General features: G+C 34.8%; 2 protein-coding genes across 4 annotated transcripts in view; both read right to left on the reverse strand.

Moving 5' to 3' along the window:
• Positions 1–11,249: 11,249 nt before the first annotated feature.
• LOC144439198 (uncharacterized) lies at positions 11,250–33,669 on the reverse strand. Of its 3 annotated transcripts, none has more exons than XM_078128479.1 (9): positions 33,335–33,669; positions 31,698–31,819; positions 27,393–27,506; positions 23,698–23,901; positions 19,706–19,924; positions 15,639–15,863; positions 14,492–14,701; positions 13,977–14,210; positions 11,250–13,515 (listed from the first exon to the last, which is right to left on the reverse strand). In XM_078128479.1, the coding sequence occupies exons 2-9, from the start codon at positions 31,768–31,770 to the stop codon at positions 13,220–13,222; spliced, it is 1,575 nt and encodes a 524-aa protein (XP_077984605.1). In that variant the 5' UTR covers positions 31,771–31,819; positions 33,335–33,669; the 3' UTR covers positions 11,250–13,219. The 3 variants fall into 3 exon arrangements, with proteins under 3 accessions (XP_077984605.1, XP_077984597.1, XP_077984613.1); XM_078128471.1 differs by having other exon boundaries at positions 14,492–14,704; XM_078128487.1 differs by lacking the exon at positions 23,698–23,901 and having other exon boundaries at positions 14,492–14,704.
• A 17,967-nt stretch (positions 33,670–51,636) lies between these two features.
• LOC144441598 (uncharacterized) overlaps positions 51,637–56,473 on the reverse strand; it is an 8,403-nt gene continuing 3,566 nt past the window's right edge. Inside the window, exons 4-6 of the mRNA XM_078131108.1 lie at positions 53,950–54,165; positions 53,006–53,227; positions 51,637–52,064 (exon numbers count right to left, since the gene is read on the reverse strand). Coding sequence (XP_077987234.1) covers positions 51,793–52,064; positions 53,006–53,227; positions 53,950–54,165 — 710 coding nt within the window. The 3' untranslated portion in view covers positions 51,637–51,792. The remainder of the gene's footprint in view (positions 52,065–53,005; positions 53,228–53,949; positions 54,166–56,473) is intronic.

The raw sequence follows: 56,473 nt of genomic DNA on the forward strand, positions 1-56,473 counted from the left end.
GAAAGAAATTGGTGCACACAAGACAGCGTGTTATACTCAGAAAAGGTATGTATTAACTCAGCTGTCAGTACATGTGAGAAAATCCTGGAACTACATACACATAATAGTGCCAATGGCATTGTAGCACACTTACAGTATAGTTTATGATTTTTTAAAAGAAAGTTTGATCCACATGCTGATATAGACCTATTGTTACCGTTGCACTTAGTTATACACCATCATTTACTGTTGGTATTGGCAGTATCTTAGTTGGTGGGTAACTATATTTAAATTTTGAAAGGTTATCCACTTGCCTAGAGCAACACATGTTGTCATATTTGCAATATACGTTTAATGTATCGTTTCATTGTTGATGTGAGCATGGGCTAGTAGCTACGTATGTCTTTATTTGATGAATGGATACCTATTTGCCTAGCCATTCCTATTGTTACCTTTGCAATATATACCATCATTTGGCTGTTGCTATGGGTGTCGTCTTGTTGCTAAGCTTATGTGCATTCACTTAACTTGTTTATGCTTATCCACTTGTCTGTTAATCCCTGCTGCTATCTTTGCGATATAAATCATCAATTAGCTGTTGCTATTGGTGTGGTCTTGGTAAAGGAGAGAGCTTAAGCTACTACAATGTGCTTTGTCTGTCCATACGTGTGTCCAACTGTAATACGTCATTTCTCAGACATACAATATCTGAATTCTTTTAAACCAGATACAAAGGTGACACGTTATATAGGACATATGTATGTCAATTCCTCTACCCCCATATTATCATATGCAAGCTACCTCTGGAGACTTCAAGGTTAGTTATCATAACCAAGCCAATTCCTGTCTATCACAGACACATTTGAGTATTTACATATTGCCAATTTCTTTTAAATCATGTTTACAAGTAATATGAAGAAAAGAAGTGTACACAAGCATTATTTTTGGTGCCCTTGTAATTTTTCCTGAATGGCATTTATTTGTTGCCACCGCTTTCTCTTAAATCATGTCTCGATTCAGCCACATAGAAGTAAAGTATTTATGGGGGGGGGACTGTGTCTTCTATGAAGACTTGTATGAATGTTTCTTCGCTTGCCTATTACTTGCTGTTCTTATCTTTGCAATACACACTATCATTTGGCTGTTACTATGGGCTTTGTCATGTTGACAGGTATATTTGCTTACATTTTAAAAATATTTACTCACTTGCCTACCCATCGCTATTTTTATCTTTGCAATATATGCCATCATTTGGCTGTTGCTATGGGCGTGTCTTGTTGATAGGTATATTTGTATACATTTGTAATGTTTATCTACTTACCTATCCCTGTTGTTATCTTTTCAAAATAATTTATCATTTGACTGTGGCTAAGGGCATGGTCATGGTTGCTAGGCCCAGTAGGGTCAATGTTCTCATAATAACAAAAGTTCTTGAGAATAATTAGCTTAGGCATCCTGTATATCACTGTTAATTACATCTGTATGTCGCGGTCACTTTTGTTTATGATGCCTCCCTGAGCTGCATGGTTGCATTGCTGTAAATGTCATTTACTCGTCTATTTACATGTGTTTTCGTTTCAACTTGCAAATGGTATATGTGTATGTTAAGATCAGTGAGACTCATACTACGATGTTTCATGTTGGGAGCGATGTGCTGACACCATAAAGATAACAGACTTCCCTTACAAAGTCTCTGCTCTGTATTTTGTTACATTTGTAGACAATGTGTAAGGGATGTTAGTGTGCTATCTTTCTTGTGTCTATCTCGACAAGAGACCTTGCGACCAGTCTCACTGATCCTGATATATCATTTCTTCAATAGCATTTGCAAGATAAGATTAATCCCCTGTCAACATTAACGGTTTATTCACAATCAGGGGCCTAATTTTAATAATGAAGTACTGAACATGTACACAGTTGGTCAAATTATGCAAAATCGAAACATTGGGTACATGGTAATAGTTTGATGAGAAATACAAAATGCTGACCTTTCTTATTACATGAGTATGTGAAAGTAAACAATAACATCATACGTACATGCACTTTCACAGTTTGTTCCGGTGTAACCACTGTAACACACACATTGGTCATTGTAACCACAATAGCCATTATAATTACAGTCAGCACTTGAACAGCTTTTCATATTACACAATCGGCCTTCCCAGCCTCCAAAACATGTACAGGTACCTTCTTCCGTACAATATCCATTGTTGCAAGTTGAGTGAAAAGTACAGACATCTGTTCTCCATTGAAAAAAGGTAGGAATAATATTAATTATTACATGTATAATGTTAACACTATGCTCCAAGAACACAACACCTTCATGTACAGATCATCTCTCAAACAGATAACGTCCGTTACTCTTTGAATAGCTGTTGACTGAATATATGTTTTAAGATATTTTCTATAATTTACACCAGAGTCCACCATCTTATATACTGTAAAAGTGAAAACATTGGCTGATATGTCAATTTTGGAATTGTTTATAAGTACATTGATTTCTGTGTGTTTTCTGTAAGTACACTTTATTCTTGGAAATTGTAGTCCAGTTTTTCACTTACAATTTCCTTTAATATAGACCTAATGGTGGGAGTCTGGCCCACTATGAATGATTTAGACGTGTTCACTAGAACTGATTTTTAAGGAGAAATACTACAACGTGTAACTTTTTTTCACAAACATTCACAAAAATACATTGTAATTTTTGGGGGAAAACAGGGGGCCATCATACATTTCCCATGGTAACAATATATGTAAAGGGGTTTTCAAAACTTTTAAAATTGTGCTAACTGAAATTGTAAACCATAGAATAAAATATGTTATAATTGATTAACTTTGATATTTTTTTAATGAAGTTGAAGAATCACAAATATAAGAAGATATTTGTTCAAATTATCATGGCAACATAATTTACATCTTGATTTGACAAGTAACAGAAAAGGTGAAAAAGTCAACTACCCCTAAATGCCTCCAATGGAACTCATGTTGAATGGGGTTGTTTATTATTAAATGTGTTTATCTGAATCAACACATTTTCATAAAAATGACTGTGCAATTGCATGTTTTTATGTACAATTCATGACTGTACCCTCATTTGCATAGCATTTACATGTAGGTATGCAATAATATTTTTGGTATTGCACAGAAGTGCAAATACTCCTAGTATAGTGTGTGGGCGCAATGGTGTAAGTATAATCTCTGGGACATAATTATGTAATGATATTCTTCCCTACAGTTTTGTATGAAATAAATGACACTTTAGGTTATTCATTATTTGTCTAGCTTTACAAGTACATTGTATACTGCATATGCAATGCTTGTTATTATCATAACTTTTCGCCAATAAGCCAAATTGCCATTTCTTTAACATGTGCAAATGAAATGTAGACACGAATTCAGCGTTCTTCTCTATACATGATAAAAGTGGCCCGATGGACGAAATTGGTAGTTTTTTCTACACATCTTGATAATGCAATCTTTACTTGGATTACTACGTATTTTATAATACTTACGAACATACTATGATTCTTTAGTGATTTAATTCATCATGGTTTGCCACTTACAACGGTGATCATAAAACAAAAGCATAAAAAGTCGTTTATGTATGAAAAGGCAACTGTGTGAGGATTTAATATAATACTTACTATAACCAATAGTCTGGCAATATCTTCCTGAATGACCACTTAAACAACTACAAAATCCTGACATACAGTAACCAGTTGGATAATTGCAATCAGAATCCGTTGTACAGTATGGATACAAATCCTCAGATTGTGCACCTGAATAATTTGGAGTACATTTACAGATACCATTAGCCCATGACCTGAACGTAGACACTTGAACTACACTATTAGTATTACGCTATCTTAACATTTTTATTTTTTGAATTTTCACTCCTCCTCTCCCCTGCTCTGAGTCTGTAGTTGACTGGTTTTAAGCCATGCCCCACCACACAAGTGCACACAATGTATGCAAACATCGGCGTAAATTTGAATAGAATCTCACGTACATGGGTCGACATATGTCACATTTACATGTACATAATATATGCCAGCCTACTTGTTTATATGTAGAGCATGTGTGGGGTATGCTTGACAAGAAAGGCAGCAGGCAGGCAGCCATCACCAAGACATATATATGCATGTGTTCATTTTTCAATGTTTATCCACTTGCCTGACCATCTGTTAATTTTGCAATATACATGAACATTTAACTGTTTCCACGGGTGTGGTCTTGTTGCTCTGCATATTTGCATAGGTTTGTTTGCATGTTTATTTACTTATTACCTTCCTGGTAATGCTATCTTTGAAAAAATGTCCTTGCCAAATTCATCCAAATCTGGAACGTAGTTTAAGAATGAAATAGCAAAAAGTCACATTTGCAAATCACGAACAGGATCATCATGTCATGAACAATTGATTACATCCCCACCAAATTTCAGACCAATCTGTCCAGTAGTTTTTAATTAATATTTAAAACTGAAATTGTCATTGTAATTGTAGTAGTGTGTATGCTGTTACAGTTTATATCATTAACTAAGTAAAGCGTTGATGACACCGTGTAAGTGATGCTGGTGTGTTATCTTTATGGTGTCCATCTCAAAGTGAAACCTTTACTTGTGATCATGCAGGCTCACTGATTTTGATAGTTTGTTTAATAGCTTGGGCAAGCTTCTTCGAAAAGAGCTGTAAGAATTAAGGTAACTTTCTGAATGGACATGATCATGATTCAGAATAAAAACCAACTATTTGGTAAATTGTGATTGATATATGATTGATATTTATAATAAACTATTGAAACTTACCCGACCCAGTGATAATACTGAGGAAAATACTGGATGCAAACAGCTGAGTTGCAAGTACACCTTGCATTGGATTGCTTGATCTGCTTCAAATGAAAAAAATAGCAAATTTTGACCTGGAGAAGAACAGAAGAAACATATGTTGTAGCTCTGTGAAACATTTTATATTTTTCTCAAAATGGTAATTAAGCCTTTGGTTATCTAAGATAGATACAAGCTAAAACTACTGTACATATTGCAACATGTTGATACAATAGTGATCAGCTTTGAATGGATGTTGGTTTAATTAATAGTCTCAATAGAGAGGCGTCTGTAGAGTTTTATTGATAGAGTTCTATGAAGTTACCTGTTTTAGTATGGATACCAATGTTTACAATATCTTGATCACAGTGTGATTGCAATCTCACAACAGATAAACTGCTATCCCCCACTTGTGTTAAATCTACCACACTGAAGAACGATAGATTTAGTTTGGCCTATCATAGTAAACCTAAGGCTTGATTACCAGAGTCTTAATTGTAATATCCAATCAAAATTAGCTCAACCACTTGAAACCCAGCACTGTATATCACATTAAAATTGATTTTAATGAACTCATCAACATCTCAGTAGTAAATACAGAACCTGTTATAACATTGAGGGAGTGAGCAGTTTCGAAATTTATTTAAATGTACGAAAATGAAGTTTAACAATCGCATTGACTCCAGACCGCCTCCCCCTTAAATGAATGAAGTTCGTTTATTCAGCTTGTGTCACACGTCAACGAAAATGTGGTATTTTTTCAAAAATAATTTTCTGGCAATATTTGTTGTTCAAAAGAATCCAGGATCCAAAAACATTTATTACTGCATTATCATGTATATCATGTATAGTAACCCCATTTGAGAAACATGGTTCCAAATATTTAGATGATTTGCCCAAAGAAAAAGTCATATTGAGACTATCCTAGCAGTTACATGCATTGTATATTCATGTACATTAGTTACATTGTTTTTTATTGCATTAACTTCACTTTTGTTTTTATTTCTGACATAAAAAAAGGAAAAATTTTGGCCAGACAGTCCTGAAAGGGGAACGTTGTTTTTGGCTTGACGACGGGGTTTACAATTAATTCATGGCGCGGCTGTAATTTAAAAGTAGGTCAAGGTAAAACACACATTATGGTCAAATGTCGACTGAAATCTAATTATTGACCTTACACGTGTAGGTCGTCTTTTCTTTGTCTGTGGTCTATGATTCAATGCGACGTAGACTTTGTAAACATGTATTTCAATGAATGAATAGGCGATAGGTACATTTCATGTGCCAAACTACTGTTCACAAGCAGAACACCTCATTAACGGCCCCAGAACTGATTAAATTCATTCATGTCTCTATATTACAATCACAAAAGGACGCTCACCGTGTCTACAGGCGACATATTGGATCACCTTCGATTATTGCTGCGTGATGTAAACGTAGGTTTCTCGAGGCCAAACTTTACGCATTCAAAATTTAAACAGAAAAAACCCTGGTGAAGGTCATGACCCATTTTCCTTTAGTAACTCAATATACCCTGGTAACGGTTAACTCTCCTTAGCTTAACTCCTTCATATCGATTTGCAATGTATGGTAAAATGTACAGCAAATATCAATTGTTTACACATACACGGACAAACAACGTATGTTGTAATATAGTACATACCTGAAGGAACCTTGTGATGACTGGTTTATATTGATGAGTTCATCAGGCTATGGGTCATGGTGTCATATTATCTCGTAGTCTCGCGTGAAGAGTATACCATCACGCTTACTCTCGATTTTTATTACAGCTGAGCTCTAGAGTTTAGAAATATGCACCCCGAGAATTCCGACATGTCTCTGTCCCTCTCCAGAAATATGCGCTACGAGAACTCCGACACGTTTCCGTATCACCCCGCTATACGGTTTGTAATTTGCAGTCTATGGTAGTCTGTAAGATCACAGTCACTTGTGAGCTAATATTCTATTCCAGGGTGGCAATATTCTAGTCTAGGATAATCATAATACTAAGTAATGACGTTATTAGGTATTTACGATATTAATACTAGTATTCAAACAATACCGACACCGGTGATTGCACCAGAAATTAGCTATCCACCGGTGACGGTATTTTTTGAATATTCGTAAATACCTAATAATGTCATTATTTTGTATTATGATATCTTAATGTAACTGATATCTTGGCAATTATAAGATTGTGAGTGTTTTAATTTAGATAAGAGGTTAAGAATGGACAAGGTGTCTTTATTTAGTCAATAAAGAGATAATTATATACAGCTGAAAGATCTAGATAGAACTGTAGCCAGGGAAAGAAGAAATAGGTTTTAATAACCACAAAAATAAATGAGTCAATTGATCAATGTCACACACAAAATAAGTTTTAGTTCACTACAAAAATTAATCATTCAATCGATCAATCATGCAACCAAATAATCAATCAATCAATAAATCGATCGATCGATTGATCAATCGATCGATCAATCACATGCTCGCTGCTCCCTGTGGTCAGATCAGGTATACTGTCTGTTTCCAATACGTATCCACATATTAGGTCATAAAATGGTGAGGCAACTACTACTAGTATATTAATTGACGAAATCTTCATGCGACAGTTGATTTCTCAGGGATATAGTCACGGCATGACCGGTGTATTTTTTGGATAGTCAACTTTCTATCTGTAAGGAACATTTCATTCGGGAGTGTAAGATGTGGAGAAATGCAATTCAAGCAAACATACTATCAATCCAACACTATAAATGGATGACAGCTGTCAATTAAACGTGTCATATGAACTGCTTGCTTTGTTGAATGACAAATCACTGCCAGCGTTCACTTTTTGTCTCATTTCTTGGGTGTCTGAAGAAATAAACAGAGATTTATTAAATCTGTTGATTTGGTCGCCCCCACCAATTGCTTAAACTTGTTAAAACATGTCATATTTATATTAATTCCTTAAAAAAACCCAATATAGCACACATTTGGCTGTTACTACGAGCATGGTCTTGTTACCGGGCACATTTGCCTACATTTTGTGTATGTTCATTTATCTGTAGCCCCTCGAGCGTCTATGATATAATATAGAGTTGTTTTTTTAAAAACGTTTTTACGTTTATTTAATAAAACTATATTTTGCATATAATCGTCTTTATCATTTTTCTCCAATTTCAGGAAATAACTGGGTCCAATATTAATGTGTATTTTATGCCCATTATCGCCAAAACCAGACGCTTTCTGGACATTTGCGTGCAATCAAATATCCAGAAGGTGTCTGGTTTTGGCCCTTAAGGCACATACCATACCATATTATCTTTGCAATATACGTGATCATTTGGCTGTTACTATGGGCGTAGCCTTGTTGCTAGGCACATTAGATACATTTTTGAATGTTTATTCATTTGTCTTTCAGTTCCTGTTGTTATCTTTGCAATATACGTGATTATTTGGCTGTTGCTATGGGCGTGGTCTTGTTGCTAGGCACATTTGCATACATTTTTTGAATATTTATTTGTCTTTCAATTCTTGTTGTCTTTGCAATATACGTGATCATTTGGCTGTTACTATGGGCGTGGCCTTGTTGCTAGGCACATTAGATACATTTTTTGAATGTTTATTCATTTGTCTTTCAGTTCCTGTTGTTATCTTTGCAATATACGTGATTATTTGGCTGTTGCTATGGGCATGGTCTTGTTACTAAGCAAATTTACATACATTTTGTGAAAATACAGGTTGAGAAAACCCACATTCAAGTCAAAAACACTGCCCCCCCCCCCCTCCCAGTCAGTTAAAAGTGACTGGCCCCTTAATGTCTGATGTTTTGGTCGGTAAGGCATAATCCAATGAACTTGTGTGATGCAGATCAGAATCACACTTTCTATTTGAGATCATTATACATGTACAGTTGTGATAACAGGTGATAACAAGTGCTAAAACAAAACAAAAATATAATGCTACAATCGTTTCAGCTGCAAACACACGAGCAAAAAAGCAAACACACAAAATTCATCTGTGACAGTTACTAGTATTGCCAATTCAAAGAGAATGAAAGACACAAAGTATAAAGTTTACAACAGATACATTATATTCAGTGTTAAAACTTGCTAAAATCTATTTATACAAAATATATACAACCCATTTCACTTTATTATTAGTTCACAATTTAGCTATGTTATTTTATTTGTTTATGAAAGTCTCCAAAGTGCATTATAAATACAATTCATAGTACAGCCGTCTATGAGACACAAAGTATATAAAATTAAATATATACATAATTGCCACATATCTCAATTGTAGATGGAGTATTTGCTGTGATTGGAAGTCTTGTGTAGAAGGTTTGTACGAGAAATAACAATGGGTTAATATATAATACTTGTGGTAGTTTGTATTTCTCTTGATCCTGTACAAATGTTATGTTTGGGCTAAAAAAATTGTTTCTGGTCAGCACACGCATCATGTAATTCAATACCAATACCAATATTCAAACTTAAAAATGCTTTATATTAATGAAATATAGTGGAATTTTAAATGCACATTTTAAGTAATGCTTACTTTAGGTCTAAGGCTACCCTTAACTACAGCACGTTCATTGGAAGAGGACTCCATATATGTAGGTGTCGTTCCAGATATCCCACAGTTCAGAGAGTGTAAAATATCAATCTAAAACTAATAAAGGAAACAGTACAATTCTGAATCTGGTTCTCAAGTACAAAATGTGGCATGGTCTTTGTAGACACACATTCACCTGTGCCAATTCCAAATCCTAAGGCAATCTATGTTTTTTCAGAAAGTTTTACAGAAAATACAGCAGCGAATATTAGTGCAAGAATGAGAGATTTAGTTTGTCATCATTTGTCAAATTTGCTATTGGTAATGAATCAATTCAGGCACAGCAGTTATCTAATTCACACACTGTTCAAACACCAAGCCTGGTACTAAGGATATACATTATATCATTAATTGCAGTACAAGGTAAATCAGAAAAAGAACTTGACTGAAAGGTAAATGAATCTCTCATTTTTTTGGGATCATACTGTTTGATCAAATTAAACGAAAACATAATACATTTCAAAATCTTGAAATGAATTTATAATACAAAAGATTGTTCAGGAAAAGCAAACATAGTGTTCATAACAAGATATTTATCAATTTCATCATGTATATACAAGTCAAGAATGTGATGAAAAATTTATTTCTTATTCAAATGTTAGAAAATATCCAACTCTTACATTGAAACTTGGCGCAAATGTTTTCGTGAAATACCTAATTGCTCCAGTACATTACATTGAAAAGTATATACAGTATATACATTGAAACTTGGCACAAATGGAACATACTTATGTAAGGTAAACCTGATTTTATCTTCATTTATTCCACTTTAACAACTGTTCAAATTTGACAGCCATTGTATTCGGCATAACGATTTCTTAACATCCATTACACTATGCACAAGCCCTTTCGAACAAAAAAATATGGAAAATATACTCTGGTCATTCTATGTCACGACAACGGTTGTCTACATCATTAGTTCTGCCATGTTTGAAATATGAGTCAAAATGTTCCGAATTGACATTATTTTTCCTGATTTAATTTTCATAAATTATGGTTGAGGAGGGATAATGATATTATCCTCAATATTTTTCTTCATTTAGCAAGATGATACTTGTGACCCAAGGGTTTGTTACTATGCATCTAACAACTCATAGTGACAAGGTCCCTTAGGTCACTCATATTAGGCACAATATCTAATTATATATCAGTTTCCATTAAATATGTATTCTCTGAAATTTACATGTTTTAGGTGTTAATTAGTCTATCATGATTGAACATTACATGGCATGGTACAAGTTATTCAGAAAATAGTTTTTTGAGAACCCAAGCTTAAAAGAACTTTATTAGTATGGTTAAAAAACACTATCAGCTTTCACTTCGTCCAATGTTGGAAGGGTATTCAAAGGTAGGTACAAAATGAGAGTAATATAACCACTTTCTTTCCAAACTGGTCTTCAAATTAAACTTGTTATATGTAAATGTACAAGATAATTATTTATTTTTTTAAAAACACGGTGGAATTTGTAGATATGATGTATATATCATACTGATACAGGGCAGTGAAAGAGAGTCAGTGTTCAATTATCACTACAAAACATTGTACAATAGATTTTGATGAAGTCCTGATATTACCTTGCTATTCAATCTTTAATCAATCAATCAATCAATCAATCAATCAATCAATCAATCAAATTTCTATAGCACAGATTTCCACAACAATGTTCTGTACAATAGCGCTGAATGGCTAAAGCACTCCATAGGCTTTGGTGAACAAATAAAGTGGAGTATATGTTTTTAGTTAATCAATGATTTAAGCAGAGAACCATCATCTAAGCACAGTCCCTGAGGTATGTGTATTTAAATATTATAAATTATAAAAATACAATTATAAAAAAACCATAACTTTTATAAATAAGACTGGTTTATTGTTTGTATACAATTCATAATATTTACAAGTCTTTTGTGTGTATTTGAACACATAGCCCCCAACACTAATGTGGTAATAATTGTAATAATTGGTGTTTAAGATCCGGTCCAACAATTCATAGGTTCATGAGATAATACACAGTAATGTCTAAACAAAAGTAAGTGATGTCAATATACCCTAATACACTACAGGAGAAAACTGACATCAAGTAAACATAGACATACTCAAAAGGTCAATTTAACAGAAGTTTTATCTCTAAAAGTATGGACGTATAGACTTGAAATGTACCTATAAATGGAAAATGACACATTTGTACAGTAAATTGCTGATTGGCCATGAATAATAAAGGACAAGGTCATGGGCTGGTAGTGACTTATCACAAAGGTTACTCTGAATAATACTGCTGAAGACATTGAATAGTGTCCCTATGAACAAAGTGTTTACAAGGTCACTGACCAAATTTCAATTTGACCTTGATAATGAAAGTCAAGGTCAAAATTCAAGGTCTGAATAAAAAGCTTGCCTCTAACAATGCATGTAAATGTACAGTGCAGCTCACATAGAACATCACCTGAGTGCGCGCATCACAAAAGGATCATTCTTTCACAATAGTGGTGCTAACTATGCATTGATGCATTGTTGTTCTTGCATCATCAAAGCACCTGCATGGAACAATGCTTGCATCTCTTATACAGAATAAACAGCACTTTATGCGCACATGCTTTGTGACTTAGTAATAATCATGTACTCTGCTATCAAGATTCAATGTTTATAATGAGATGCTGATGCATTGTTTACTTGATGCACTGTTAATGAGATGCTCTGTGGACACCTCAAAGGTGCAAATTGAATGCTGTTTACATACACTAATCCCAAAGAGCATTGTTCATGAAGTTTTCCAGCATAATGCTTTGAAGATGCGAGCACAGTTCATGTACAATCTCCCATTATGCTTGATCTTTACTGTACATGTACACACTTGACTGGTGTCTCTACGTATAAAATTGTTGAAGTTGTTGCACAATTTATTAATATACTATTTTGGGGGACTATTACAATGGGCTCCATGTGTGCGTCATTTCTTAGACTTGCAATATCAGATTTCTTTCAAACCTCACACAAAGATGGCGTGTCATATGGCACACATGTACACAAGTTTGTTTTGCGACATATGCAAATTTGACCAAATGGCAGCCATATTTGTACTTAAAACTTGTTGAGTACGAAAGACTAGAAAGGCAAGGTCAAGTTCTCAATAGAAAGTTTACCATTGATAATGTCAGGATAGATGGTGCCGGTATGTAGTAAACTTTTGGAGATAAGTGTCAAAATGTGTATTTTTAAGACAAATACAGCCACCATTATGACATAAAGGTCAGTCAAAGTCCCAAAATTAAGAGTTACATACACTTATACATGTATTTACTCTATAGTGATTACCATTTGTGCAAAGTTTGATAGAAATTGAGTTGTGGGTGTCTGAGACATGGTTGACCACAGATTGACGGACAAATGGATAGACATGAGTCATTCCTATAGCTCCACCTGGGCTGTGCCAGTAATTATTTGATGTGTGTGCACCTTGTTGTTTACTATATGTTTATAACTTTTGTATTTGTATGTAACTTCAAAGCTGTTGTTGAAACCAATAGATGTACTTTATCCACATCTGACTGTAAACATTTTGTTTTAGTTATTTTTGAAACAACTGTATCGATACACTCCTTCCTACATTGGCGCTTTTCACACTATACATGTAATATAGAATTCAAACAGTCTCATGTTAAAATGATGCCATTTGCAGAATTGCTGTCATGTGCATTGGAACAGCTGTTAGAAAGTGACTTTCCAATATCTCCACCAATAGAGCGCATAGCCATACATAACTTAGGGCTCTGTGCATGTGCCTCTGTTACAGTGAGTTTCACGAAGTTTAAATAACAAGTTTAACTGCTATCACCAGGTAGTGGCAATGGAGGTGCAGATGGATCATTTGTTGGAGCACTATCAGATATCAGAAGTGCTGCCTCATAACTTGGCGGTGGTGGAAGACCTGATTGTTCATTTGCTGGTGCTACAACATCATATGCTGGTGGATTGTCATTTGACAATTCTGGTGGAGCTGTAGGAGATGGCACAATTGTTTGCATGGGTATTGGAGATCCAGATGTTGGTGGAGGGACTCGCACATTTCTGCCCTGTTGATCAAATGGTTGGTACCATGATGGTCTGTATTGATATTCTGTGAGGAAGCAATAAAATATACAATAAAAATACTGATAATGGAACAGATGTTAGACTTTAACAATGTTTTTATGTGATGCATGATAATATTCACATAATGACAAATACATACACAAACCAATCAAACATGCAATAGGTTTTCTGTATTAGTAACTAGTATTGTTAGCATACTGGTTTGTGTACATGAACAAACATGTGCAGTAATGGTTTGCTGTTTGATATATCGTACAACATGGAGATCTGCTTTATACTGTGACTATTAAGACTCAACATTTCAATCCCACATTCTCACATTTGTGCTATCTAATTGGTGAAGCCATAGGGATTACATGTAGATAAGATCAGTTCTTATTTGTTCATGACCAATGTTTTTCACCTAAATTCTCATCCTAATCCAACATATAGGCATTTAAGGTAATCAATACAAGGTAAGAACGCAATGTACAATTGTATACTTACCCTGTGTGTTTGCATTACCTGTAGGCTGAGCACCACTTGTAATAACTGTAGAAGTTGCTGAGGAGTTTGTCATGGCTGAAGCTGAACGACTTTGCATTCGAAATCTACAAATGCAAATTCCTATAAATATAGCTATTGCACCTACAACGCTGACTATGATATAATGGACACTTGAACCGCTGGAATACTCATCATCATCATAATAATCATCATCATAATCGTAGTTCCAGTTATCTGCCAATATGATAAATGTATTAAAAATTGTATGGCAAATCTAATTTTTAAAGTTAACTGAATGAATGAATGAATCAATGAATGCAATAATGAACGTTTACATATACCAGAATAATATCCCCAAATTGGATTGTTGACATGTTGTACGGCAAAATTATTGTGCAAACCCAATTTAATTGCCCCTCCTGGGGCATCACATGTCTTGGGATAAAAGACACACTCCTCAATAACAAGAGTATTATTATAACAAAAGACTAAATTTATACCATACATGTACTTACTATCAATCTCACAATAAGTTCCTGAATAGCCATAATTACATGCACAATATCCATATGAATCACAGTAACCATCATTGCATTCATAACTCCATGTACAATCTGAATTTCTAACTTCACACTGTTTGCCCGAATAACTTGAAGTGCATGAACAGGTACCATCAGATTGACATACTCCACCATTTTGGCAATCCCAAGAATAATCACAATCAGCTTCTGGGTAAGGAATGTGGTAAGAATACTTTATATTTACATAAAATACTATTCAGTATTTTTTTCCTAGCTTGCTTCTTCAATTGCACCAAAATGAAAAATATGTACATGTACACATATTTCGCACTGCCCTCGTTACCGTTTGCTCTCATTGTGACTTTGTACTTTACAATGTCTGAGGGGACTTTTAAACTTGACTAGCAGTATGATATTTTCTGACTCCCATTGACCCAGTAATCAACCTTTGTATATTTTACAGTTCACACTTTAAAATTTGAATTTATATATGAGTAATAAACTCTGCTACAGTAGATGGATTAAAATGCCACATTTGTTTCTAATGTACCGTTCCCAAGTAAATACTATATGTTACTGTCCTTTTGATTCTTAGAACCATGAACAATATATTCCTCATATACATGTATACAATCATAGATTTATTAATATTTTAATTCTCATAACAAATGACACATTTAGCTTTAGTTTACAATTCATATTTTTAGCCCTAATTTGCATATTACTGATTAAATCATCATGAAATTAACAAATCTTAACTCATATCACATACATGAGGGGCAATCATTTTGCTTTGAACATTTTCCCAACTAGACACTGATAGTAATTTCCCCACCAAATATCAAGGCAATCTGTCTGGCAGTTTTGAGATTAAGTAACACACACACACACACACAGACAGACAGACAAACAGTCGGACAGATACCGCACATTGCGTATAGTACTACTGAACCTTATCAGTTCAGTTATCTAAAAATCTAAGATTCAGTTTGCAGCTGGTTAGTCATAATGAAATTGTGATTGTCAGTTTTACTAACACTAATTCTGATTTTTAATAAATGATTTTGGCATGAGATTCTCAATAAGTGAATTTGGATCATAAATCATTATACAAATGTATGAAAATCTAGTGAGTACTTACTTTTAGTCTCACAATTCCTTCCTTCATAATCAGTGTCACATACACAATATCCACCTGAATAAGTGACACATGTACCATGGTAATTACAGTCACTATCACCGGCGCAGGCCGGAATTTGCTCATCACACAGTGTACCCGAATAACCAGTCCAGCATACACATTTGCCATCTGAACAGGACCCATAGTTACAATCATAGTTACTGGAGCAATCACTGCCAGTTGAAACTGAAAGTAAGAAATTGGTGCATACAATAAGAGCGTTTTAAAAATAAATGCCAAAGTGACAGCGGAATCAACTCATCTCAGAAACACGCCTAAGCATCAGTTTTCACTGAAAGAATTCTTACACCATACATGTAGGCTGGAATACATGTACTGCCATATTTACATAATTATGCAACCTTTTGTCATACATGTATGTATTTTTACCTTCCGTAAAAAGGTACATATACATGTATGTTATTTTTTAGGTGTGGATAGTGAGTATGTGTGTGTGTCTGTTTGTTTCTATATACCCCTATTATCAGGTGTAAACTTTCTTTGACAACATTGACTTATACCATGACTTTGATATTCAGGGTCCAGTATCAAAAACCAGCCATTTCATATCATGAATCAGAATGGTTTGTAATATATATATATATATATATATATATATATATATATATATATATATATATATATATATATATATATATATATATGCATTGTTGCTATGCACAAATTTCTTTTAAATCGGGTTGCTATTCAGTAACATAGAAGTACATGTGCAATTGTTTAAGTAGTGTGTCTTCTATGAACACTTGTTGAATATGCATTTTACACAGAATCTTCAGTCATCATGGACACTTGGAAACAAATTTTGTAATCATTGAAAAGTGATGTCATGATTTTCCATCTTATACAGTACAGATCAAGCATAATACGATATTGTGCATGAACTATGCTTGCATCTTTAAAACACCATGCTGGAAAAGTTCATGAACAATGCTCTTTTGTGGTGTCCACAGAGCATCTCATTGATGGTGCATCAAGTTAACAATGCATCAGCATCTCATTATAAACATTGTATCTATTGGCATCTAGATAGCAGAGTACATGATTATTACTAAGTCACAAAGCATGTGTGCATAAAGTGCTGTTTATTTTGTATCAGAGATGCAAGCATTGTTCCATGCAGATGCTTTGATGATGCAATAACAACAGTGCATCAATGCATAGTTAGCACCCCAATACGGCGTATTCCGGTTATCGAACTTCCGGTTGTTTCGCAGGAAAGTATCGCGAGAGGGCGCACCATATCTGACAAAGTGAGGGCCAGAATTTTCGTCATGGCATCTAATAGTATGGCGATGTATGAAGCTGTCAACAAAATGGGCGTAAAAGAACTCCGTGCATTCATAAAAGAGTGGAAAATTACTACTTCTAAATCTACTAGATATCGCCAGAAATGCTGTAAACCTTGGTCTTGAAACACTAGAAAATGATAATTTTCTGAGAGAACGGAAGAGGAGACGAATAGTGGATGTCAAGCATCAAAATATAGAACTAATCGACAGCGGAAACATTGAAAGTTGGACGGAGGACCTTCGAAATATACCCGATGTATACATGATAAACATATTTCTTTACCTTACTGGTGTCTGTTGCTTGACAAAAGAACGATTAGAAAATTACAAATCTGACAACAGCTTCCAATCTGATTAAAATCCGATGTAGATGTTGGCTGATCGTTCATTGCTATTTTACCTTCGTTATTTTGCCTGAATTGACCTTCTTGGTACATGTTTACATTTTTTAGCTTGCCTGATTGCCTCCTCTATGATCAGGCTAAAAAATGTAAACATGTACCAAGAAAAATAATATCAGGCAAAATAACGAAGGTAAAATAGCAATGAACGATTAGCCGACATCTACATCGGATTTTAATCAGATTGAACAGCTTCCAGCTAGTCATTGCAATATTGAGAGTTCGGTCGACAATTACCAAGCCACATGTTAATATTGTAACTGATGTCGCCGCATACTTAGGCCTTTCTTGTTTATTAGAACAGTGGTGTAGCACCACGGGTGAAATCATAAAACTTTGTCCGGAAAAAAACATTTCATGTACTGGTTATAAGTTGGCATAAACATATTTGTATTGATATACTCATCTTTACTATCACACTTTGGTTAGCTTGCTATTCTTCATTCAGGACCATCAGTGTATAAAAAACCCCATTGAAGTCGGCAACGAATCATAAATATTGTTGTACCACACCGCCCACCCCTTCAATGAATCGGCCTTCCATGTAACGTTTACGTGGTTCACTCATCATACCATGTCTTATACCGATCTGATTAAAATCCGATGTAGATGTCGGCTGATCGTTCATTGCTATTTTACCTTCGTTATTTTGCCTGAATTGACCTTCGTGGTACATGTTTACGTTTTTGTCCTGATCGGTAGAGGAGGCGATCAAACATGTACCACGAAGGTCAATTCAGGCACAATAACGAAAGTAAAATAGCAATGAACGATTAGCCGACATCTACATAGGATTTTAATCAGATTGGTTTTATACAAGCTGCAATAACTGTAGCGTATATTGTGATTTTGAGGGTTCTTTCCTCTGTTTTTGTACCTTTTTCCGTTCCGATGTTTGACTGGAAGCAATCGCTACAATTTCTCCAACGGTAACGCAACTGGACGAGGTCACACTGAAAACGTGAGCGAGATGTCAGTGTACTACCCGTTTCAAAATGTTGCTACTTTTGGGTTTTCCTCACGGTCGAATTGCAGAGCCAAACTTACGCGAAATATTAGGAGAACAAGAGGTTAATTTGCTATTTCGTTATTTGATGGGCGATAATGCAATATTATAGCGTAAAGTTACGGGGAATGACAGAAAATCTTTAGTCAGTGGTTACGATGCCTATAGACTCTATGCTTTGCAACAATGCTCTACAATTCTGGCCCTCACTTCCGGTTCTAAAACAGCGCCCCTAGTGGCCAAACAATCATATCTTTTATCTTTTCGGGGCTTCTTCGATAACCGGAATACGGCGTATTCAATTGTGCAAGAATGATCCTTTTGTGATGTGCACATGTAGGTGATGTTTATGTAAGCTGCACTGTATGCTATGCCTCCTGTTTCAGGTTTTTTTCGCTCTGGAATGTGTCATTTCCTTTGGCCATGCTAAGTCTGACATCTGTGTCACTGATGTGTTTGAACACACAATAACAACAACAAGAATGGTATCCAACTGAAGCACAGAACCTTGTTTTATTTTTGCTACTGTAGTCGTTCAGCATATGAAATGAACCAAAAAATCCTCCTAACAAAGGAAGGAATTTTCTTCCTTCGAGCTTATGTACATGTACAGTATATGTAACACTCTGATACTGTCCCTACAAAATATTAGAAGCTTAACGGATGTTATGAGAGCCAAGTATTTAATCCCTTGATACACAGGAAGTGTATTTCAGTATGAATTACACCTTGGTGTGACGTCAGTGGGGTAAGTTTTCAAAAACACTCTATAATAGTCAATTACATAATTGTTAATGCTGTCATGGTAGATTTACATAATTTCACATATAGTCTCAATCATAATACACTACTATCATCTTCTCTACCAAGAAAGATTCCAGATGTTCACTAGTCTTCTTTTTAAATCTTTGAAAAAATGTATTTTGTTATAAAACAAATTTGCTTTTGAAATGCAATTCACTGCTGCACAAAGTTATTTGAGATTTTTACGAGTCATTTGTTTAGCACAGGGCTAAGGGTCAATGCAAACTTTTTTGTATGGAAACAATGCACGGAGATGCATTTTGATTCAGTTCCGGCATTAGTTTTTGTATTTAATTATCATGTGCAATCAATTAAAGAAAGCATTTGGATCCAGCACATTTAACTGTAAGTGATGATTTTCATATTTTATGACAGTCTGAGAATATTTCCAGTTCACACGCATCACAATATCAGTGTTGCTTTCTGATCTATCCTATCAAATGCTATACTTCATGTATGATGTATGTGAAAATAAAGGGTACAACTCCCGTTGCACATCATGCATACCTGTACTCTCACAGTTTGTTCCAGTGTAACCATCATAACATGTACATTGGTAATCTACATCACAAGAGCCATGATAATTACAGTCATAATCTGATGTACACATTCTCATATCACATGATTTGCCATGCCAACCAAACCAGCATACACAGGAACCATCAACATCACAAAATCCATTGCCGCAATGAAGGTCAGAAGTACAGTCAGCTTCTGTCTGTGTAACTGGAAATAAGTACTAAACCATATCAGTAACATTACATGTATGTCATTCTTAATCTTACTGGATAAATACTGTAGCCATCGTACAATGTTTTTCAGGTGGAATATCCCAACAGTTGAACGGCCAGGGAACACTGCTTCATTGTAAATGGGACACAGGTTTACAAATATTGCAGTTTTGACAGATATTAGCAACCGAATGGAATTAAATTTCAGCATAGTTGAACAATACGAATTTGACGTTTTTATTTATAATGACAAGAGTTAAAAAATAACGAAAAAACAACAATTGACTTGTAAAAATTGAAAAATATGAAAAATATGACATATTAATATACACATGTATCAAATTTCATCATAACATAAACAAACAATATTTTAATGTTTTTGCTGATATGTTGAATATATAAAGGACAAACTGTGAAAATATGGAGTCAATACCTTCATTTTTATTATTTCAAGTTATGACATTTTTACTAAGTACAGAATGGGGATGGAAAAATACAATGTAGCCTGTGCAACAACCTTAAATGATTTTGAGAGAATATAGTGATATAGACAACCTCTCTTAGTGAATTGTCTACTGCTGTCTAGCACCCAGATAAAGATCTACATGTAGATCACCATAATTTCGACTAATCAGGTATATGAATTGTTCAGAATAAGACTAAGGTAGGTGGCAGAGTCTCTGGTGGGGGTGGAGGCATACGTTAGAAAAACAGTTTTTGTTTTGATCATGTCTTTTATTCAAAAGCAGCATCCTTGTTCTCCAGTTCTTACATTGTCAGTTGAATCACTACAGGTCATATGTTAAAGGATGGTACAAGACATTTTTGTATTCGGCAATCACTCTGTATAAAACTATCATTAATGTACAATGTATTCAGCAATCATCGTTAGTTAATTATCATCATTACATGTATGTCTGTGTGTACATATTTATATATATTATAATTAATATCAACTTATATTAAGGTAGTTAAATACAAATGTAGTATAAGATCTACCCTCATTTTCTTACCTACATACTTTCATTATAAAAAACTGAATTTATGTACTGAAAATATATGCAATAAAATTTGGGGGTCACCAAATTGGGTAAAAAGTCAGGATAACTCAAATTCTAATTTCTAACTCTAGAAAAATAGTTACCGCATGATATTTATCATGAAGTCTATTCAGTTCAATTTTCTGGTTTTGGGTCATTATGAGGGTTAAAAAGCCATGATTTTTTGTAAATAAAAAAGTTCAAAGTAAAAAGAAATGACAGCTTGAAAAGTAATCGACCGAATGGCTGAAATTTGGTGTGCAGGTATTCTAAGGTATCTGAATGAAGAATTCTTCAAAGAAAATTTAAAGACGTCGAAAAATGTGCTGTGGTATCATATTATACCCATGTCATTTTACAATACTTGGGATAAAGTAGATTTTATTAGTACAGTAAAGTTGCTCATGCAGCTAGGGGAATTTGACTACACTTGAATACATGTGCAAATGATCGATCGCAAGAAAAATGGCTTCATATATTTGTAACATTATGACTCCAATATGGTGATGGTTATAGGGATGCAAGATCTAACATGGGGGCGAAGGAGGTAATTGCCAAATGATGCCTTTTACATTGTAACTCACACACAAGAAATGTGGATATGCTGTCACAGTTACGATCAGCTGTTTTGAACTATAGGGGTAGTAAGGATTGCAGTCCTACCTCCATTTCTGAACACAAATCATTGTCCTTGCTTTGGAATGGTATGTTTTTAACATGAAAGTTGAACAAAAATATGTTCTTGTCTTGCCTACAACAGTTTTAGAATTAACATCATGAATTAACCTTCGCCACATTTAGGTTTTTTTCTGCATGCACATCTGTTACTAAGGGTGTTGTTGGTGGGACTTTTGCTGTACCGTGTGACCTAAGTTCAGATCAGAGTACCGCACTTACCCACTACATAAACTTGACTGGCGAGCCCAAGTTTAAGTCTCTGTTACATAGTTTGTAAGAGTCGGTTTTAAACCACAATCACTATGTCTCTCCAACTTCTCGGCAAGAACATCAAGTTCTAAAATTCAACGTATGGGTCGCTCACTAACTTTCAGATCATTTCAAAGTTGAAGTTGTCAACTTTCTAAACATTGGGAGCATTCTACTACTGTCTGAGGCAAAAATATAGCTTTTCTGAGGTAAAACCAGAAATTAAATCCCGATATCTGAAAATTCCTTATCATACCCAAGAATACATTGAATCAAAAGACAATAATTCTAACCCACAATTACTGATTTGTCAGTCTCGAAACTTGCTATGTCCATACACAGTGTATGCCAAGCTCAATACACGGTGATCAGTATATCGCACTCCTTGACTGACCGAGTCAGAAAAAATAGGTAAAACTCACTGTCATAAATCAATTTATAAATCCATATGAGTTTTGCAACAACTAAAGTAGTCCCTTTACAGACCATTTCCTTCAGATGTACAAAATGTAGGCTAAAACAATAGGGAATTCCAGACAGTCAAAGGTATTTGAAACCATATACATGTATACAGTCCACAGGTGAGTGCGTACTCACTAGATTAGATTAGAACACTCTTTTATGTGCGCAGTGATGACACACAGTAAAAATACCAGTTTTCAACTTATTTCACCAAAATTTATTTCTATACTTACAAAATCAGGATCCTGCAGTACATTTTAATATTAAGTTACCATGAGATGATGCCGTACTGAATTCAAGTTTTGTTCCAAACACAAAGTTGACAAATCTTCATGGAAGACATACACTGTAGACCCTCTCAAAAGTTACTGAATGGAGACGTGGTTTAAAAGAAATTGATGGCAACAAATAAATACTACAAAGTATCTGTGATAATGCAGGGAATTACTGAATTTCAGTAACTTAACCTGAAGATCCAGGCTAGGTCAAAGGTCAATGTCTAAAAATTAAATTTTAAAACTGGCAATATAGGTGTAGACACTTTGATGTAGTCTCCATGTATTAACATTTTTGAGTTAATTGATAAATCATAATTGTTCACTACAAATATACCTACCATTGAGTAAAAAGTGAGCATAAAAAATAAAGCTTGCATGTGTATGTTTATCTGGTTCTGCATTACCTATATAGACATGATCTGAAAGACATTAGCCACACATAATTGCTACAAAGTGTCTGTAATATGTAAGTAATAGCTTAATTTTGATGTTCTATAAATAAAGTCTATGATTGAAGTTGTTTAGTTGAAATATATTTCCATATATATAAAAACAAATTAACGTGCATACATCCCACGGTTTCTCCCCTTTGTGTCACATTTGAAAGAAATCTGATATTTCGTGTCGGAGAAATGACGTATATTACACAAGGAAGAATGGATGGACAGACACACAGACAGACAGAGCCCATTGTACATGTAATAGCACCCCCTTTGTGGAGCTAAAAAATGTTATCTGTAAAGTCAACATTAACTGCATACTTCAGCAGGGTTGACAATTCTTTGTCAACAGATGGCTCCACCAATCAGAACATGTGATCCTATGGACATACATGTATATTAACTAATACTACTAAGAAGTCAATTTGTTGACAAAGGCACATAACAATTTCTAAATTTGTGTTTGTGTTTGTAACAAAATGTCAATTTGATACAATATTTATCCAACACAGATGAAGGTTCATTGATTGAAAACAAATACGGGCATCTGATCTTTCCCATCACATGATACAGATGATACTTGACTAGATACAGTAAACTCTTCACCAAATTCCTACTTACTCTCACAGCTTGCTCCTGAGTAACCACCATCACATATACATAGGTTAATGGAACTACAATAGCCTCGATAATTACAGTCAACATTGGATGAACAGCGGTTTATATCACAGAACTGGCCCTGCCAGCCTTCAAGACAAGAACAGGCACCTCCAGTGCAGTTTCCATTGTTGCAATCCAAGTTGGAAGTACAGTCAGGAGCATCAGCTGTCATTTATTGGGGAAAAATAGCGCAAATGTTGCGTTGTTGCACAACTTCATGTTCAAGTTGTAACCAAAATAAAATTTTAATTCCAAATTTCCATCATAATAATTCAGGCATCCTATGTTGGCAGTGTACTTAATCAAGATAAGTATAGTAACATCCTAATCAAACTTTAAAGTGATGTGTCTACAAGGTTTTGTACTTCTTTATTTTTTTAAATCAACTTGAAACTCAGTCATACCAATGTAACACATTAACTTTTTGGGTTGTCTTATTGTAATATTTTAAATGCCAGCTATATTCAGTTTATATGGGTAGGTTATGAAACAGCTGTCTTACAACATATTACATAATCAAGTCATAAACTAAACTGGCCATGCTACATAGAAATAGTAAAGTAAACATTATATTAATGAGGACAAATCTACACATTCTCAACAAAGTTAAGCTCAATCTACTTTCAAAGTTGAAGATTTTTGAGGAAAACCAATGATATAGAATAACACTTCTAGAAACATCTCACCAAGTTTCAGATTCATTCACTTAGTACTTTTTTGAGATTTTTACATCTAAATTCCATGTCACTGATGAGATCATTATGTGCTTAATATTTCATCATTTACATCATCATGTATACATCCCTAGATGCATCCCCGTCAAATTTCAGTCCAATCTGCTCATTAGTTTAGGAATTTAAGACTTTTGACCAAAAAGACACATTTTAGCCCTAATTTGCATATCACTGATTCTTAGTATAAACACCCTGAAGAATGTTTCACCCAAATTTCAGCCCAATCTGCCCAGTAGTTTTTAAGTTTAAACTTATTGACCAAAAAATCACATTTTTTTTACCCAAATCACACACCGGTGACAAGATCATTTTGATTTGAACAATTTCCCAACTACATGTAGACACCCAAGGTAATGCACCCACAAAATATCATGGTAATTGGTCCAGCAGTTTTTGACTTTAAGTTGTTTACACACACACACACATACACACACAGACACCAGGCGATCCCTATAGCACTACTGAACCTCAGTTCAGTTGTGCTAAAAACGAATTAGAAAAATGATTACACATATAAAATCACCCTTCTTGGCAGAAATTTCAATGCTGTACATTTGTCAGTAGTGCATGTTCATTTGTGGATTTTATACTTATCACATCTCTGTACATGTTTATAATTGTCATCACAGGATTACTGGAATAAAATAATAGCACCAGTGGTGTTATAGTACAACTGTACAATTTACTTTAATTTTGCAAATGTTTATCCACTTGCCTTAACGATCTACTGTTAGCTGTACAATACATGTAAAGGCCATTATTTGGCTGTTGTTATGGATGTGGTCTTGTTGCTAGTCACACATGTACATGTACTTTAAGTTTTGATTGTGTATCAACTTGTCTATCAATGCTAGTTGTTACCTATGCAAAACTTATACCATTATTTGGTAATTGCTAGGTACCTGGACTTGTGGCTATGCATATGTAAATGTCAAAACATCGTGTTTGTTATTGTTTGAAATAATTTGAAATAATTTTCGCTTTCCTGAGAAAACTTATTATTACTGTTATGCAAACCACACGAATAAATTATGCAAATGTACACCGTGCAAACAAAACAATCTGGGGAGAACACTGAGTAACGATAGTGTGGGTGGAGGGTCTATGCATCAGCACATGCCCATGCACAGTAAGGTACAACAGTCTTGAGAAAGATACTTATTGATTGGTTAACTCTGGCATTTTAAAGCACTAGACTTGAATGAGTAGTTCTATTGTACAGGGTTAGATATGGGAAGAAGGCGATCACTCTTGGAACAACAAAATCAAAAACAAATGACAATAAATGATGAAGTAGAGGTAAATAAAGAAATAGAGTTGTATTCATCACATCAGATTTTAATCAGATTGGGCATGCATGTGTTTGTTTTGAATATTTATACCTTGTCTATCAATAACCCTGTTGTTATCTTTGCAATATAGTATACACCATTATATGGCTGTTCGCTATGGGTGTGGTCTTGTTGCTAGGCATGTGTGCTTATATTTTTAAATGTTTATCATTTTCCTTCCAAATAATTTTATTTTTTCATTTGAATGTTGCTAAGGGCATGGTCATGGTTGCTAGGGTCATTTGTAGAAAACATATTGACACCTGTAGAAACATGCTCATCAAATTTCAGCTCCATTCACTAAATAGTTTTTGAGATATAAGTTACGCTAACCACATGTATATGGCTAAGTAGCTAACGATTTTGATGAGTAATTTGCATAATTGACAGGGGTTTTTTTTGGTGATCAGTACAGGCACTATCTTAAGGATGTAATTCTCAAACTTCAGATAGCTTACTAGTTACTTAAATCAATAACACAGCACATGTGCGTAATATCATTTGATGATGTACTTTTGATTGCAACGAGTTATTTGCATTATCAATAATGTTGTTAATTAGGCAATATGCTATTGAAATTTCATTGACTTGGTATGCATGTACACATTGACAATGGCAATACAGTGCAGCTAACATAAAACATCACCTGAGTGCATGCATCACAAAAGGATCATTCTTGCACAATAGTGGTGCTAACTATGCATTGATGCACTGTTGTTGTTGCATCATCAAAGCATCTACATCAAACAATGCTTGCATCTCTGATACAAATAAACAGCACTTTATGCACACATGCTTTGTGACTTAGTAATAATCATGCACTCTGCTATCCAGATGCCAATGTTTATAATAAGATGCTGATGCATTGTTAACTTGATACACCATTTATGAGATGCTCTGTGGAAATTGAATGCTGTTTTTAAGTCTTTTTACATACACTAATCCCCAAGACCATTGTTCATGAACTTTGCCTGCATGACACTTTAAAGATGCAAGCATAGTTCATGCACAATATCCCATTATGCTTGATCTGTACTGTACATGTGTCATGACAAACATGTATCATATACATTGTACATTCTTTACAATGTACATGTATACTACAAATTTATGTGATGTAGCACATATGTTAGTGACAACAAAGGATATATGAACCGCAATCCTTACAGACAGATTCAATTTACATCTGGCTTAAGATTGAATTTACCTTTGTCATTGTTTTATAAATACAGGTCTTGGAGTACAGTCTGCACACACATCCACAGTGTGGGGCCACTATGTTTATCATATTTGACACTAATTACTCTATAAGACATTTGAGTTGGAAAAACAAGTTTGTCCAAATAATGTCATCTTTATACAATTGCTCCTAATGTCATGAGACCCCCCCCCCCCCCCCCCATTGTTAAAGGTTTTGAAACAATCTTAAGTCACTGCCTAGGTAAAGACTGGCGGGTACAAAGAATCTCATTAAATTTAGTCACTACATACTACATTTGTTCATTGATTCAGACAGTGACTTCATATTGATAAATTTGCCTATTCATTCTGATTGTGTATTTATTCATTTTAACAAACACAGGAATCTTACCTATACTGTTCTGGCATCTGTCACCTGTAAAATCTATGCTGCACACACAATATATCTCACCCAAGTAGGCACTACATGTTCCACCATTTTGACATACATTTTCTGTACACAGATCTATACATATAATGGAAAAGAAGAAAAAGAAATTATGATACATATACATTTCTCATCATAATTGATTTCAACATATATGGTAAGTGTATGCATATTTTTGATATATTTGCTTTATCAGTGTCAGCTGAAACACGGAACTGCCCTACGGGTATATAAAGAGGATTATGGCTAATCTATGCAAAGGCGGGAAATTCAAACTGCTGTACAGAGCACTAGCTTCTGGGTCTTATTTTCAGCATTTTTTCTGTACTCCGAGAAACACACAGGTCATGAATCATGTACACATTGTTTGTGAATGTCATAGGATGGTAATTTGATACACTAATTAGTTGAAAATCAATCAGTTTGTACCATAGAATGTAAAAACCTTTCAAAATGAGACAAATTCTCCTGCAAACAGGTGTTTAGATTGTGTGTCACTCAGGATTATTCAAATATGTGACATTTGCATGTGAACATCCCAGATAGGGAATGTTTATATTTTGGTGATTACTTGCCAGTGAGTCACCACAAGTTCTCCACCTCCAAAACATACAGTCAGTCATATGCAAAATAGGGTGCCAGGCACCAGACTGTTATGCCTATAAGTTTTCGTTTGTGACTTGATGTCAATTTTGTAGCTTTCCTTCTGTCTACCTTTTTGCTTAGTGTAAACCAGTTTCATTTTATTACTTTTATCATTGTGTGATTGTTAATGTTATGGTGCTTGAGGGCCTCAATGGAAAGAAGTGTTTCATTTACTTATTTGAGCTACCCTTACACATTACAGCCGATTCCACAAATTTAAGAACTAGTAATGTTAGTTTCCAACTTTGTCTCATTTGCTACAACATTGACAGACATTGTTGAAGTGACATTAAAACTTAGAGATACTATCAGCAGTAAACAACTGGGTTCACACTAGACTCTCTTACAGCCCTCGGAGCTTCGCTTTACTAAAATTAAAGCTAAACGAATTATTTTGTATGTACCGATGCCAGCTAATTAACCGTACTCGAATATCCTTGTACTGTGCGCCCTCATCGACCATGATAGAGATAACCATTCGTTGACGTGTGACTGCGACGCTCCGTGTTATCGCGAAGCCTCGGACTTCGCGATAACACGGAGCGTCGCAGTCACACGTCAACGAACATATATCTCTATGTGGTCGATGAGGGCGCACAGTACAAGGTTGTTCGAGTACGATGGAGTACGTTATGTAGATGGTATCGGTACATACAAAATAATTCATTTAGCGTCGATTTTAGTAAAGCGAAGTTCCGAGGACTGTGAGAGAGTCTAGGTTCACACACAAACTAGTCGCCTTGTCTGGAAATACTAGTCCCATGTATTTTTGAATGATATAGCTTCTATGTACAATAGTAAGTATTTCTACTTTAAACATGTGCAGTTTTTCATAGTTATAATTTGCAGGTATGGACTCATTCAAACAAAAAATTGATGAGCATATATGATCATGTATATCTCTGAAAAGACAGCAAAACTTAGTCAAGGAAAAGCAGACAACTCCTTGAAGTTGTAAAAAGTTGTCTATTCATTCTGGCAAATCCATTGACTGCTTAAAATCAGTATCCAACGGTGATAAGATCCAAAAATCTTCACTTACTTCACAGTACACTTCCACAAGTGTAGTAAGTTTAACTTAAGACTAACTTTGAAACCAAAACTAGCAATCTATCAACATCTATGTAAACATTATCCTTCTTTAATTTGTCAATCGGCTGTAATAAAGTATGTTATTATTATTACTATTATTACAAGTTAATGGGTTTAATATTACATAATAATAAACAATATTAGGACAGTGGAGGAATGTAATTTTTGGTTGTTGGGTAGGAGGTGTAAAGGTTGAAGTTTTATACACAAAATTAATTGTGCAACATTTCTCACTCAAGCTTCCAGTCGTAACACACAGTGTGGAGCTTAGCACTGGCTGTGTTCATGTATATGAATATAAGTACAAGAATATTAATTTATTTATTACTAATTGTGCACACTTAAATAACACACAATGTACAATGTATAACCTTTACTAATTTAAATCCAATGAAAGTCATTATACTTGTCATTTGTATATCGCAGTTTTGTGCACAAAACATACATGTAGATCAGTGTCAAAACACCACAAAAGTACATGTACGTCCGAATGAAAATTATTTATTACTATACATGTATGCCAGTGTACAACTGACTGTGACTTCACACATATTTTGGACTAGAGCGTAAGTTTTACCATAGACCCTACTACACATAGGGATTTTACCTATACATGTACATATGGGTTCTATTTGTCTGAACAACTTACATTACTATCGAGCAAGATGGATCAAAGTCATTGTACTGTACATGTAATGATTTATAAAGTTGACAATGAAAAAAAATATTAGCAATGCTCCTTCCTATTCTGAAATCACTGCTATTTTTAGATCATTGTAGACTTTCACAACATACTGTAATAATTATTCCTCACCGTTCAGCAAATTCATGTTATACAGTCCGAAGTAGGTCTATTTATTCCACAAAGCATTTTGCAGTAGTCGTACCTTGACAAGTACACTACGGATTGATTATACAGTATTGCAAAGTTTACTGAAAAGAATATTGATTTTTCTAACCCTGAGCACACTGAGCTGCAGGTGACATGAGTGTGATACAACGGAAATCATAAACCCTGAAACAAAATGTCGCCTGGCTTGGCAAAAATCTCATTAACATTGCTACATTTTATCGTCTGGCTAGACAAAAATCTTATCAAGTGTTTCGTCAATCGTCTGGCGTGACAATCACCTTTATCAATATTGTTAGACTGTTTTTTTTTTGCATGAGCTAACATTATCTTAGGAAATCATTGCCAAATTTATATGTCCCTGGTAAACCTAAGGTTGACGCGTTCTTTGATATTTTTAGTCAATTGACTAAAATGTAACAATTGTAATGCAATTCGTGTCATGCCAGACGATAACACATGGCAATATTAGATTTTTGTCAAGCCAAACACGAAGATTTACAACATCAAAGAGATATTTTGTCTAGCCAGACAAAAAACTGTAGCAATGTTAGTGAGATTTTTGTCAAGCCAGGCAACATTTTGTTTCAGGGTTTATGATTTTCATTGTAAAATTTTGGAAAAGCCCTTCTAAAATAGTATGGCTGTAACCTACATGTTATGTATCTCAAAATAAAATTGATTTAACTTTGTCACACTAGATTTTGAACTCTTCTGTGTCAAATGATATAAATGTGATATACAATTTCCACGCCTCAAAAATAAACCCTAAATTTTGGAAAATGTGAACATAAATCTCTTATTGATAGCAAATCCTTAGAATAGCATCACTTCATCTTTCATATGAATGCTTTAACATGATAATATAACAATTCCAGAAAATATTGACAATTGTGGTAGAGTCTGCAGGTGTCTGAAAATGGTCCGTTCGAAAACTGCAACAGTGAGTTTATTGATACATGTACTTTCTGATGCTTCCATAATCTGGATAATGGCAACACGTTTCATATGTGCATACATGTATGTATTAATAACTATTTATCATACATTTTATGAAATAGTTTCTGATATTAGTGATAACATTTAATGTAAAATATAACTTAATATAAGAAGATAAACAACTTTTAATATTCACATTAAATGTCATTTAGAAGCACCTTTCTGAATGGACATGGCATAATGATTCAGATTTTAAAAAACAACTAAATGTAGTGTTGCAGCCAGCCTTTTGAAAGAGTGGGGCATAGTGTCCCAAGACTTTCATTTTTCTGGGTCATCATACATTTTTTTGTGACAGTATAAAAAAAGCTCCAATGGCTTTGTAGCACAGCTATACAGTTTTTAAAAAAGAAATATTTACCCACATGTTGATCCATGTTAGATATTTGCTGAATGATTACGCAGTTGCTAGTATCAACCCTGTTGTTATCTATGCAATATACGTGATCATTTGCCTGTTGCTACATGTATAGGTGTGGTCATGTTGCTAAACATGTTTGCATACAATTTTAGTGTGGGTCATCTATGACCTGTCACATCCAAAGTTGTGGGTCAGATCTAAAAAATGTGTGTCAAAAGACCCAAAAACTCCCTCTGGCTGCAACACTGCTAAATGGTTGTGATTGATTGATGTATCAATTTACTGCATATAATAAACCATACATTGTATTATTAAAACTCACCTTGTCCTGTTACAGACACAATACTGAGGAAAATGCAGGATGCAAACAGCTGACTTGCGAGTACACTTTGCATTAGATTAGCTTACTTAATCTGTCCTCAAATAATAAATAAAGTTTCTGTTCTGGAGAAAGAAATGAAAAAAACAGATGTTAAACCTGGTATCTTTGATTGTAATATTCACTTACAAATTATAGCATAACATATAGGAAACATGAAAACTGTTACAAAGTGTTTCCATAATACCCCTGCTAGTTTGCTAGAGTTCTGTTGTAATTATATTCTCTATGGTGATGTCATCATAGTGAAGTTTAGTTCAAAGCTACCAGAAAATAGTTTGCTTAGGAAACTTGTACGAATCCTGCTGCTACAAATGTATCAATCTCTATACTAGTAGAACTGTTAAAGGGTAACAGACATCGAGGATATCTTTTTTTGTTAACCTTTCAAATATGAACAAAACATGCACATTTGCTCAACAAAAACATATTTGCATGAAGAATAGGTGCCAAATAAAGTTATATACTATCACTGGGGGCAAAAATGCTTTTGTAACGAGAAAAATGGACCTTTTACAAGTAGTGAGTACTGTATAAAATCCTCTGTATGTCAAAGGCAAGTCAAGTGACGTAACCGTCAATTGTTAACTGCTGATTGGCTGAGAAAGAGGCGTTGGCTAATGATGTCAGACGACCGCTGCATTTCAAAATCAGAAGCACGTCACTCACTAAACCCAGAACCATGGATCACCAAAAGTTCTTGACAGCTTCCTGTTGAGTCTACTTGTACGATTTCCAATATAACTGCATTTTTATTGTGTTATACTGTCTATCTATGTATACTGGAACTGATTTCACTTTTGGTGGCCCATATTAGTGACTGTTTCCAGGAGCTTTCTTTACATAGGCGTAGTTTCGAACAGCCAATCGGCAATGAGTTGATTATTCAAAATAGCAAGACGTACAGAGGAGTTTATACAGGATCGTGACTTGATGTCCTCCCTTCGCTTCTCTCCTTACAGGTAGGAATAAAATTATATATAGTCAAAAGGTTGTTATATTTAGTCTGTAGACCTGGAAGACAACAATCTATGGAATATTACATGCCCCTATGGTTTATCATGACTTGTTTACATTATAGTACAGTACAGTACAGTATAGTACATTGTATATAATACCCCGTATATACAGTAGCATAGTATTAGTATATTTTATTTGACATGAAATAATAATGCAAACATATACATTAATCTATCGTCAAAAACAACATAAACTAGATCATTATAAATATGTATAAACACTACATGTCATCGATGTAATTTAAAATACGTGTATATATGATAATTTAGTAGTCGTGCAGATTACAAACATTATTTATACAGAATGAGGGCGGTGTACATGAACGACGTGTCGATCGATTTTCATGATTTTTACGCCCGTGGAAGCAAAACACCTCATTAACGGCCCCTTCACTGAACAGTTTACATGTCAGTCATTCTTGTAGGCAAAGTTAAATCAATTGGGTAAAGTCAATGTGTCTACACTACTAGTGTACATACGACAGGTTGGGGGGATCGCTTCGATGTGATGTTTACGCAATGCGTACGATGCAGTCAAAATGTAAACAGACGTAGACAAACCTGCCGTGAAAGGTCGTGACCCTTTTTTCTTCGTAACTACTAATGTGCTTGGTTAGAACTCCGTAGTCTAGTTCCTTCGAATCTCAGCAAATAATGATCAACTGAACAACCAGTTATGAAATATTTACACGAAAACTCTATGAGACGGCTGGTTTATGTGATTGGTGACTTTCCACCCGCACCCTAGCCTGGGTCAAATTACTCATTCACCGCCAGACGTATGATCTTCACTCATAATCTCGCGTGAGGAAATCGTCACGCCGAACGCGAGATTTCATTATTTTCATCCTTATCTTTATGATTTGACAGAGGCAGTACTCGTATACTCGAGTAGTACATGTCTGTATCTTTTTGCCAAAATCGTCTCACAAAGATAGGGAAGGATGGGGGCTCATACTATGCATAACCAGACAATCAGATATCTCGATAATTCTCTCTCTTGTCATTGGGTTGCAATTCAAGAAAGCTTACATCGACATAGGTATTGTCAAACATAAAATTACGTCATCGACACTTCCTGTCTTTCAGAATCTGACATGTGCGTCACTGAGCTCATGAGGTGTACAATAATGTAATGACCTCGGTCATTGAAGAGGTCGCATCTACCTGTTATCAACAAACACGTTCTGGATAAAGTTCGCGCTCCGTGGTTTACTGAAGAATTGCTATTAGCACGTCAAAATCTTCGTCAATTAGAAAGACAATGGAGGAAGACAGGTCTTGTTGTCCATGAACAAATGTTTAAATCGGCTAGACAGTACATGGCCAAGTTACGTAATGATCTTTCGTCCTATCATCGCAATCGCATCACTGACCACAGGGTACCCAGGAATCGCGTGACAAACAAAACAAAATAAATAAATAAATAAATAAATAAATAAATAAACTATCAAATAAATGACAAATGAACAAGCAAACGAACGAACGAACGAACGAACGAACGAACGAACGACAAGTATAGTATAAATTAAATAAACCAGCAAATAAAACATACTCCTGGGGGTATACTAGATATGTTTTTTTTCTATACCCATCAGTATAAAAATGCCTTCACACACATCCACATGGTGGTAGTAGTGGAAAGTTTCCAATGCATGCCTTTGAAACTTCAACATCGGTGGTAGCTGCTATCATAATTCATATAGCATGGAAAAGAATTCTTGCAAAAGCTAACTCTAAGTGACCAATTGTAAACTGGTAATTTTCGTAGTAACAATTGTATGTCTAATATTAAAATCAATAGGGATATTTACAACTATTTCTTTAACATTAAAGTTATATAGATGTCATGCCTTCCTACATTATTCGTTATTGGTATGATATTTTTTATTTTGTTTTTCCTTGGAATTACAGGTATTTTTGTTACTAAAATACTAAGGCTTAATAAAAATCATTGTTTGTTTCCGGTTACCTGACTCAACCATTTATTTCACGCCGACCCTAAACTTTTTTTTTTTAAATGATAAGGTAGCGAAATTGTAAAGTTTCGCGAAAAATAATGGATGCGGAAACTGAGATCAACCTATAAAGACAATTATATAAAACCATTCTTCCAATCTGTAATGGCTGTACATATGATGAGAAGAAACCAATAACACAGAGACCATATGGAAAACAATGGAAACATAACTATCTGAAAAAACCTATCTACCCCACCTATTCTAAAATTGAGCGTACTAGGATCCAAACAATTTTTTTTGGTGAGGCCTAAACGTCACCTCACCAAGAAGAAACAACAAGACGGAACTTTTGACGATTCTCGACAAGTCATATCAAATGGTTTCCATTTTTTTTTTACAAACGACGATGCAAGCGCATACCGTGTTGTGTTAGAATATGGAGTGTGACGTGGATTTTAAAAATTCATATATTTGATAGAAATCAACATTGTAATATTATTACATTCAATCGTCGAAAAAATCACAATATGTTACTGAACACTTGCACAATAGTTAACCCCAATTTTATTATAAGAAAATGTGATATAATAAATTAATTTCCTCTTCCCTTTTATGTGTTTGATGCCCATTGTAAATACATTAAATTGCCATCGATGACCTTGTCGTAGAACAGTATATATATTAACACACAATTCCAAATAAAACAGTGTATAGAAAATGCTAATACTTTACAAATGTATCTCTATTTTAATGAAAACTGGGTATATTAATTCATTTTCTTGTCCATCATATAGACAATCCACTAGCCAGCTGATGTAGTATGATATGCAATATTGAATATTCACTGGTTGCCTCACACTTTTCATGCTTTGATGCTTTAAACGACACACCGTAAAGCATTTTCAAGTGATGACATTTGAATGGTTCATTTTCACAAGTCTAATTCACACTGTATGCAGTACAAACCTTGTTATCGTGCACGCAGTCAAAGTACTATATACGTGGTCATGGTAAATGCCACCTCTTGAGATGAGTAGTGTGGCAATAATGCAATTTGCATTGCAAAATGTGCCATAAATCAATTTTTTGATTAAAAAACCCCACAAAACAGTATATAAACAGTAACGTGTGGGAGGGGGGGGGGGCTCAGTGCACGCCCGCCATAATTTTGTCCTCTGAAAGCCCTTGGTCATTGTTGATAAATTGGACCGTTAACAATAAGAATCAGTCCAGGTACCACATGTTGTTAAAACCAAGATGTAGGGAAACATACAGTAGGAATAAACAACAAGATAGGGGTTACAATTAATTAAAAACTTATTTGAATTTTGAAGACATTTCGATCGACCATGCAGAAGACCTGAATCTGGGATACGAAGAGAGTGTAAATGATGTTAGGGAGCCTTCAGTATTTAAATGGGGAGGGCCGGAGGAAATCACACATGGCCTGTTAAGAAAAACACGACCCTCCCCATTCTCCATTCGTAAAACGTGACCCTCCCTTTTGTCCCATTTTGTAAAACGTCACCCTCCCATCACAATTGCATATACTGAACGTTAATCAATATTCCCATTATATGTATACATACAAATTAAATGATTTTGACTCTGTATTAGAAAGCAATATTTGTATATATACTACCATTGCAGGAGTTATATAGAAACGCTTGTGATCAGAACGGAAAAAAGTCTACTTCTTATCACTATCAAACTGACAAACATATACGAAAACAAGACCGGGCCCCTCTGATGTAGGTTCATGCACATACATGTACTTGTCTGTGGTTCACGCGACTCTTTCATCAGCCTGTGAAAGTTTGTCATGTTATAACATAACATTCGAGTGTAAGCTTATATAATGCAACATACGTTTTTCGAAGCTTGGATATATTACCTCAAAGGCTATGAATAAACTAAGAAAGCCTCCAAATCGGCCAGGGGGAATCCCGAAGGACTCCCTCAACCCCAGAGGTCACTCATGCATTCAACCAACAATCAAATGCATCAACAGTGTTACTGTCATAATGGTATTAAACTTTTCTTAAATATTTTCACTCTTTGCTAATGTGAGATGAGATTGTCTTTTAAAGCTGTGAAATGTTTGCCAAGATAGTCTAAAATTGCCTTAAAACTCCCCTACCAATGATACTACCATTAGATGTGTTGACCTTTACTAAATGATGCCATTTAACCTTTTAAGAACATATTTCAACCCTATATAAGTTATAAAGAATAATTTCTAATACTTTATGGTGCTGTCTTGTAAAGCTTGGGTTATCGCTTGAAAGGGTTTGAATAGCCTAAAATAGGCTTTGAGAGTAAAAAAACTCCAGGCCTTCTCGGGTGAGACCCCTTAGGACCCCCCTCCCAAGAGATGGACATATCCCAGTCTCAAGCTCTTTCCCCTACCTCTTACTGTCAAGATGACTTTTTTCAAAAATATTTCAACCCTATGTAGTTGCTTTTTACATGTTAGTGCTATCTTGTAAAGTTTGGAAATTTTTGTGTAAAAGTGTCTGAAAAGTCTCAAAGTGCAACATTTTAACACAAAGATATGAAATTTTCTTTTAAACCAAATGGAAAAGATGACATTTTTATAAGTTAATTAATTGTACAGAAAATAATAAATAAGTAGGATTAATACTTACAGTGAAAACCATGACAAGAAAAAAAGTGGCGGAAACTAAATGCTGTTTGGCGATGTCAGAAGCCACATATGTACAGGTAATACCAGATTTAAACTGAATGCCTTCCGTAAGGGTAGTCTTGCAATTTCATGATTTATGCAAGAAATTTAGCTCTACATCAGTGATTTTTTCAAGTCCCAGTGAAAGTTAGTTGTCAATAAAATTGTTCAAATGCCAGGAAAGCTTACCATCCTCTACTGCACTCGACTTTCGTGATCACCTACATACCTGAGAATGTACAGCCATTTCCACGACAAATAATAAACAAAATTGAAATCCGTATAACATTGCTATTACGCATCAGATAGTTTTACATACTTCATGGTACACATTGTAACAGTTGAAAAACTTTAATACAGTGAAGTGGTAAATTATTATTGCCCTACTTCGTCCCTTGGAAAAGTGTATACATTCTTGTTCGATCGAGATTGACAGACGCACCATCTGCTCCAAATTGTATACAGGCGTGAAAAGTGTGAAGTGAGCAGACGATCGTGACTATATATATTTTTGCAATAAAGCTTACAGATGATGTGTATTTTCAGTGCTCACCTCCTTGCTTTGATGTAATAATCTTCAGATTCAACGAAAATAACAATACAAACACTTGAAACCCTTGAAAACAGAGTCTTTCTCAGTGTAGAACAGAACAACAGCGTGTATCCGTACTGTAGCTTCCTGGTTTACCTTACATCAATGTTGGTGGCGCACTTTCAAAACAAAGCGTGTATGCAATCAGACGATCGATCGATTAATTGCGCAAATTGCTCATTGAGATTCATGGGATTTTTATCAAAACGTAATCAGTTCTTGCCATTACTCAACGGAACACTTGTGCCAAATTTCGTTTGAATTGAGCCAGCCGTTTTGGAGAAAACAATGACACAGACAGATAGACACACACACACACACATACATACATACATACAGACAGACACACACACACACATACACACACCGACTTGTTTTCACCCCCTAATAAATCTCTTTCTTACGAAAGAAAAAAATGAGAATATTCGATTTGGATTTAATGACTTTTGCTAGGTAACGGCGATGGATAAGGAGGTACAGGTGCATCATTTGGTGTTGGATACTAGGAGGTAAAGGCGGATCATTTGTTGCAGCACTGTCAGTTATCAAAACAGCTGCTCTATAGTTTGGTGGAGGTGGGAGACAAGCTTGTTCCGTCATTGGTATACCATAATTACATGCTGATGGATTCAGGTATGGTGGAACGTTTGGTGTTGGCTTTTATGTAGGATATGTTGCAGCAGGTGGCATGACTTCTCTCGATCCAGAGGTCGGTGGTGGGACTGGAAAGAAAATCACAAATCATTTAATCTACTTTTTAAAATTAAGAATGTGTGAAGTGTTAATTATTGTGTGGAAAATAACAAGAACTTTGCATACCATTTAGTTTTTACCTCCCATATGGGTACGGGAGGTATTAAAATGGTAATATTTGTGTGTGTGTGTGTGTGTGTGTGTGTGTGTGTGTGCGTGCGTGCGTGTGTCTGTCTGTCTGTCTGTTTGTCCGTCCGTTCATGTGTGTGTGTGTGTGTGTGTGTGTGTCTGTGTGTCTGTCTGTCTATCTGTCTGTCTGTCTGTCTGTCTGTCTCTTGTCTCTGTCTGTGTCATCATTTTCTTAAAAACGTCTGGTTCAATTATAATGAAATTTGGTACATATAAGATTAGGGGTAATGGGCAGACCTGTTTAAATCTTGAGCGAGATCTGTTCATGTTAATTAATTAGGTCAGTTTGCATATCAACGAAATTGACTAATTAAGCAATATATTAAGACTGCATACTTCAATTTCAATGTAATTTATAGTATGTTCATTAAACATATCAAAGTGCATTTTCCTATAAAATGTGTTGATGTACCTTCCAGTGTCAGTGAATAATTTGCATAATTAATTATTTTCGGTAATTAGGCTATATTTTAAGAATGCATGCTTCAATTTGTATATAATTTAGTACACACGTCAACCATAACAGATCGCATATGTCCTTTAAAGTTTGTTGATGTACCTTACAGTGTAAATGAATAATTGACACAATTAATGAGTTTCGTTAATTAGCTATTAAGATTGCACACTTCACTTTCAATACAATTTAGTACATATGTTAAACATAACAAATTGCCGATGTCCTATAAAGTTTTTTGATGTACCTTATAGTGTAAATGAACAATTTGCATAATTAATGAGTTTCGGTAATCAGGCTATATCTTAAGACTGCTGATATAGGTTACAGTTTTAATGAAAAAATTGCATAAGTACTGATTGTTGGTAACTAGGCTGTTTCTTAGATATTTAATGCAAGCCTCAAATTTCATATAATATGGTACATATATCAACCATAATAATAAGCACCTGTCCTATGACATTTGTTGATACAACGTTTACCTAAAATGAGTATTTTGAATAACGAATGATATTCAGTAATTAAGCAGTATCATGCACTTTTCAAATTCCATATAATTTGGCATATACATTAACCTAAGACACATTTGTCCAAAAAAAGCCTGTTACCACAGTTTTAATGAGTAATTTGCATAATAAATGATTCCCTTACGGGAGGATTGTAGTTTAAATCTGGTGTTCTGTTCATTAAATTACAAACATGTACTTTGTCGATGCTGTTTCACATTCGGTGTTTCGATATTGCCAAATATCAGATATATTATCAACAGGAGTAGCGATTTAAATTGTAATCTAAGATCAATTACTGTCTTTAATTAATGTTACAAATACTGTAACATTATGTAGGTATGGCCAGGATATCTTTTTAGTTAGCCATGTATTAGCGTATTATGTAAACACTTTAAAGTGCCACAACAAAAAACTAGAAATTTAACAGAAAGGCGATTATGTTGATGTACTTTGATGTTTGTATGATTATTATAATGACAGAATGATGTGATATTGTTTCATCGATATAACAGTATCATTTGCATGTCAGTACATCACCAAGTTCTTATTAACCCCCCCCCCCCCGAAAATATTTCTTCTGTACACGTGTCTATCTGCAGACTTGATAAGCCTATCCCAAAACTATATCATCAATTAATTGTACTGAAAATTGACACAATTCTTCCTTGAGTACAGGTTTGTGTAAACGTCCTATGTAGATTGAAGATTATTTCAACCCCGTAAGATATTAGAACAAGAGTTTTGCAGGTTATAAAGTACATGGTACAACTTACAATGCAAACCCTTTAGTAGTCCTTCGCATGACATTCCGATGTCTGATACTAAAAGCAATTACAACGTTTGACTAAATAACCAAACAGGCAGGAACAGGTATGAGCTAAACCACATGCGCCACCATTTTGGCAATCCCAGCTATATAAACAATCAGGTTCTGCAGTGGAAGAAATTTATAATTGACAGTTAGTTGTTTTATGACATAATATTAAACATCCAAACTTAATCAAGTGAAATAAATAAACAAGCAAACACACACACACACACACACACACACACACACACACACACACACACACACACACACACACGCACGCACGCACGCACGCACGCACGCACGCGCGCATACAATCGCACAATTTGAACAGCATTGAATCACATGATGGTAAAATGTATTTTTTTGTAGCAGTATGTATACATGATATGATACAATATATCAAATCAAATTGATTGTTTGGCTCCGGCATAACAAAACCACTAACAACGTTCAGTGTCTAATTATTGGTATTTTAACAATTTTCAGTGAATAAAGTGTGGTTGTCAGATCAAAATTTATAATAATTTTATTAGGTTTGTACATATTGAATGCAGTTTAGCCTATTCCCATTTCTGAGTGTCTGTAAATGGGGTAATCTTGTAGACATCTCAAATAAATAAATAAATAAATAAATAAATAAATAAATAAATAAATAAAAGTAGGAGATTCCAGTTGCAAACTCAGTCTGGCGCAATTTTAACATGATATATAAAACGTGACTAAAATCCTTTCTCTATCATCTGGTTCAGTAATATGATAAGGTACGAAGTGTGGTTTTGAGAACAGACTTGAGCTAGTAAAAGAAATTAAATAGACAAACATCTTGGTCAAGGTCGTGACCACCGTTCTTTCGTATAAAGTAATAGTCATATTTCCTTCAGGAAAATTTCATTCAGAGCGATATAGTTTTGGTAGTACTGGAACTCTTTCTTGGTTGTAACTCGGAGTTTCACGCATTGCGCGATCATCAGACAAAATCGCGCAATGCGTGAAACTCCGAGTTACAACCAAGAAAGAGTTCCAGTACTACCAAAACTATTGCGCTCTGCCACTGCGGTATAGAGCACTGTCTTAGCAGATTGATACTCACCGAGTTATATATATATATATATATAAATATATATAAATATATATATATATATATATATATATATATATATATATATATATATATATATATATATATATATATATATATATATATATATATATATATATATATATATATATATATATATATATATATATATATATATATACCTCCGGTTACAACAAAATCAGACGCTTACAATGCAACTGATATTCCATCTACGTACCTGGATCATCGTTATGAGTAAATGAATAATGTACGGCATTTCGGTCCCCTCGTTCACCTCGATTCAGGGTCACCATCATACAAATTCACCAGTTGGTGGATCTTTCCAATGACAATCGTCTAGCAAGTATTACATTATGAAATAGTGTATACTTCGATTCTCCGCGAGGTTTCACCGTTTGGAGAAGACAGTGAAAATGATGTAATTTAAAGTGTAACATACTCGTGCACATGAAATGGACAATATGTAAATAAATTACAATGCATGGACCAAATGCTGATATTAGAGGACAATGGAAAGTGAATGATACAATGGGAACACATCTATAGTAGTCTGAAATTGTAAGAAAAATAACCAGAGACGGTATAAAAACGGTAAAAACCAAGACATGGTTATAATTTACAGAATAAATAATGGAGATTGATGAATACAATACAAAATGGCGGAAATAGACTTTTCAACCATCCATAGTATGACATTGCTCACGATTCTATTCAACTCTTTCTGACCTATCCAATATAGACCATCGAAAGTTTAGTGATTCTGTATTAAAGATTTGCTGTTTTCAAAAATTACAATTGATGTGGAAAACATGAATATATATTTACAATTATAAAGTTTACAGTGTTAAAACGTTAACATTTATTAAAACTGATATATTAATTACTTTTAAATGCACAGTTTAGTGATAGAATTTCTAAAATTTTGTCTTGCTTCTCTAACGTCCCGTTTGTACTGGATTATTTAGAACTTAAAAAAATACAATTATGGTGAATTTTGAATTTGCTAAATTTTCCTGCGAAGAGTAGATAGTAAATAACTAGATTTCTTTATTAATTATGCCTAACTTTAGAAAACAGAATTGTTACAATTTCGGAAAAAAAGTTAAAATAGTAAATATAATTATTTGCTAATAACTTCGGTGTTTACTCTCAGTAAATCACCATGTTAAAGAGTTATTAATTGAACGTGCAATATTTTAACAAAAAGATATGTATTTGTTTTAAAAAAAACGAAAATGTGACATCTTCATCAGTTCATTAATTGCAAAAAATAATAATAAAGGTTTAGATTATTTTTTACAGTGAAAAACATAGACAAAAAAAACTAACGCTGTGTGGCGATGTCAGAGGCTACCTATATACAAGTAACAAAAAAGGGGGTATGATAATGTTCGATTCAGATTTAACGACTTTCGCTAGGGAACGGCGGCGGATACGGAGGTACAACCTGATCATTTGGCGGTGGAAAAGTGGGTACAGGTGGATCATTTGGCGGTGGATAAGGAGGTAAAGATGGATCATTTGTTGCAGCACTGTCAGGTATCAAAATAGCTGCTCCATAGTTTGGCGGAGGCGGGAGACTAGCTTGTTCCGTCATTGGTATACCATAACTATATGCTGGTGGATTGTCGGTCGACAGATTTGGTGGTACGTTTGGTGCTGGTTGATATGCATGATATGTTGCAGGATATGTTGCAGCTGGCGGCATGACTATTGTCGAGCCAGAGGTCGGTGGTGGGACTGGAAAGAAAATCACAAATGTTTTAATCTACCTTTGACAACAACACAAAATATTGGTCATCTTATAATCTACCAACTTTACATTAGTTCTAGCTTTGATTGATATGGCCATATGGATGACAAATTGGATATATATTCCCGTGTTTGATTGATAAAACAACTCTATAATATGATTGTAAACAATTAAGAATGTGGTAAGTGTTCATCATTGTGCGTAAAATAACAAAAACTTTGTAGTTTTTTACTACCTATTAAATTACAAACATGTACATTGTCGATAATGTTTCATATTTGGTTTTCCCACATGGTTGTCCTTTTACGATAAATTAAAAATACAAAAAAACAACAACAATTCCCATTTGTCACCAATATGATTTACAAGCAACACAAATGACTACTACAAGAAGCTTTTTGAAGACTCCTGTGGTTTTAAGATATAATCGATATTGACAAATATCAGACATATTATCAGTAGGATTTAAATGGTAATCAAAAATCAATCACTGTCGTCAATTAATGTTACAAATACTGTAACATTATGTAGGTATGGATAAGGAGATTGATCTCTTTTTAGTTAGCCATGTATTAACGTATTATGTAAATACTTTAAAGGGTCACAAAGACAAAGAAGAAACAGAAAGGCGATATGTTGATGTACGTTGATGTTTGGGTGATTATTATAATGACATAATGATGTGAGATATTGTTTCATAGATATAAAATTATCATTTGCATGTCAATACTATATTGTGTTCTTAGTAACCCCCCCCCCCCTCCAAGTAATGCATCTGTACATGTGTCTATCTGAAGACAAGATAAGCCTATCCCAATCTTACCCTTATATGGACAACAAAACAACTGTGCAGGTTTGTTTGAACGTCCTATGCAGACTGAAGATTGTTTCTAGAAATATTTTGGGTAATTATCTAAGCTTGAAAAAACAAACACCTGATACGCCAGTGGTGGCTCAGGGTTCCATCAAATATCATATTTAATATGACTTTGCAGGTTATAAGTACTTTGTACTTAACTTACAATACAATACAATGCAGTAAACCTTGATTAATCCTTCACCGGAAATTTCGATTTCTGATAGAAAATACTATTATTAACGAACATATAAAAGGCAAACTTTTCAAACATATAAAGATAAATTAAGAATAAAAAAACTCCAATAAGTCGAAAAGCATGGGCGTGAAAAAAGAGTGAACAATGTAACGCTTACTGTTTGTGTTAACTGTGCGTGATGGAGCTCCACTTATAATAACTGTAGATGCTGGCGTTGTATGAAATGCAGCCCTTCTCGATTTCATTCTCTTCACCACACAAATGCAAACACAAACCCCTAATGACAGTATGAACACAACACCACCTATGGCCCACTTACGGACGTCGTCAGACTTAGAATCATCAGCATCATCATCATTATCACCAGAGTTCCAGGTCCTCTCTGCCAAAAATAAAAATATAAAACATGATATTCAGATGTTTTTTTTAAAAATAATTTAATAAACTCCTGTATTTAGTGAAAAAGTCTCCTTGATAGGTACTTCTGAAGACACATAGTGCAACCCAGCAGTAAAAACGATACGACCTTCAAAAACCAATTGACATTTACATGTCCAACGACTCATGACAGTAAAGAGTTATATAAATATGCAACAAAAGCTTGCTTTGGACATTTGATAGCAAAGGTCGAAGTCAAGGTCAAACCCAATGACACATTTTCTGGTGTAATATGTCATAAATTTGCAAAGTCCATACACCTCACGAGGACCGTGATCATGAGAGACCTTGAAATAAAACAACAGGTGCAGTTTACCTTCATTTTGGCAAACGTTTCCCGTGTAACCAGTGTAGCAATCACATGATCCTAAGTAACAGGAACCATGGTAATTACAGTCACCACTATTTGAACAGTCTCGATGCGGATTTCTCACTTCACAATGTTTGCCTGAATAACCAGACAGGCAGAAACAGGTATGATCTGAACCACATGCACCGCTGTTTTGGCAATCCCAGCTATACAAACAATCAGGTTCTGCAGTAGAAGAAATTTATAATACACATTTAATAGTTGTTTTATGACATAAAATTAAACAGTTAAGCTTCATCAATACATACCCAGACACAGACACACACATACAGACACACACACACATACATACACACACACACACACACACACACACACACACACACTCGCCTACGTGCGTGCGCACATACACAATTATTTCATCTAAGGGCAATCTATTATTTTCAAGTTAACGTTATATTATACCAGTATATTGATGGCGGAAATCGAGAGATCTGATTGGTCTATCTAGATATCGACTACAGTGTCTAAAATGAGCGTTAATGAACAGTTGGCACGCGTCCAAATTTTAATGTTCACTGTTCTTATATTATACGAACGTTGTAGTCCGTGAGGGGAGGGAGGGGAGAGGGGCAAATGAATCTTGAAAACGTTAGGTATTATCTTTTTCAATATACAGATATAATATAATAGCGATAAACCACACCCTGGGGATGGTATACCACGAGCACGAGCGATAGCGATTGCATATATTTCGTTCGCTGATCATAATATCATCCCCACGGGGTGGTTTATTGCTTATATATTCCATGTTTACCGTGGTTTAGAGACACTTTTTTACATGTTCGTGAACGTATCTCTGTAACTGTGTACATGATATGATATAAATCAAATCAAATTGAGTTTTGGAACCTGCGTCCAAAAACGAGTGCCCGCAATGATAATGACGACTTCAACCTCAACCAGTTACTGCTACCCTACTTCTGGATAAAATCGACCACTGAGTAACATGTACAATGCCTAGGTATTCATGGTATTTTAACAATTTTCATTGAGTATACTGTGGTTGTCAGATCAAAATAGGACACTACAGTTACAAGCCGGCGCAATTTTAACATACCAACAGAATCAAAACTAAGCTTTTGCTCAAGATTTAAACTTGTCACTACACCAACCACAGATAACAGTTATCGTTACTTACCAAATACAATTGTCTTTAATTTTTTAAGTAGTTGACCAATTGAATTAATATATCTTTAGGTTACCTGGCGGAGAAGAATGTCCCTAGTCGTAGGACTTCCTCCGCTACGAACGTAATTCATGCTGGAACAATTCGCAATAGTTCGTTCGTTGTGTACCTCGTTTATGTAATTTGTGGGCCTGGTCTATGTTGGAACACAAAACTTTTGGTGACTTCGAATATTGCTGTATCAACTATCAACAGTTTGATGCAGATCAGTCATTTACATGGAACCTATGTGATACCGAGTAGGTTTGGATTACCTCACCTCCAAATCCACTGGTGCCCGCATAAGAACTCTGTAATACCACGAACGTAAGATTTACCTCACCTCAAACCACTGGTGCAATTGGTAGAACTCTGTAATACAAAGTCACTAAGATGTACGTACTTCACCCCCCCCCTCCCCCAATCCACTGGTGCCCATGGGTGAACTTTGTCAAATACATACCATTACAATGACTTCCTGAATAACCAGTTAAACAATGACATAATCCTCCTCCGAAGATGTCACAGAAACCCCTCTGATTACAATCATCAACACTGGTACAGGCTGGACTCCAGTCTTGACACTGTGTGCCTGAATAATTAGGTGTACATTCGCAGGTACCATTTGATCCACATATTCCATTATTTTGGCAATCCAAGGAATGTTGACAATCCGGTTCTGGAGAGAGAGAGAGAGGGGGGGGGATGCATTTATATTATTCTACTTTAGGACACAATATTTAAGCGAACTACTTTCATGATTTTTGCTACAAGACAAAGAACGTAACAATATCTAATTCGAAATAGTCACCTTGTTAATTCTGAACAATGTTATTAACAAAAAAATGTAAACATACAATATAGCGCCAAGGGTGTTGTAGCACAACTGAGTATAGATTATGTGTTATTTAAAAAAAAACACCTTAATTTTGCAGTATACAACACCATTTCACTGTTGCCATTGGCGTGGTCTTGTTGCTAGACATATGAGCATTCACTGATGTATGGTTATCAACTTGCCTATCCACTTAAGTCGATTAATCCCTGTTGTTACCTTTGCAACATAAATCATCATTTGGCTGTTAGTATGGGCGTGGTCTTGTTACCAGGCATATTGGCATACTTATTGATATGTTTATTCATTTGTCTATTATTCCATGTTGCTGTTTTTGCATCAATTAGAAGGTTTTGACCAAAATTTCTAACCCTGATTTATCATATCGCTGATGAGATCATCACGTCGTGAATACACCTTTATCTACACATTCCAAGATGCAGCCATATTAAATATCAGCCCAATCTACTCAGCAGTGTTGGAATTAGACATTTGTGATAGAAAACACACATTTTAAGAACGTTCCCACCAAATTTTAGGCAACTCTAACCAGCAGTTTTTGAGATTATTTTGACCACCAATATAATGCTTTTACGCAAATCAAACACATGTGATGCAATTATTTTGTTTTAAACAATTTCCGAACTAGACAGCAAAACTAATGTCTCCACCCAATACAACAGTAATCGGCCATGTGGTTTTCGACTTAAAATTGTTTACAGACAGACAGACAGACAGACAGACACACACACACACACACACACACACAGTAGAACAGACAGACAGTCGCTTTATCGTGCCTATATCTCACATCATTTGAGAAAAGTGTAAAATGAAAAAACTCATCACTAAATATAATAAAAAAGTATGACATTTTTGCAAATATGGTACAAAATTCGATGTACATTGTAGCTGTTACTAGTATATATGTAGTAAATCATTATCCTTATTGATACAGAGTATAACTCTGCAAACTTACCTTCTCCATTTACATAGGCTATGCTAAATAGCATACTTGACACAAATAGATAAGTTATTCCTGCACTTCTCAATGGACTGCTTTTTAATAATCGGCTGTCAAATGACATAATACATTTCAATATCTGGAGAAAGACATATTAATATGTGATATGCTATGAAACCTTGACATATTCTAGCGATCTCACCCATGGTTCAAGTTATATCATGTGGTAAGAACAAGATACAATCTCGTACCGGGTCAATAACTCAACATATATAACATGGGGAGACAAATGCGACGTTTGACTTACAGGATGGTAATTTTCAAAATTATGATTTTGCCATAAACAACTCATCCTTCGTAGCGGTATTACCACGGCATTAAAAAATGAAAACGAAAACTACAACAAAGCATCGATGATAATTAAAAGTTTGTTAAATTTTATGAGGACTTTGACAATTAATATGGTTACAAGGTAATTAGGTTATTTATAAGCCACACCTTACGAAAGCAAACGTCACGTTACCACATAATAATCAATTTTAATGTATACAACTGATGATGTGTAAATGTATTAAAAGTGTAGATCTATATTTTAATTTCAGTACTAGTGATTCGTTTGTATACTTATAACTGGATTTCGGTTATTAAGCATGCATGTTTCGAATTTCATATATTTTGTTATATATACACTGATGATATCAAAGTGTGCATATCATGTATAGATGGGTGATTACTTTTCAATGTTATGTGTATTTTGAATAATTAATGAAATTTATCAATTGAAGGATAAGCTGTGTAAGGTAGCTCAGAATTTCTAATCCCAATAATGCGTCTAGGAATAATTATCGGAAGGTTTTTTTCCCCATAGGTAATTCATTTATTCTTGGTTTGTGAGGTTTACTGTGCTGCTAGCAATCCATACCATACACATAGTGACAATATAAAACCCACTAAAATTTGATGACAAAGCTAGTCTGATGTAGGGAATTTAGAAATTAGAGTGTACCCTATACCCTGTATAGCATATCCTTTACTTTTCATCAAAGTTAATACAACTATGCTCTGACCTAGTTAATGAGCCATTTGGAATGTAAATGGATGTATTACATGTGTTCATCATCATCATCATCACAATAATAATTAATTAATCTGAGATATATATAATAATGCATTCACTTTGTTTTCAATGATAACATAAACAAAGTCATAATTACAACCCAGCACACAGTATACCCAATGAACGGCCCCAATGAACATTTACTTTTTCATGCATCATTCTTATTCAACATATACTAATATATCATGGTACATAAGACGTGTATAAAACACGTGAATACAGGCGATTGATTGTTCCCTTTCTCTATCATCTGTTTCAGTAATATAAAGAGGTATGAAGTGTGGTTTTGAGGCCAGACTTCAGCTTGTAGAAGTGTTAGTAGACAAACATGTCAATTGGTCAAGGTCGTGACCTGCGTTCTTTAAGATAATAGTAGTCTTGTTTGCTTCGGGGGAATTTCATTCATAACAATCTAATCTGCCCAATACATATATGGTAATTATTAATTACTGAAATTTTGCCTCCGGTTACAAAAAAATAAGAAGATTACAATGCGACTGATATTCCATCTACGTACCTGAATCATCGTGACGAGTAACAGAATAATGTAGGGCATCTCGGTCACCTCGTTCACCTCGAGTCAGGGTCGTCATCACACAAACTCACCGCTTGATGGCTCTCTCCGATCACAACCGTCTAGTAAATATTTTTAAATTATGAAATAATGTACTTCGATTCTCCGCGAGGTTTCACCGTTTGGGTAAGGGGAAGGTAATGAACAAGTTCACCATATATCGAATGAAATGATAATCTGAACGAGTAAAGTAATAAGCTGTAGTTTTGTACTGTTCTTTAGAGGTCTGGACCGCTTGAATGTTAACACGACCTTGACGACGTTGCGTGATCTGAGGCATGATAGAGCTTTTAACTGAGGCCACATATTGAAACATGATCACGGTTAGTGCTAATGTACAATGGTATCGGTATGTGTGGCAAAAGCTCAACAGTACTCATGACATACTTTTATCTTCTGCAATAGTGAATCGCACCAACTGCTGCCATTTATCATCTAATGTATGGATTGCTTATTACGGTTCGTGAGAAGGTCGATGGCGTGATGTCATAGATGTTTAAGAAGTACAACATTCCGACGGTCGATTTTGCCGTGCTTGCCGATATTATATTTGTTGTTCACTGCCAGTATAAAATCTGTCTGTCTGTCTGTCTGTCTGTCTGTCTGTCTGTCTGTCTGTCTGTCCGTTTGTCCATCCCGTATGTACATCCACTACCACTGGACTTTTTTTCTGAAGTGGATTTGGCAACATGTCAGTAGCTAGCTATGTAGATAGATGGTGGATAAATACGTGCGTGCGAACATACATACATGCCTACATACATACATACATACATACATACATACATACTTACATACATACAGCTAGGTAGGTACATGTAGTTATGTAGGTGTGCACTTGTGTCTCACTGTTGACACTGTCGTATCTAAAACACTGTTGTACCAGCTGCACTGAAACATGCCACTCAACTATCTAATGGTTTTTGATAAACAGCCTATGGATATTAATACCACACTTGCATAACTAACGATTTTCATAGCTATACATTATCTTTAATATATGTATGCCAGCGTTAAATTTTATTTGGTACATGAATCAAGGATAGCAAAGCACACGAGTCATATAATAAAGCTTATAGATGTATCTTATGATGTTTATAAATAATGCTCTTTTATTAATTAATAACTGTCAGCAATGAGCACAAGTGGGAACTTCAAATATTATATCATTTTGTACATCATTGACAAGAAAAAAATGTTCCCAACACGTTATAATGCTTACAGAAGTAACTTATTTTTTATCTTCGTCGGGCATTTGCAAAAGTTGTGATTTTTTGTAATTAGGTAATATGTAAGCTTCAAATTTCAAATACATTGATGATGATAAAGATTTTCGTTTGCATTTCAAAAATGCTAATAAAAATTCAGTCAGTCTCATAAGTCTGTCTGTCTGTCTGTCTGTCTGTCTGTCTGTCTGTCTGTCTGTCTATCTGGCAGTCTGTCCCTCTGTATATGTCTGTCTGTCTGTCTGTCTGTCTGTCTGTCTGTCTGTTCGTATGTATGTATGTATGTATGTATGTATGTATGTATGTATGTATGTATGTATGTATGTATGTATGTATGTATGTATGCATGTCAAGCAGCATTGATGCAACAGTACATATATATTTTGTATACACAACCTGTAGGCGTGTGGTGACGCCTACAACTAATTTACTATGGAGCATTTCTCCCAAATGTTTTTATGTTGTTGTGTTATGAGAGGCCTACTTGTATGAGAAAACACTACATATTAAAAGTCTAATTGGTTATTATACAGGTGTAGGTGGATCATTCGTTGCACCACTATCAGATATCAGAAGTGCTGCCTCATAACTTGGCGGTGGTAGAAGATCTGATTGTGCATTTGTTGGTTCTACAACATCATATGCTGGTGGATTGTCATTCGATAATTCTGGTGGAGCTGACGGTGTTACTCCTCCTGTCATTGGTATAACTGTTGGCGAGCCAGATGTTGATGGAGCGACTGGAACACTCCTCTCGTGCTGCTGTAATGATTCGCTACCAGATACGTATTGATATTCTGTGAGCAGTAAATGAAATAATAGGATATAAAACGTTGACATTGTAAAAAAACAATAATGTTTTGTTTTCTTTGCATGAGAGCTCATGACCAAGTACATTGACAATTTGCAAAGTTCCTGTATAACATGTATTCAATCTAAATATGCAATTGCATGTGCCGAACAATACCTAATAAGAATAAATTACCTTAAAAATTCAGTGAAAACATGATTTGTGCAGCTGTATGTCATGGAAACTCTCGTCTAATCGTCACACAATGTTGGCATGGCCTCAATCATATGCGTACGCAAATATAAAGCTTTGAATTGAATTGAAACAGTCGTTTTTTTTGGAGAAAATGATGATACAGACAGGCGGACAGACAGACACACAGACAGACAGAAATATATTTCGTCCCAAATATTATATAATCTTCCTTACGGAAGGTAAAAACTTGGAAATTTGACAGGTAAATGAACGGACTAATTTTACTTCGATCATATTGATTATTTTTACGTCACAAATCTGTCAGTCTACGTCAGTCAAACAAGATAGGCTACGATGTCGGTCGTTGGATAAATTGCAAACACTTTATCAACGCCAAACTTGGTTATGCGGTTAAACCATGTGTCCAAGCCAATATTTTATAGAGGTCGAGTGTTGCATTAGAATATAGTAAGTTACTCGTTTTTATTACTAAGGCTAGCATTAGTATTTCTTGCATATACTTCATGACCTTTGACATAATGTGACATTTAATTACACAGAGTACTAATAGTGTAATATATTAAGTATCTCATAGTTACTGGGAGAACAAATTATTGCAGTGAATTGAATGAACTACAAGATCAGGTTATATGTGTCAAAGTTGCAGCATAATCTGTCGACTTCTCGAAAAGAAGAGTTGCTGTAGCAGTGCTACTTTTCGGGTAATTGACAGTTTAGCAATGCACTACTTACGTTGACTGTTGGTATTACTTGTATCTGGTCGAACGCCACTGGTAATGACGGTATTTGTTGAAAGAGTCGAAGTCATACTCCTCATCTTCTTCGCTCTATAAGCGCATATTCCAAAAAACAGACATGACACTAGTATCACCGTCACAATGGTAACTATGACTGTCACAGGAATGTAATCAGTAGAAAAGTCGTCAGTGTACGAGTCATCATCGGAATCACTATCTGTCAACATGATATAAATGTAAAATATTAAATGGATGGCATCAATACTAGTCTGTCTCAAACAACTAGTGCATCTCGGGGTCCCATGCTACGAATACCTCGCCGGCTGCAAGAACTAGGACGCGTAAACTAAAACTTTGCTTCCGAGTGAAAGTTTACATTCAATCTAATAATATGAGAGATTGTTTTATCCGAGAAAAAGCTGACATTATGGAAATAATGCAAATTCACCATAATGATCGGAACGTTATGACAAAAAAAAATCACATGGACCGAATGGCCTCTGAATGTTACGATGCCAAATGTTAATAAATGGTGAAGTTGATTCAGTGGACTTATATTACTAAAGCTATGACGGAAACTGCATGAAGCAGTTTCCGTCATAACTTTGGTAACAAAAGTCAATTAAACCAACTTCTTGTGAGTAACATTCAACTCAATGCCGTTGTACTTTGAACGGATGGAGAAACCCGCTATGTCGTCTGAGTTCTGATTGGTCATTGCACCTGCCAATCATATACGTAAAATACACACCGACGTCGGTTCACACCATCAGATTTAATTCTTCTGTACTAACAGTCGGGTGCCTCAGACCTTTGCAAATGATTCAAGATTTTGCGGCCCCTTTTTTGTATCATAAATGAAAACATCCCCTGAAATTTTCCATTAACATTGCGGGATTTTCCAGTCTAAAAATGTGTCAACAAACTTAAAAAACTTACCACTATTCTGACAATATGTTCCTGAATGACCATACTGACAACTACATGATCCGTAGATACAGTAACCGTAATAATTGCAGTCATAATCTCCTGAACAGTCTGGAATCACATGTTTTGAACATTGTTTGCCTGAATAGCCTGAAATACATGTACAGGTACCACCATTTTCACACGTTCCCCCATTTTGACATTCTGACGAATAAGAACATTCGAGTCCTAGGGAAAGAAATGTTTACAGATTGGTCAATTTAATGACAGAAATTATAAACTTGCTTCTTCCCTTAAATTTGTAGTAATACATAGAATGTAATATACAAAGGACAATTTTATGACAAATCTATATATGAACATATCTCAAGAGTCAGACATGTACAGTTCTGTTTTCATCGCTTCACAACATTGGTCGCCTAGACTATGTATTTTAAATATACGTTGAACACAAGCTAAGTGCTGTAGCAGCGTTTTTCGAAGATAATGCAACTAGGCAAAACACTTAATATTTACTTAGTTTCATTTTGGATAGCAATGTGTCGTCTTGCTTAATGTATATTTTATTACAATGATGGCAACAGGCCCGTTGCCCCCCCCCCTCGGTCCTTTCGCTCCCCGGCATGTTGCCATCCAGCCTTTTGCCCCCTGTTCATTTTGCCCCCCCCCCCCACCCGATCTTTTGCCCTCTTAAGCTGAATCGAAAGTACAGTTTTAGAGGCAACGCTCAAAATGGTGCTCAGTCTTTATTCTGGGAAATTTGATTAGACAATAGGTCCATCGATAGTTAGACGAATAATTCAGATGCGGATAAATATTGCGAATATTTAGTCTAAGATTGCATTATATGGCATCGGGAATATCGCGATCAAATATTGGAGTAAAATTGGAGTGGGCCCATTATAATTATTGACTTACCAGAATGGTAGTCAAAAGTATAGTTAGGTAAATAAAGCAAACATTACCAGTTGTACAGTTAAGTTTGTCATGGTCGTAAACTAAATGACGTAATGTCAGACAAATCTAACAGATTTTGTTGAAATTAAATCTGTGTCTTCGAGAGTTGTCCGTCCACGGATAGATTAACATATAGATGCAAGGATATAGACACGTTGTACATGCCCTCCGAAGTGTGCCCATTGGGGGCGGGCTAAAAAATGATACTGTTGGGATATGGTTCGAAATTCCATTATTTACATAGGGATATTTCTTGGGGAGTATAGACTAGATGACTGAATCGGTTGCTATGCAGATAACGTTTTAAAACATATGATTTTACATCTAAACACTTTTACTCAAGACTGCTGATGTGATTAGATTTCAACATTTGTAGTGAAGATGATGTGTCTAGGGATGTCTATATTATACAGCCTGGGGAGATGCCGGTAACTACTAGCATTTACAGGTAATAAATGGTCCAGACGAACTTCCGCATTTGCCAGACAAAATTCCACCAGCATATTGACTATTTTCAAGATGAGGAATCTTTGTATTTGCATTTATATGATGATTGTCATTCAACAATATTTATGATTATTTTCATTCAAGAGATAAGCATGCCATTTATGACAATGAATGTTGATAAAATTAAAGTATATATATATATATATATATAAATCGGTGAGTATCAATCTGCTAAGACAGTGCTCTATGCCGCAGTGGCATATATATATATATATATATATATATATATATATATATATATATATATATATATATATATATATATATATATATATATATATATATATATATATATATATATATATATATAGTTTTGTCTAAAACTATTACGCTCTGCCACTGCGGTATAGAGCACTGTCTTAGCAGATTGATACTCACCGAGTTATATATATATATATATATATATATATATATATATATATATATATATATATATATATATATATATATATATATATATATATATATATATATATATAATGATTTACTTTTCACTTAGGGTTTTGCCATGGCAGATATATAGCATTGATGTGATTGGGCATATGACCTTGTTGATGTGAATACAAGATCAACAATCTTGACTGTATTGGTTTGAAATTTGATAATGACATTTCTCCGTGAAATGTCAGACACGATGACCTCGATCGTTGATATGAAATGTAGGTCAAATATATGATACGATAATTTCTAGCCAGAAATATGAAACTTAAAAGATATTGTGCAGATTGGTTTGATATTTGACTGGCATGCCCCCTGACTTGATGTCTAGTTGGTAAGTTGTTTGATACAAAATGATTACAGTAAATTCGATACAAACATGTGAAAGTACTGAACAAATTGGTAAAACATTTCTTTGATATGTCAGGATATTCCTTGTGTTGTGTAGATGTTAAATTTTTCAGTATGAAATGACGTGATCATTGATATTAAACTCGATAAAGCAATATGAAGTTTCGCAAATGTATTCTTTTGTATTTATGGAACTCTCATTATTTATGTATGTATGTATGTATGTATGTATGTATGTATGTATGTATGTATGTATGTATGTATGTATGTATACATGCATGTG

This window comes from Glandiceps talaboti, chromosome 1, assembly GCF_964340395.1.
Source record: "Glandiceps talaboti chromosome 1, keGlaTala1.1, whole genome shotgun sequence".
In the NCBI taxonomy this organism is placed as follows: domain Eukaryota; kingdom Metazoa; phylum Hemichordata; class Enteropneusta; family Spengelidae; genus Glandiceps; species Glandiceps talaboti.

What these genes read in the sequence shown, in the direction of transcription:
- LOC144439198 (XM_078128471.1), bottom strand. Translation starts at nt 31,770, where the DNA reads ATGCAAAGTGTACTCGCAAGTCAGCTGTTTGCATCCTGCATTTTCCTC. An exon ending in CAGATGCCAGAACAGTATAG is followed by an intron (nt 23,902 to 27,392) that starts GTAAGATTCCTG and finishes AATAAATGACAG; the next exon opens with CTGATGCTCCTGACTGTACT. An exon ending in AACAAACTGTGAGAGTACAG is followed by an intron (nt 15,864 to 19,705) that starts GTATGCATGATG and finishes TCTTACTTTCAG; the next exon opens with TTTCAACTGGCAGTGATTGC.